This window comes from Xiphias gladius, unplaced genomic scaffold, assembly GCF_016859285.1.
Source record: "Xiphias gladius isolate SHS-SW01 ecotype Sanya breed wild unplaced genomic scaffold, ASM1685928v1 HiC_scaffold_1474, whole genome shotgun sequence".
Classification (NCBI taxonomy): domain Eukaryota; kingdom Metazoa; phylum Chordata; class Actinopteri; order Istiophoriformes; family Xiphiidae; genus Xiphias; species Xiphias gladius.
In genome coordinates this window covers 381,836-451,631 of record NW_024401804.1, presented here as the reverse complement: position 1 = coordinate 451,631, position 69,796 = coordinate 381,836, and the positions used below count along the sequence as shown (strand labels likewise).

At 44.3% G+C, this 69,796-nt stretch overlaps 5 protein-coding genes across 7 annotated transcripts in view; 3 read left to right on the top strand and 2 right to left on the bottom strand.

Annotated features, from left to right (window-relative positions):
* The first annotated feature begins 9,299 nt into the window (after nt 1-9,299).
* On the top strand, nt 9,300-20,416 carry ift57 (intraflagellar transport 57 homolog (Chlamydomonas)). The gene is made up of 11 exons (XM_040123050.1): nt 9,300-9,827; nt 11,869-12,043; nt 13,278-13,396; nt 13,816-13,906; nt 14,512-14,577; nt 14,731-14,853; nt 15,472-15,543; nt 16,552-16,683; nt 18,788-18,850; nt 19,675-19,741; nt 19,893-20,416. Exons 1-11 carry the CDS (start codon nt 9,673-9,675, stop codon nt 20,072-20,074), a joined length of 1,245 nt encoding a protein of 414 aa, XP_039978984.1. The 5' UTR covers nt 9,300-9,672; the 3' UTR covers nt 20,075-20,416.
* A 968-nt stretch (nt 20,417-21,384) lies between these two features.
* On the top strand, nt 21,385-35,551 carry tmem71 (transmembrane protein 71). Its single transcript, XM_040123065.1, has 11 exons — nt 21,385-21,604; nt 25,332-25,424; nt 27,817-27,878; nt 28,894-28,939; nt 30,132-30,341; nt 32,022-32,317; nt 33,019-33,213; nt 33,604-33,670; nt 34,040-34,101; nt 34,502-34,551; nt 34,643-35,551. The coding sequence occupies exons 3-11, from the start codon at nt 27,848-27,850 to the stop codon at nt 34,664-34,666; spliced, it is 981 nt and encodes a 326-aa protein (XP_039978999.1). The 5' UTR covers nt 21,385-21,604; nt 25,332-25,424; nt 27,817-27,847; the 3' UTR covers nt 34,667-35,551.
* A 4,463-nt stretch (nt 35,552-40,014) lies between these two features.
* On the bottom strand, nt 40,015-53,013 carry LOC120787416. Its single transcript, XM_040123052.1, has 8 exons — nt 52,447-53,013; nt 50,015-50,075; nt 47,158-48,094; nt 45,169-45,533; nt 44,863-45,096; nt 44,310-44,410; nt 44,117-44,204; nt 40,015-42,788 (listed from the first exon to the last, which is right to left on the bottom strand). Exons 1-8 carry the CDS (start codon nt 52,789-52,791, stop codon nt 41,878-41,880), a joined length of 3,042 nt encoding a protein of 1,013 aa, XP_039978986.1. The 5' UTR covers nt 52,792-53,013; the 3' UTR covers nt 40,015-41,877.
* A 4,516-nt stretch (nt 53,014-57,529) lies between these two features.
* Nucleotides 57,530-63,193, bottom strand: si:dkey-7l6.3 (zinc finger protein 260). Of its 3 annotated transcripts, none has more exons than XM_040123047.1 (5): nt 62,771-63,193; nt 62,016-62,600; nt 60,658-60,773; nt 60,160-60,283; nt 57,530-58,838 (listed from the first exon to the last, which is right to left on the bottom strand). In XM_040123047.1, the coding sequence occupies exons 2-5, from the start codon at nt 62,287-62,289 to the stop codon at nt 58,015-58,017; spliced, it is 1,338 nt and encodes a 445-aa protein (XP_039978981.1). In that variant the 5' UTR covers nt 62,290-62,600; nt 62,771-63,193; the 3' UTR covers nt 57,530-58,014. The 3 variants fall into 3 exon arrangements, with proteins under 3 accessions (XP_039978981.1, XP_039978982.1, XP_039978983.1); XM_040123048.1 differs by having other exon boundaries at nt 62,835-63,193; XM_040123049.1 differs by having other exon boundaries at nt 62,016-62,538; nt 62,835-63,193.
* Nucleotides 62,875-69,796, top strand: part of dnaaf11 (dynein axonemal assembly factor 11) — a 40,512-nt gene continuing 33,590 nt past the window's right edge. The window contains exons 1-7 of the mRNA XM_040123046.1: nt 62,875-62,916; nt 63,737-63,834; nt 65,528-65,695; nt 65,940-66,017; nt 66,478-66,650; nt 67,834-68,054; nt 68,564-68,749. Of these exons, the coding sequence (XP_039978980.1) occupies nt 63,825-63,834; nt 65,528-65,695; nt 65,940-66,017; nt 66,478-66,650; nt 67,834-68,054; nt 68,564-68,749 (836 nt within the window). The 5' untranslated portion in view covers nt 62,875-62,916; nt 63,737-63,824. The remainder of the gene's footprint in view (nt 62,917-63,736; nt 63,835-65,527; nt 65,696-65,939; nt 66,018-66,477; nt 66,651-67,833; nt 68,055-68,563; nt 68,750-69,796) is intronic.

Sequence of the window (69,796 nt, the reverse complement as noted above, 5' to 3'; positions counted from 1 at the left end):
TGAATGGGGTAAAACGTCCCCTTCGGGGAGCCAGACCGTGGTGCATTTTGAAGATCGGGCTTCAGCGAATTAGTAAATCAATTGCCCCAACAGTTTATCCTCATGAGAATTGATTTGTTTTCTTGAGTGTGGAGGATTCTATTTATGGTGAGGCTCATCTGTCTTCTTATTAAAAAATGAAGACAAAGTAAAAAGAATTGATGGTTTATTAAAAAAAAAAAAGGATTGGGGAAATCTTGGCAAACATGCAATTGTGCTGAATATCTTCCTTTTTTTTAACATTATATCCAATTTTCCATTCGTGTCAGTATAAAACTCAGAATTGAGTCAGAGTCCATTTCTTTTCCTGCGACTTTATCCAGTTAAATTTGAATTTTACCAGCTTAACTTGATAGTTTGATATAGGACAGTAGAACACTTAATATCCCAGACACTCAGTCCATGTAGGAATATTATAATTTCTATGACTGTAATAAGAAGGATCACTCTCCCCAGGTCTGCCCAATTGATTCTTGGTAATCGTTTCACAGATGTGTGGTTTTATCAGCAACATTTGAAAACTGTTTGACAGCATCGCTCCTCTCTCTCTGTATCTTCCGCTGATCTCGTCTGTCTGCGGCTCAGATTAAATCACTGACTTGATTTCTTGTCTTCTCGAGCAAAACGCGATCACTCAACTGAGCCGGCAGAGACCCGCAGATTCACCTCTCCGCCGGTGTCGGCCTCTGAATAAAAAATGCCAATCATTCCGCCTCGCTCCGGAGGGAATTTACAGTTCGACTCGTCTCTGTGTGGCCGGAGGTCACAGCAGCACTTTGTCAAGTCGGAATTTATTGGCCCTAAAACAAACCAATCCAATCAAACCAGCCAGCTGCAACATAAACCCTGTAAAGATGAAGGATGATAAAAGAAGCTCTGGAGTAAGAATTATCAGATGTACAATCAAATTGACCGCAGAGTGTGAAGGAGCTTTATTTTGAAAGGAAACCATAAGCATCATTTCCCTGATAACATGGCCAGTTCTGATTTAGATGCGTGTGATTAGGTGTCCACTAAAATGTGGTTACTTTAAACAGAGCTCTGGTCTAATATATGGCAGGGTTTGAGGTATATACTATACTGCAAGTAAATGCAGGAATACTACGTATACTTCAGGTTCCTCTCGCTGGGCAGACAATCTTGTGCGTTGTTATAACTTGCACTGCGCGTTTGAATCACCTCTTTCTGCGATTCTACTTTAAACAGGATGTAAGAGGGAAAAAAAAAAAACGTGGCTCCGCAGACGTCTGAGGGATGCAGACAATATGTCTCCTTTCATGCTCCTTATACCCACAAACTGTACTGAACAGGACAAATCAACTATGGCTCTTGGCCCTGGAATAAGAGACATGATTACCCAGTGTGCTGGGCCCAAATCGATATCTGACATGACCTGTACCAACAAGTCCTGCAACCTAAACGGCCGTGCAGGTAATTTGTCCCCATCCTCGGATAAAACCAATGGGAGCGGCTCATGGACCTTCGTCGTCGATGATAAACACACGGTTAAGGTTGTGGATCGGTCATGGTTAAAATAAACAATGTTGACTATCGGTTCCAAATGGGCAACGGACGTTGGTCTGCCGTGTCAAAGTCGACCCATCCACCCATCCGTCCACATCCTCCTTAACGTGGACTCCGTCACTCTCTAGACCACGTCACAGTTGCCACGGCCGCTAGAGATCGCCAGTAAACGGAGCTGTGGGTCGTCAGGAGCTGCTTGCACAGACGACCTATCGGGGTCATCTCTTACAGTACGCTGCGCTGCACACAGGGAGCAGCAGGGTTTCTCCTCTGCTGAAGTGCGAGGACACAGGTTTGATCCCTAAAAGAAAAAGAAAACCCGAATCATGGGGTCCATTCAGTAAGGGACGCCTGGCTGAATGCCTGAACCGTCTTTGAGTCGGTGTGTTGGAGGTGATTATGAATCTCTGCCGCTGCAGGTTGTCAGCTGCTCCGTCTCATTTCAACGCTGCTGCTTTTTATAACCTTGACAAAACTTAGAAAAATGACAGCACCGCCGTCTGCGCTTCCCTCCATAAATATCGGTCGTTGCCGGCGGGCACCTGCGCTTTGCTGTTACCGGGTCGTCACGGCAACCGTATCCATCAAAACTTGGGAGGAATTGAGCAAAATGATATTAATTAGTTTCCCCTCACTCGGGCAGATCTGAGACCCTGAGCCACACGATAACCGTGTTGTTCTGCATAGCAGCACTGCTGCCAAAAACCATCATTTTGATTTATTCCAGTGCTTCTGAGAGAGAGAGGCAGAGAGAAAGCGATAGAGACGCCACTCTGGAGTGATTGCATTCAGCGCCGTCTGTTTGTTATGCATTAGCTGAGCACAATTGAGCTCTTCCAGCAATCTGTCGAAGAGAATCGGCCTCCAGTGACTCAAGCGCAGAGAGGGGAAGGAGGAGCGCCATCTGCCGATCCGCGGCCCCGTTACCACGCTTTCGTCTTCTCCTTCGGGGCGCGGACGCTCGAGCGACTCGCAGATATTTTCGCTCTGAGGCCGACTTGTCAAATGTGTTCTCTCAGCCGCGTGGGACGCACTAGCTCTTTCACAGGTAGGATTTACATTTACATTTTGTTACACGGAGCAGGGAGAGCGGCCCTCATGAGGAGCTGCACCAGCGTTCAGGGACCGCCTCTGTTTGATTCCGAAAGATGCATCACCTTAAAAGCCAAACTCTTCAGCTACAATCCAGGAAACGTCTTCTTTCAAACTTTCTTTGACTGTTGCTTGCAAGAGGTCCAAGTACGGAAGACAAGTGACTGAGAGAGTTTGAAAAACACGCTGCGTTTCTGCAACCCCGTCCCCTAGAAATTACATTTGCATACAACTCGTCTCTTACAGCACCAGAGACATAATGTCAGCCAAATCGCATCTCCATTAACAGAGTGCTCCGCTGATTTAGCGCTGCATCCCTACAGCACCGTCACACTCACAGCGGAGGCAGAAAATACAGAATCAGCTGAACTGACCTGTACTCACATTACCTACATTCTGTACAAGTTGTGCAGTCATCACATCATTGTCCCACGGTGACGGAACATCGCACCTTCAAGTTATTCATGTCCTCAACACGCAGCGCTCCTCCACGGCCTTTCTCTGACCGAAGGATTTCAACGGCTTTGTTTCAGGAGGAAGGAGGAAGAACAGATGAACCACTTACGCCAGAGAGGGACAATAAACGCAACATTTGCTGCTCTGTTTGTTTACTGAGGTTCTTTTTCCACCGCAGCGATCTGGCCTCAGCAGAGAAGCGGCAGGTGGAAATGTTTGATTTGTCTGAATCATCCATATTTGAGATATTATGAATCATTTGTCATTGTCTCTGAAGACTTTGGTCTTTTCAGTATCACAGAGGTTGTTCTTTTCCATTTTGTTGTCTGATAATCTGACGGCTTGCGTTCCTTCTCTGTAGTTACGTCAGCTTCTTCTCAAATCACATATCAACTTGATGAGAGCTATGCTGTTATTACAACAGTGACAGACAAATCTACAGAAAACAAAAGGTCCCAGCTGCCGTAAACCGTAACTACCCCGTTAGTCAACTACGCTTAGTGTCCTCTCCTTTACTCGGGTGATCAAACGTCCTCCTACACAAGAATCCCTTCCTGGCAACTGGAACTTCTAAAGTCTAAAGCACAGTGTTCGGGGATATTTTTGATATTAACCCACAAGGTACTTTTGGGCTTGGAGCGTTATAAAAAAATGCGTCGTTTCTAATAGAGATGTCACGTCAGGGCCTAGCCTCTGCTCCACTATTACTTTGTGAGCACAGAAAAAAAAAAAACTGCCATGAAAATGTATAAGCGCTGCTCCTCATCGTAACTCGGTTTTGTCTCCAACCATAACATTCACCAGTGCTTTCCTCTGAAGTGATTTTTCAACATTTCTAGTCGTAATCTCGGCTGTCTAAAAACTCCAACAGCGTTCAGTCCTCTCTGTCCAGCTGCTATTACAGACCTCAACTAACCGACACTGGACTCTCTCATGGACCTGCCTCTTTTGTCGACCTGTGCCACTGAGCCTGCGGACGTCCGGGGATGATTTACCCTGTGGTCAGGACATCCACCATTATTTCAATAGCGGCCAAGAAATAATTACATATGTATATGATTTGTATTCTTCCTTTTTGTACAAAAGCATAAAAGCGGAAACCAAATCAGGCTGCAACTAACAATTATTTGTATGATCAGTTTATGGATTGGCCTATAAAACATCACAATCATCCGTAATTTGACACCATTAAAGCTCTTGTTTTCTCCGACCAACAGTCCAAAACCAAATAAAAAAATTCCATTTACCACCATGTGATACAAGGAAAAGCAGCAAATTTTCAAATTTCAGCATATGGAACCATCAAACCTTTAGTATTTTTGCTTGAAAAGTGGTTAATCAACTAATCATTGCAGATCTAAAATCAACCATTGTTGAGATTATTTTCAGCACCGTTTTCCTGAGATCACAAGTTACTTACCTTGTTATTCCGAGATATCAAAGTTGTTTAAGTGATAATATTAAGTATTATAATATATAATATATAATATATATATATATATATATATATTATATTATATTATATTATATTATATTATATTATATTATTATATTATCAGCTCCCTGCAGATGACATCTTCTCTAGACCTAAAAACTGTATGAATGTGGAAATCTTGCCAATGTAGAGTGTGTGAATGGAGCTTTTCAGTGGGTGGGATCTAATCACTTTGCCTGTCAGTCATGTTTCGTGGAACATAATGACTCACCAGGCCGGGAAGAAGAGAGTGTTTTTCCCAAAATGACAAATCCAGCGATTGAAGAAAATGACACCCTCTCTTAGGGAAATGAGCGCTGACACGTCGGCAGAGGAAGTGGAATACTAATGAAGCTGTGAGCTGATCTGACATCTGGGTTAACACAACACTAGCTATTAACAGCATGAAATTCTGCCTCTTTACACCTGCAGTACCTGATTTTCTTTTTTGTTTTGAAATTGGCATTTAATCACCTTATGTTAGCAACTTGTTAGCAAACAGTTGCTCATTTCCAGATCCACAGATACAGAGCAATGTGACAATTCATCTGGTGTCCAGTACTCCCTCTTCTTTTAGCTCTGGTTTTGGTCTCCACCAGCTCCTGAGGGAAACATCTGGGTCTTTAGCTGCTAAATGCTCCACTTCACATGGGAAAGACTACTTTGTTCCTAGTCAGCAAGGTCCAAACCCAAACCAAAATGTTGTTCTTAATAATGGATTATAAGTGATATATAAAGCATTGGTAATTGACTTAACAACGCCAGGCAAGTCTTTAATGAAGCCATTAATTACATTAATTATAAACCCTTTATAAACGGTGTCTTATAAGAAAGTGATACCAGGTTAATTTATGCTCACTGATTTCAGGTAGATTTTTCGAAGGTCTGTTTTGGACTGGGCCCAAATTTAAGATGATTTTCTTCACTAGCTGGTCTCTAACTGTGTCTGTCTGCTGTGTGGTGCTGGGAAGGCAGTGGGCAGTGGAGCTCGTTTGATGTTTGAAACGCTGAGACTGAACCAGACGGGAAATGTAATGAAAAAGGCTAAAAAGCTCTGCTGAGCTGCAGAGACAGTGACGATTCTCTATGGGTTCAGAAAAAACAAGAGACACCTTTCACCTGATTTATTGTTAGTGTAAAAAAAACACATTAGAGTTTGAATTTTAGGTAGGTAGCTTAAGGTAAACAAATGCGTATGATATAATAGGTAGAAATACCTGCCAAGACCTTGACCAACCGTATCCACCCCCACATGGTCATCTAATGCTGAAAACTGTCACCTATCACCCCTTTTAGAAAACATCCAGTGAAGTAATGACCCTCACATAGCAGTTATTTTCGTGCAAAACGGCATAAATAGCCTTTGAATGACGCCCAGTGGGCAGACAAGCTTCCTGCTGGCCCTCAGGTGAGGCCTCCCCGCAGCCGCTGTTCATTACCGCCCTGTTAAGGTTAAGCCGTGGATCCACCTCTGCCTCCCAATTACCTCTCCATTGAATGCTGGCCAGCCAAGAAAAAGGAGGCCAGGCCACAGGCTGACACGCTGTCTGGCCGCACCGAGCCTGTAATCGCACCAGAGCGGAAAAGAAGCCAGGTTTCCTTTCTCCACAGGTCTGAGTTTCATTTGTAGGCGTATGGAGGTGATTCGTTAACACCTGCTGCAGCACGGGTTGAGATACAGCAGCATGTCTATGTGATGGCTGACAATTAGGTGATGCTTTTCACATTAACAATGACTCGAATGACTCACTGTATTTGGAAAGTGGACATGAGCCTAACTATCGGCCAAGACGACCTCTGCTTACGGACATAGCTCAATAATGACTGAAATGGAATAAAAATGTTCAAACATTTGTTGTTTTGTTTGCTTTTGAAAAACATTACTATTCAAGGATCTTTATTCTGCCCATCAATTCTTCTCGTTTATTCTGTTTTTATTTAATGTTTATCCTCTTTTTATTCTTTATTTTGATAAATAAGTTAAATTGCTGCGCGTCCAGAACAGAGATGGGTCGTGGATGTGGTCATATTACAGTAGCTTAGCACAAAGACTACGAGTGGAGAAAAGAAAGAAAAAAACAGAAAAAAATCCATCCTCTTACAACTAACATGAGGCCCCTCTCAATGAAAAGTACGTGCTTTTCAAAGTCGCAGCCTTGGGATTTTGAAATAAGCAAGTGGCCTACTGGGGAGTCCAAACTCTTCATTGCAATGTATATACTTACGATAAGACATAATCTACTATCACACGATACATCTGTTTGTTTTAATTATAAAGTTTAGTCTTTGTCGTTGATGTGCAGGCAGGACATGTACATATAAGGAGCCAAAGGTCCAGAGGTACAAACTCAACATGAACCCTAACCTTACCTTCACACAACCGATATGGCAGCAACAATAACGAGATCTCAACTCTGAGACCAAGATGTATCTTCCAAAGGGAGTTTTCTCTTAGGTTTAAGACCCTGCACAGACCTCAGAGCACCTGCTAAATGATCCCAGGCGCGTTAAATAACGTTCAGGGGAGGTCCTGGTACAGTAATTCCTCCTGTGGTTTTCCTGCTGTGGCAAGTTAAGATGCCTGCAGTGAACAAAGCTCTATCCCCACGGGAGTTGGAGGGGCTCGTTAGCAAGGGCTAGCTCGCCCGGCTCGAGGGTCTCCGCATCTCTGAAAACGTCGGAACAAGTTCTCATGTGGGGCGGTAATTTGATTAATTGACCAGACAAAATCTTCAGAGTTAGGACAGAGCTCAACCCTGACAGCCCCACTGTGAGTTCAGGACTTTTGAGATGTTGCACCCAGCAGTTGTTGGTCAACAAAAGCTCCAATGCTAACTGCTGCTAACACCACAGTGCCTCCTTTTATGTCTGTATTTCTGCACTTGATCGCTGAATAAAAGACAACGTGTCAATGGCACACCTCTGTGGCTGCTGGAAGCTGTAATTTTTCTCTTTTATTGGAGCGAGGCTAACAGTTTCCCCCTGCTCCCAGTCTTTGCACTAAGCTAGGCTAAAAACGTCCCGGATCTATCTCTGAGCTGTGTACACACAGATGAGACTGAGATCCATTTTCTTATCTGCCTGACACGGCCTATTTTTCCAAATGTCTGACTGTATCCTTTAGTGTGTCGTCACGCGTAAACCTCCACGATGCGCGTGTATGAATACATGTCCCGGTTCAGATGAGTTGGTGGCGAGTCGAGGGGCCGTCGCTGAAGCAGGGATGCAAATCGCTGAGCGACAGTCAGCAGGCCTGTCAATCAAACACGGTCTCCAGGGAGCGCCACCTGTGTGCAGGGAGCAGCATGCTTATGAAACTAACACACCCCTCTCTCCCAGCACTGCCACAGGGGAAGGGGGAGATATGAATTATTCACTAACACACACACACACACATAGACACACATACACAGAGTGTGTATTTGTAGGTAGAAAGCGTGTGTATCACGCTTCACTCGATAAGGTTGTGCTGAGGTTTAACATATATAAGGTATGGAAGAGATGCGAGAGTGACAGAGATATATGAGCATACATCATAACTAACATTCAAAGGGGGAACTCAGCTCTGCGTAGTCAGTCTCAGTTATCTGTAACACAACGCAAAATAAACCCCCACAAGAGAAACCAGATTCCCACCCCCCGAAATCTCTATCTGAACAAGTAGGCTTGTGTATTCCAAGGTGTGGAAGAAGTATTCAGAGCCTTTACTTAAGTCAGTATCAAACTAAAAGTACACACTATGCAGCAGAGCAGAACCCGTCATTTTCATATCATTGTATATTGCATTATTAGGTGATTATTACTGAAGCATTGACAGGTAAGCAGGATTTTAATGTTGTCAACTGAGATGAAGGCAATTTGCACTTAATGCTCGGTCGGGTGGTTTAATCTGTGCCGATACAGTTTTATTATGTAGTCATACATATTAGAATCTTATTTTGCAGAGTAACTTGTAAATATACCAGATAAATGTAGGGCAGTAAAAGGTACAATATCTCCCTCTGAAATGCAGTGGAGTAGAAGCATTAAGCAGAGTAAATGTAATCAGTTAAACTCCACCACTGTTTAATATTGAGTCAAGATATTATTTTCTTAAAACAAGTGAAAGAAACGTTTTTTAAAAATGTTCCCAATGCAATTCGGCTTGTTTTGATATTTTTTTTAGAATTGGGTGTCATCATCTTGAAACCTAGTTTCAAGATGCAATCAAGAAGACTGTGAGATGCATTTGAAAGCTCCAGAAAAAGCTAGAAGCTAAGCAGTAAGTAACTGAACCTAGAGCCAGGATCTTTTCGTTAATCTCCGTACGCAGTTTGGATTCATAGTAATGGTAATATAGATTTTTAAAATGACTTCAAGTAGGCTATTTTTCCACTTTAATATATATTTTTTATTCTAGCCTTTGACACTTCCATTCAGGATTAGGTTGGATTAATTTAAATGTATTAATTTATTTTAATTCATTAAGGTTGAATCATATTTTAGATTAATGAATAAGATGAATGAATTTGTTGAAAAGGGGATCTTCAATTATTGATTTAGTACACTGCAATAATTAAACTTCCTACAGCTTCTTCATTGAAAATACGATTCAGTTTTCAAAGAAATATATTTAGTCCTTTATGTTCTGGGGAAATTTTTCACACTGTTAATAACCTTTTAATCTGAAAACTTTAAACCGGAAAGCACCGACTATTGAACAGGAAAGCTTTTATTCCGAAGGTCCCAAATGATGATGTTGTTGACAGGCCAGCTAACAGTGATATCCAGCTAGTCACTTTAGAGGATTTCAGGACTGTAATGTCCATGATCGTGCGCCTTCTGACTTGTGGACGCGTGTATATCCCGCAGACTGATAAACGCTTTTGTGTTACGAGCGTGAATCAAAGTTTGAAACATGATTTCGCTAGCGGCTAACGCTAGCTACCTAGCCAGCTAGCGTTAGCTCCCGGTTGCCTGACAACGGAGAGGAAGCCAAACAAACCGAGCTAACACGGGGTGGCGGGCTAAGAGAGTCCGAGAACTGATTTGGTCTCGTCTTTTTTTCATTTTAAAATTGTTTGACGAGCAGCTGCTAAAGTGCGCACATGGCGGATGACGGCAGACGGGGGGACGAGGATGACCGCGGTCCCGGGGCAGCTCACCAGGTGTTCGTGGTGATGGAGTGTTTACTGGAGAAGCTGAAGGTGTTAAATTATGAGGAGGAAGTTCTGGCCAAACACAACATGAAGAACCTGTCCAGGTGAGAAACGCCTTCACAGAAGCGAATGGTTAGATAGTTCGTCAAAGCTTCTGCATCCCGCACGTTTCTAATTGATGTTTTAGTGAAGTTCACTGGGCTCCAAAGTCATTCAGATGTCCCCAGCTGAACCAGTTACTTTTTATTTTACTGCTATTTCAACAGAAGTGAGTGAAGTGCAGGGGTGAAAATAATTGCCGCAGTGTCCTACTGCTGCCATTTAACGTGACATTAATAACATTACAACATCTGTGAAAATAATTTAAAGGTGGAATGTGATATCGCCACATTATGACATGGTAAATCCCCATGTCATCTGAAAAGGGCTAGACTGGTTTCACTCTTTCAGCACAATAGAAAATCGGAGTTTTGACATTACAGGTCATTATCAATTTTAACAAGGTTTGTCTAAGATTTTGAGGAGGTCAAGGAGTATTTAATCAGACCCAATGAGTTGTGAGCTTCAGTCTGACGCCCATCTTATTCATGTTTTATTTTGATAGACAGAACTTTGATGGAAGGAATTATGTTGGCATTATTTGCAGAAAGCCTTTTGCACAATGAATTATTCCACACTGTTGTCAAAGTTACAGTGAATGTGATTTAAAGATACTACTATACTGTAAAGTGGTTTACTTCTTACGTTGAAGGGAAGAACACAAGTCTGTGATGTTGCTGGGGCTTTATCAACATGTGGGGTTCCACAAGGCTCTATATTGGGACCTCTTTTATCTCTATATAAATAATATACCAGGTGCTATGAAACGCAAGCTCTTGTTGTATTCTGATGATTCTGCAGAACTGGTATCAGGGAATAATGTCAGTGAGATTCAGAACACTCGTAATAATGAATGAGAATGTGTAAGAGAGCGGCTCATGGATAACAAGCTTTAAATATATCTGGGTTAAACCGAGCCGATCCTGTTTGGAAGAAGTTGTCAGGAGCAAACAGGTTGAAACAGACCTGAAACTGTATCATAGATAACATGTCTCATATTTAGGAATAATACTGGACCACTCAGTCTGCTGAGAATATGTTGTCGCTAAAATATTATATATTATCTAAATGCGCTAGCAAACAAAAAACTTTCCTGGTCCAGTGTGTGATCATGAAAAGTGCATCGAGTAAATAATGTTGTCAGAAGCTCCTTTTTTTTTTTTTTTTTTACACAGGTGCAGTCTTCTGCTACGCATCCAGTTATTTTATAGAATACAGTCGCAGATTTTCACTTAAGCCATCAACTTTTTCTTGTTTTTGTTCTAGGAGGATATTTTCCTACTTAAGTTGCGGTGATGTGTTTTTTTGATTTCAGGATTTTATTGTTTAGCTTTGTGTTGTATGTCTTGTGTTTTGTCTTTTAACATCTTGGGACCATGTTGGAAGTGTTTTCACTTTAACATGTTTATTGCTTGAATTTTGTTATGTATGCAGTCCATAAATAAATAAATCGTGTCATATATGTAACTGTGAGACTTTAACACTTTTAGTCTCAGGTGTTAGTTTGAAAGAGTCTGGGGAAAATCCTCATCAGAGCTCAAACATAGTCAGGTTTTGACAAATCAGAAATTTTTGAACCTATACAACTGGTATGGGCACATTTGGAGACAAATAAAGTAAAGGTCTTGCAATAGTTTGTTAAATAAACTATAATATTACTATTAACTATTAAATATTACTTTAATGTAATCAATACATAAAATAGTTAAATACTATTATTTTAAGATCATTTTACAGCCCAAAAAAATCAATAAATCCAAATGGGTGTTCAAACTTTTGCAGTGCACTATAGGAATTATTATTATTATTATTATTATTTTATTATTATTATTCTGTATTTACATGTATTTATACAGCAATTCTCAAAACAAAGTCACAAAGTGCCTCGCAGGAGAAGAACCAAAAACATAGACATAGATTAATCAGAAGAGTCTAAAAGAGTCAAGGCACAGAAAGACCACTCAGTGCAGAAGTTCCCTTTAAGAGGAAAGAGAATCTTCCTGGCTGTTGCCTTCTTGAGATCTCCCCTCTGCTTTCCTCCCTCAGACATTATTTTGTCTCCAGTCCATATCTGGCATCCAACCCGGGCGAGCAGTACTACATGTTCACCATCATCGCATCATGGCTCATCAACATGGCAGGGAGGCCGTTCGCCGAGCCTCAGGAGTACGACGAACCCAACGCCACCGTGTCCAACATCCTGGCAGAGCTCAGGGCTTTCGTAAGTGATGTTCAGCTCGGTGTCAGCAATAAAACACAGAAAACGTCCTTTCATTACCCTGCAGGTGTCTGCGGGTCCTGAAATGAAACCAAAACTATTTTAAAATCGAGGCTGTAAAAGGTTTTGAATAAAGTCAAATCAATCTTTGGTTGTATGTTGGATTTAGTTTTACACACGGCACAAATGTTGCAAATGTCTTTTTTTTTTTTTTTTACACTGACAAATCAACCAGCTCATACAGACTTTAATAATGAAAAGCAAACAGTTGCTATTATTTTGCACCTGGGAAGTTGTCACCTATATTATTCTCATTGGCATCACAAAGGTTATAAAAGTATTATTTGTTGACACTTGCAGATAACCTGTAACTTAAAGGACAGTCAAAATAAACAGACAAAAAACATTTAAAAAATCAACTTGGTATAACTTGAAAGTTTTTAATACTAGTGCCTAGTGATACTTGAGTTTCAGTACCGATTAGCTTACTTTAAAAAAAGCACAGAAAAAGTATCGGACGTTGGCATCAAATGTCTGGTGAGATTCATCATCTCATTGACTTTTTAGATAAAACGATTCCCAATTTATGTCAAAATTTTGCCAGATGTTTCACTGGATTTTATTTTGACAAAGCTCTGAATCTGTTCGCACATTTAGAGCTTTGTATTCACACAGCAATTAATATTTGGCTGCTAATTTCAAATGAAAGAAAACTGTAGAAAAACTTTTTAAATTTCATCGTCTGTACCAGGAAAAAAATGTTGTTTTGGTCTCTGTATCAAATAAACAACACTTAGTCCCACTGAAAGAGTTTTTGATTACCAAGCCTCAGGTCTTGACAGTTTTATATGCTTTGACACATTTTGGTCCATGCTAAGAATTGATGCTACTACCCATCCCTCGTTCCAGTCCTTTCTTCTAACAGCTTTGTGATTTGTTTTCATTTTTCTCTTTCAAAACTGAGTGTCTGCTTCACGTAACTCAGAATGAAAAGGTCTTGAAAAGTTAAAAAATTGCACATTTATCCTTGATGAAACTTGCAGAAACCCTGACTCTTGACAGATGAATAGTGAATCAAACAGATCAATGAAATATGTAACAATGAATAAAATATATCAGTGTGCTTTTGATCCTGACCTTGGATTCAGTCTGCTAAGACTCGGCTGCTGTTATTCCATAAGAACTCAGTGATTTGAAAGTATAAGATACTTACCTGCCTCATCACTGTGTCTGTCAGGGTGCTAAGGTGGACTTCCCGCCCTCCAAACTGAAATCAGGTTCAGGCGAGTATGTCTGCTTGGTGCTGGACCGACTGGCTGAGGAGGCTCTGCGGAGGAGGGGGTTCTCCTTCAGAAGGTACTCAGACATGTCTCCTCCAATCACCTCTTTCATACAGATCAAATTATTCCTGCCTTGCTCCTTAGCCTTCAATTTTTTTTCTGTGTTTTTGTGCTTGAGTCACAGGATATAAGTCTGTACACCATCACCTTGACCTTTAACCTCATTTGATCCAGCTGCTTATTACTTCTTACTCGTTAATCTGTCGGGTTCCTTTCCAGGCCTGGAAAGTATTGATTTTTCCGGTCAAATTCTGATATTTAGCTGTGAGGGTGAATCTTAATCCCAAGGGTCGCACAGTGAATGGAGCACGAAGAGTATCTTTGTAAATCAGACTGAACAGAAGATTTGGGGAGATCTCTGTGTTTATCTGGCAGGATGTTGCTGGCAGACCAACTTTTTCTGTTTTCACCTCCTGGCTTCTCTCTTTGTTTCAGGCCAAACTACCCGACAGAAACCACAGAAGAAGAGTCTTTGATAGAGGACGATGCAGAGCTCACACTCAGCAAAGTCGAAGAGGAGATGATAGTAGTTGTCCGAATTTTATTCAACTTCTTTTTACTTCTTCTCCTCCCTCTCCCCATCCTAACAGTTGCTCTTATGCCTCTACCTTTTTAGTTCCAGCCAGATTTGAGTATTTTATCATCTGTTTTTATAATTTTTTTGATCAGAGTTTGATCACTGATTTGATACTAGTGCTAAACCATCAGATTCTATGAAAAGATTTTTCTGTAAATACAGTTTAAAATGAACTAAATGTAAAGTTTGATGTAACTCATGTGAAATGATGTGTTCAAGGAAATCTGTTTCACACTGAGGCCAAATAGAAAATCACAATGTGAAAATGCAAACAGCTTGTAAGCCTTACTACAGGAAGTAAGCAAGCCAAGTCCCAGACAAAATTGTACACTTCTGTTCTATTTCACTTGCTTTCCGCACAAGTGGTCAGCAATGGAGTCTCCAAGCTCCAGCAGCGATGATGATATTTTGCTTTACATGTCCCTTGACAGAAAGAAAAGAAAGTTTGGTTTCACCCAAACATTTAAGATTGTGTCTAGAACCCTTTGTGTCTCTGTTTTAATAACTGCTGAGTAAAGTTAATTAACACTTCTTGTGTTTGTGTGTAAAATCAGGAGGAGCCCGATGAGGAGGAGAACGTGATGGATCTGGAGGCTCTGAAGTTACGCACCGCTCACACTGTGAGTTCACTGGATGAATCTAAAAGACGTAATACTGGAAGTTTTTGACAGCTTCATTTTCAGCTGTCCTAAAACACGATTTTGATCCAGTTCCCTCTCACTTTTGTTAATTTGAATTCTGCCAGATGTATCCTGTTGTCTGTTCTCTGACAGGAAGCAGAACCTTCCTCCAAACCAGACGACATTCTGGAGTCGACGGTTGATGCAGCAGAGTGGAACCTGGAGGTGGAGAGAGTCCTGCCTCAGCTTAAAGTCACCATCAGGACAGACAACAAGGTACAGACTCAGCTGAGCACTTCCTCTCTTCTGGAGGTTATAGGTGATACTGACTCTCTGTTCCAGAAACAATTTCAGCTGGTTCTCCTGTTCATAGTTTTTTTTTTTTTTTTTTTTTATTGCGGAGGGGGGGTGATTCACATCCAAACATATATATATATATATATATATATATATATATATATATATATATATATATATAAATGTAGATTATTTAAATGTGTAAAATGTTCTGTGACACATTTACAGAGACATTATAAATTGAAAATTAAACTCAAGCGAGTCAAATTTGCGCTTGAAGATGTGGTGTTTTCCTTTCAAAATAAAAATGGCACCCAATAACAGCGACAAAAGGTGAGTAAAAAAAAAAGAAGAAAAAATAGCAAAAACTATAAAACAAAAAGTACAAAACTCAAAAGTGAACTGAAGTGAAAGATAAATTAATATAAAAACAAGATGTGTGAATTTTTTAAGTACGGTAGAAATAAACATTATGAATCTGAGTGTAAACATTTACATTGTGACAAAGTAAGATGTCGCTGTAGTTTCCCAGCATATTCCCAGCGTTCTCGTTTCAGCTGTTTTTGACTGGTCTCTGGTCTGTGTGTTGGTCTGCAGGACTGGAGGATCCATGTGGACCAGATGCATCAACACAGAGACGGGATCAAGTCTTCGCTCAAAGAGGCAAAGGTGCATTGTTAGACCTGGTTCAGTAATACGGCGGCGATGACCGTGCAACTGCAATGTCTGTATGTCTTTCTGTCTTTATCGCCACCTGCTGGACTGTATCAATAATTTCCTCTGTTTCTCATTTGAGTTACTGGGGATAATCCACATTAAATAACTTCTGGACACTTAGATCTTTAATGTTTGTCTTTCCTACAATGAGCCTCTGCTCTGTGATGCCTTCATTACAGAATGCAAAATTCACGTCAAGATCCTGCGGTGCTACTTCTTGGGAAACACCATCAATAGACTGGACCGAGTATTAATGTTTTCATCGCACAGGTGCTCTAAATGCCAAATGCTCTGTCTGTTACCATTTTTGCATACGTCCTCTGAGGAACCATATTTTATTGAGCTGCATTCTTTTGTTCAAAATAACAAATAATGCTTGAGTTCAAGGAAAATTCAAATGATAGAGACAAGTCAGAAGTATGTTTTTAAATTTACAACGGATAATGCCAGCCGTGAGAACTCAGCAGAACAAACTACACAGGCGAGACAGCGAATGTGAACAGTCGGCTCATTTGTTTTCACACTGATCTTTGAGGAAAACAGCTGATGTTACAACACCACACCTGTCAGCCTACACTGGACACCATGACGCTGTGATAATTAGATTTTTCTGTTTAACTTAATTTACTCAGTGCGACAAGATTTGAGTTCCTCTAAGGCTGAAGTGTTTGCTTATTCGTTGCTGAGTTGAGTCTTTTCCTACAAGCTTTGCATTATATTACACTGGGCCTCCTGTCAATCACCCACATAAAAACAATCTCTGCAGTCTCTTCTAGGAGATAATGCCTCAGAAACAACTTTGCTTTAAGTTTAGAGCATCTTTGTCTTCTGGGATACAGTGGAAATGTAGACATAGAAAGACGTTTATGGACTGAAAGTTAAAAGGAGGATTCCCCTGGGAAGATACTGGAACCATCTTTTATGATACCCAGTTGTGTGTGTCCCCTCTTGTCTCTGCAGAGCTACCTGGACAAACTGCAGGAGGACATCGGTAAGACTCTGGAGAAGGTGAGCAGCAGAGAGAAATACATCAACAACCAGCTTGAACATCTGATCCAGGAGTATCGCAGCGCTCAGGCCAAACTCAGTGAGGTAAACACCAGACGCTCACATCTGTATATGAAACCTACAACACACACGTGCAGATCCAGGATCAGACGACATGATATCAGCCCAGTTACAGCCCTACGATGCCTCACACCTCAGGAAGACAAGCATGATAAAAAGGTTTTGCCGTCTCTTGTTTAGTTTGACGGTGTCTACACTTTACTATGTGATACTTAAGACACTGCTGTTGTTGACAGTCCTGATCCAGAATTCTCTCTTTGGACCCTCCTGTCCAGTTACTTTTAAAAGTCACGCAGGTTTTGAAACATCTGGGTGTTTTATTTGATAGTAATTTAAGTTTTAGCAGCACAACACAGCTGGTCCAATGGTGGGTTTTTTAAAATCATTTAAGAAACATTTCAAAAATATGACCTTTCTCACTTTTAGAGACACACAGAGACCATTTTACATGCTTTTACTTCTTCACGCCTCGATTATTGCAACGGCCCTTTTACTTGTCTTAGCCAAAAATCTATTGCTCGACTCCAGACTGTACAGAACTCAGCTGCCAGGCTTTTAAAGGTGGAGTCAGTGATTCAATTTTTGTCAAATTCAGCAAATGTCTTCTCACAATCCGCTAGCTGTCCGTTCTGTGTGTGCTCTGAAAAAAAAATCTGGTGATCCTACACAAACCCTGGCAAACAAACAAACAAAGTGGCTCGGACTGAGCCTCACAACACTATTCCAGCCAAGAAGAGGAGGGGAGATGAGGGGGGAAAGGAGGCGGTGGAGGCAAGAGACAGTAAATCTTCTTACACGTGCTAACGTGCTGAATCCAAGAACATAATCACATTGTCAAGAAAGAGAGATGGCCGAGGAACAGCCAAAGAGGAGAAGGTCAGAAGAACAAAAACTGAAAAAGCAATGCTAAGATCAGGCAAGGGAGAAGAGCCACGTTGACGTCGGCGAGGCTTTCATACGGTGGAGAGACCTCTGAGAGTGGATGAAGACGGATGTGGAGGTTGCTCTGTTTCTGATTGACAGGTGTTTAAAAGATTACGGCGTTGGTGGGATGGAGCAGAAGAGTTGTGATTGGGAAACCGTCTAGTCCTCTCTGCGTGTTGGCTTCGCAGCAGCGACTGTGGTGACAGTTTGCTAACAAACAACCTAGCTAACGTTAGTTACGTGGTCACATCGCTGTCTCGTTGCCTGCTCTATATCAGGGTATGTGTCCGTACAAAGTGCGAAGGGTTTAATAGCCACAAAGACCAGTGGGATTATTTGGATTGAAGCATAATTCGAAACATTACCTTCCTTGTTAGTTTAGCGTCAAACCTACGGTCCTCTCCTCTGTCCCTGTAGTTTTGTAAAAACAATCTAAACATCTAACTCTTGCTAGTTTTTACTCCGTTGTGTAATGGATGCTGTGTTTGTGTGCATGTCGTTTGTTTGATGACGTTTTATATTTTAAGGTTTGTTTTGCTTCAGCTATGAGAGAGAATCCACTTCCACACAGTGTAATATGCTCTGGAGTCCACCGTTGTGTTGTTACCTTGGCAATGCCTGATTTTGGGGCTGTGGTTTCTGAAGGAGCATTGAAGGGAGGGGTGTATTTGTTTTGCTGCTGAGTTCAAATATCAACAGTCTTTCTCCAGAATCGTTTTACTCCTTCAACCAGAACCAGGAGGTGCGACCACATCACTCCTGTTTTCGCCTCTTTCCCTGGTTCCCAGTATGTTTCAGAATTGATTCTAAGGTCCAGATATTCCAGAGACCCGTCTGGAAACTAAAGGGGAAAGAGCATTTGCTGTCAGAGGCCCTTTGCTGCCCTGTGCGTAGCACGTTATAACTTGGGTTTTTAAAGTGCTCTACAAATAAAGATAATTATCGTTATTAGTACGTTGGTAGTACTGTAGTCCCAAGTGTCTCTGACGTAGTGACAGTTTCGAAAGTCATAACTGTTGCGTTGTTTGATCCCAAACGTTGGTCGGTCATGATTTCGATTTGATTTTGATTTCACATTGTAGCTCTCACCCATTTCACATGTGGTGCATACAACAAATGTGACATAAATGAAAATTGGAAAATACTTTAAAGCACCAAAGAAAGTTCATCAGAAACCCGATCACAAACTTCTTTTCTCAACCAGGTCAAGGAACGATACCGACAGGCCAGTGGAGGAGTGACGGAAAAGACCAGAGTCCTGGCTGAGGTCAGTGAACGCATCGCCGGCAGCATTTTAATCACTCGAGAGTCATGCCTGTGTGAACAAAGATCTCCTAGGAGCAGAAACAGCAGCACAAACATCTGCATAGTTTGAGACTGTGTGTGAATTTACATGAATAGTAAAGTAGCTTCACTTTTAATTTGATACAAGTCTCTCCACTGGAGTCTTTGGGCTTCCAGTCGTTTTTCAAGCGCTGATCTTTCATCAGTTTGTCGGTAATATTGTGTCTGTCGTCCTCGGCGCTCTTTTACTGTGGCCTTCTAATGTTTCATCAGAAATGTGAAGAATAGAGTCAGTTTCTGTTGATTCCTGAACAAATCAATAGGCGCCACCATGTGCCAAAACATTTAGTTATACTGTATGAAACATGCAAGTTATGTGTAATCAGTAACAAATAGGTATTAACTGGGCATTTAAAACCATATTCATTGTCAATTCAAAGGTCCTCACATGAGAAGGAAATTACTTTGCTATTTGCGTCACATACTGACCATGATAAAGAAAAATCAGTGTCAGTAAATAAAAGCAATTATTAAAACATGTAAATAGAGAAAAACAAATGAAGGCAGGAAAAACAAGGGTTTAAAGAAGAAAGAGCTAAATAACGATCAGCGATTAAATGCTGTTTAGAATCAGTGTCATAGCAGGAAAGAGTCTGCGTTCAGGCTGTTGGGGATTCTTTTAAAACCACGACAACTCGCTGGATTTCTTCCTTCTCTCAGGTATTTTATCGGAAATGATGCGCCGAATTATCTCGTGCAGACAGAGACCGTTTGTGACCTTATCTGTGTTTTGTGCCCGTGTTTCAGATCAGTGAGGAGCTGGAGAAGGTGAAGCAGGAGATGGAGGAGAAAGGCAGCAGCATGTCTGATGGAGGTGAGACTCAGGGCTGAACCTCTGTCTAAGTTTAGCTTGTTTGCAGAAATGAACTGTCTAGAGTTGGTTGTCATCGAAGTCAAGTTTTCCCCTCACATTATTGATCGGTTTTCACCTTCCTAAACAAACTGACCACCTGTCGGTCCCTCAGCTCCGGTGGTGAAGATCAAGCAGAGTTTGACGAAGCTGAAGCAGGAGATCGTTCGGATCGACGTGAGGATCGGCGTCGTCCAGCACACGCTGCTGCAGGCCAAACTCAAAGAGAAGTCCAACATGACGCGCGACATGCACGCCACCAGCATCCCCGAGCCCGCCGCCGGGCCCTTCACGTAGTCTTCTCCCCACACCGGGCACCTGAGCCAAAACAAAAACTCACTACTCCTCTCCTGTATCTCTTACTTCAACTGAGAGCTGTGGTTTTGAGTCTCATTGTGTTGGATCCTTAAAACTTCCCCAGCATTTCATTTAAAAAAACAGAAAACAAGTTTTTTTATTCTTCAGAAAGACTCTTTATGTACGTTCACGGCTTCGGTCCACAAGCTGTTAGGTCATTAAACACAATAACATTTCGGGTTGAGCAGTTCATCGATTTCGCTCTTTTGTCACGGGTTCGTTTTGTATCAGTAATATTCACTACCGTTTTTTTGTATATGAACATAAAATAAATTTTTAATAACAATTAAGACTTAACAACTTCTGTCTTTGAAATCTTTAGAATGACATTTGTGAGGTTAAATAATGATTTCATTTTCGTTTAATGAGGGTAAAATGGCCACCATGTCTCACCAGCAGGCAAATCCTGACCTTAGTCAGGACTCCTTTTAATTATAAAACTGAAAGTTTAAACGGGGGCATGTCTGTCACATGTGTCAAATTTTCAGAGCAGACGGCGCTTATCAATAGAAACCAAAACAATCAGACACCAGGGGAATATTTTAGTTTTTAGATTTCGGGGGAAATCTCATTTCATTCAAACCTTGTCAAGCTGATGAAGCCTACGCCGGAAGTCGTGGTATTTACCCTTCATAAATAATTGATGGGTACACCGGACAGGAACAGGTGAGTTGTGATTAATTAAAATATCGCAAGGATCGGATTGAATCTGAATGTTTTATAATGAGACCAATGAGACCACTGATGGATAAAGGTTAGTTTATGACAGTCGGACAGGTGTTTTACTTCACTTTGTCTTGTAGCTCAATATGCCTGTTCAATTTTTAGTGTTTTAATCAGTCGCTTGTTTGATCCGACCATAAGGGAAAATTGGTTCCGCCACGGTGAAGCAGAAGGACTGGATAAAAACACAAGTGCATAAACCAGATGTAAGTGATATAAAATCAGTTGAAAATAGTGAATCATGGAGATCTACAACGCGGTGACCTCTCCTGTCACACCTTCACTTACATCATCTGTATTTAGACCAAACTACATAAACACATCCATGCCCTTATACACATGGATCTATTGTTCATAGTAACAAAAGATAAATCTGACTCTGAATGATATTTCTAAACACATTGTTTGCTAAAGATCGGTCCTTACATTTGGGCTTTTTAAACCGAATGTCGGCAGCGTCAGCGTGCTTTTACTGTGGAAGACCCTGACCGGAAGCTGCATTTTGTGTTTTAACTTGACAGCCGCTGGCCCTTCCTGCGTGCGGGCGAGGCTCAGTGACAGCTGCGGGGCTCCGAGCGTCGCCCTTCTGCGTGGTTTTACCCGCACGGAGAAAAACGCACGGATCCCAAAACCCAAGCCCGGAAGGAAAAAAGAAGAGGACGAAAAGCCGAATCGCGCAGGTGGAGGAAGACTTTAAAAACCAGCAACACAAGTTTCGGGAGGGAAACCGAAAACCACAACAAACCGGTGAGTTCGCTTCAGTCCCGTTTTTTCTTTGTCTGGATTTGTGCGGTCAATTCTGCTGAGTTCTACTTAAAAATACAAAGAAAATAAGGCACAAGTGTTTGGACGTTTTCAAACGACTGTAGTTGTTTTAATCTCAGTTTTATTTCATGCAGAGAAACGTGATTTGGTTATAAATTGTAATAATTTACTTCTTAATCTGCATTTTGGTAAATTCAGGCTTAGTTATTTTCTTTCACTAAAGAAATTTAATTTTTTTTTTTTTACAACCATGTAACTGTACCAGCAGAAATACCGCACATACTTCAAGTTATCCCGGAAATATTACAGGAATGTTGCAGCTACGAAATACCCTGGAGCCACTGCAGCCGCAATATAAGACGCTATAGAAGAACTACAGAGATGCCGATTAAAGTTTGACCAGAACAGTCAGGACAATACACACATTATGAGGCATTAGAGCAAGATTACAGTCACAAATAACCAAGAGACTCCTGACAATACGAGTTCACCTCTGAGCAGCTTCATCACTGTAAGTAGGAACCATATAAAGATGTAACATTGAGACACCGAGCAGTGACACAACACAGTAAAACAAAACTCTATAAATCAAATCACTGTGAGTAGCAATAGGATTTTCTTAAGTATTTAAAAGTACAATAACAGTGTTAGTATAACACTGTAGAGTCAAAATAGAGACATCACTAATAAGAGGCGCTAAAGTAATGTTAAAGTGGAGAACAAGCAAAGAAAGGCCTCAAACTACAATAAGGGCTTTAAAAATTCACTGCTAAGCTTCCGAATAAAGGTTAGAGAAACATAACAGACTCCTCAGGAAAGGCTCAGCGCAGCGTGGCTGTGTGCTGGTGATGCCGGAGCTGCTGAGGCAGGAATGGTTTGGTCCATCTTTTGTGTTTCCTCTTACGCGTTTTCCTCCAACATCAGCAGCTCCAGCACAGAACAGGCTGCTGCTGCTGCTGCAAGGCATGCTGGGAGGATGGGAAGAGTCCAATGTGACACACATGGGGGGAAACGAGAGAAAGAAATCAAAGAAATCTCGTTATCAATCGCTGAAGATACTGAGTATCAATAACATTAATCTGTACTCTTCTGTTGTCAAACCATATAAGATTTGATGGAAATTCCCAGAAACAGACAACCAGTCACATTTCTGAGCGACGGAGACGTTTTAAGACAGTTTAGGAATCTGAAAGAAATATTTGAGCTATAATGGAAAAGAGTTACCCTATAATGTTAATCAGCAATTAAATGACCAGAAGTGAGATGTTTCTGAATGTCCTGCACATAGAAGATACAAAAATGTAAAATGATAATGTATATGATGAATGATGAGAACTCAAATTCAGTACACAGGAATGCAGATTTTAGTATTGAACCTGGGCTGTAACTAATGATGCCTTTCATTATCAATTCATCTGCCATTGTTTTCTCGACTAGTCGATTATTGATTTTGTGCCTGAAATGTTTGAAACGTCTTCTTTTGTTCGATCAGCAGCCCAAAACCCAAAAGCTTTCAGTTTACTGTAACGTAAGACCAAACAGCAAATGCTCACAGCAAAGAACCCGGAAGCATCAAATGTTTGGGAGTCTCGCTTAAAAAAAACTTCAAGAAGTAATAAGTTATTACAGTTGTTGATTAATTTTCTTTCAATCAACTAATCGATTAAACAACTAATTGTTGCAGCTCTGCTGCTTATATTCTTCAAATTAAAACTTTTTCCCATCATTTTCCATGACAGTTTTCTGAATCTCATGCACATAGAGGATAGAAAAAGTTGACTAATGTCACCCTGCATCATGCATACGATGAATGATGAGGACTGAAATCCAGCACACAGGAATACGGACCGTGGCATCGAACGCACGGTCGTTCAGAAACAAGGAGTCTTGGTTTGCACACCCTGCACTAAAGCGAGGAGTCGGTTCACTCTGTTATTGTTTTGTCTGGGAACGCAGAGCCCTGGTTTCTTTGCTTGTTCCATACTGATCTGTTCAGGAGGTATTTTTATGCAGCTCCGTTGGGAGCAGTGTGTTGACGGGTTTTCTGTCAGGAGACGTGGAGGCTTGATTTTACCCTCCACGAACAATTCTGCGTTAAGAGAGACTGAAAACGTGGCCTCAATACGGGACAACAATGGGGTTTCTCTTGCAAAAAGGATGGAGCACTGAGTATTATAATATCTTTAGAGTATTTGTCATAATGTTTTACAGAGACACAGGAATTACGGAGAACATTTTTTGGTCATATGGCACAATCTGAAAACATTTATTGGTCCAGTTTACAGATAGAAGGAGTCGACTGGAAGGAGTTGGCTGCTCACATTACAAAGCACACAAGAACACAAACGCTGATCAGAGGTCAGCTGTTCACCCGGTTTCTCTGACGTCATGTTGTTCACCGTTATCAGGTCTGGACCGTGTCTAGTCAGATAAGAGAGTTGTCTGCTGGGAAGTCGATCACTGCGGGGTTTTTTTTATCCAGCCTGGAAAAGAAGCTTGGAAAGGATTTTAATGTGTATGCAGATCATTCAGATCACTTTCACGCAGGAATTACAAACCCAAGATGATCAGATTGGCATAAAGCGTCTAGATCACGTTCCTGCTTCCCAGATTTCATTCACCCCCGTTACCTCACGCAAACGTACATTTGTAACTTCACTAGCAGCTAAATCGTCGGCGTGTTGCTGGCTCTCACCAACGCTTTCATGTTGTTGGAGCGTCCCGGGGGGGCGGTGGCAGGGCTTTGGATCGCTAGTGTTTAAAAGAAGCATTTTACAGTTGGAACACAGCAAGATGAGGGAGGGACAGGGAGCCCCCCCCCCCCCCCCCCATCCCCAACCCACAGCCCCCACCCCCCTCCGGCATTCACTGTAACACAGAGAGTCTCTGTTTTGTTGCCCACCAACAGTCACTGACCCAGTTCATCTTTTCAAAAAAAACCCTGATGAACTGGGTTCAAATTCTTGCCGTTGCTCTTCAGAGTGATGGTACAGATTGGTCCACATCACTAAGCATGGCAGTAGAATAGGGCCCCAGTTCCAGATGTTGACCAACGCACGGACTTCACAGAGCACATTTAGAAACAACAGTGTCTGCCAGAGTGCTTAATAGAGAGACGGCAGTCAGGTTAAAAATCCGTAAGTGAATCAATGAACGCATGAGAATCAATCAGCTTCGATAAAATGACAACAAAATAGATGTAACGCACGGATAACTGATGACTCATAGAAACAGAGCGTTTCTACCCATGTCTTCTTAATGACAATCAGAAAGACAGAAAAGAGCTTCAAGTCCAGGTCTTCACTTAGGTTTGTGGATTTAGTTCAAGGTTTTGTGGTCAAACTAAGAATTAGATGTTGAAACCAGCCCCTGCGGAGCAGCCTGCTTTCTTCAAGGTGTTTACTGTACTTTTGGTCTTCATGGTGCTTGGACTCTTACTAGATTAGAGTGTAGGAGCCAGTGTAAATGCAGTGAATCTGTTGCAGGTTGTTGGACAGATTTTACAGATCAGACTGTGGAGAATGTAAACATGTTTCCTGGTTTCTGGCCCCAGCCCGACATCTCACAGTCATCTGAACATGAAGTCACGGGAAACAGCATGTGTGACTGTCGGAGTTGAAGCTCCCTCCAGCGGACGCAGGGTTAACAGGAAACGTGAGCTCAGGAGTCACAGCCCTTCTGTTTTTCCTCCTTCTGCATTTTTTCTCAGGCTGCTGCCGCTGCTTCGTCCCGGCAGGATGTGAGAGAAGCATAACAGAAAACTCAAGGCCACCACAAGATCTGAGCGGGAACAAGTTCAAAGGTAAGGCTTAAACACTTCTGCCCCGCCTGTGTGTCTTTATAAATAACCTGCACTTATTCTGTGGTCTCATCGGTGTGGATTAGATTCATATTAGCCTGTAGGATGTTCATTCACTTAATCCCTCAAGTGCTCAGACTGGAGCGGAGAACTCCTCTGATCAGCTCTGCAGGGATTAACGGAGCCGACTGAGCTTTAATAACCTACTGAAGAGCAGATCCGGGGGGATGGCGGATTTTCATGGGGCTGAAGTCACTGAGAAAATGTTTGATGTAGATTTTTGTGCCTTCAAACAATCAGACTGCTCCACTTTCTCTCCGCTTCCTGGCTCCTCTTGACCCAAACCAACAGTGAATGCATCTGCTGACAGGTACTGTTTGTGTATCGCGGCCGGATGTATCTTATTGCTCTGGGCCGTGGAGCTCCACTGCTGTCCGGAAAATATCAAAAACTCATCAGTGAGCAGCACCGTTGCGCTGGGTGACACGTTCCTTCATCACCATCAACACACACACGCGCTGTAGTTTATTTACACTCAGTCCCACACGCACACCGTCCTGCTGCCACAAACACTCACTACAGCACCAAATGTGGATTAATCCGCGGCTGAAAATAGTCCCCAACAAATGCTCTGTATCCTCCCGTTTGTTTGATTAAAAGCTACAGTGAGCAGCTGTTTTAGGAAATGACTGAACCTTTCTTTTAATGAAACTATATATTTGTGAGGTGTTTTTAAAGATTTCCGTCTTCAGTAGGAACCAAAGGGCCTTAAGCTGGGAACCACAGACAGAGGAGGGAGGTCAGGAGGTGTCGAGAGACGGACGGACACGCTGTTTGTTTGAGTCAGCACATGGGAGTAATTGACAATAAGAAAAATGTAGAATGACAACAGACTTTACCTTTGAAAGTAAATGTTTGGTGCGTGACTTTTCACTTAATCCTTTTCATTTACATTTGACAACAGTGTCAGTTCAAAAAACCAAAAGAATCAAATTGGGAGAAGCAGCTTGACCAACCTAAGGCCAGCGATAGTTAACGCTTAAAACGGCGTTTAAACTGTTCAATTTAAATTTGACACAATTGGTTTTACATCTGCTAGTAGACATGTGTGACTGAAAAAGAAACACATCTACAAGCAGGTTAATCCGTCCATGAATAAATACATAAAGATAAAATAATAAAAAAAATAAATGGAATGTTGATGAATAAATGAAAATATTTGATGAATGAATGGACAAATAAACTGAATGTTTGAAAGTTATGGTAACCAAGTAAAGAAGTTTATTGGTAAATTCAAGTTTGACATATTGTTTTTATAAACTTCTAGTTACCATTTATAATAACGATTATGACTTTCCAGTGACTATTGAGGATCAACTGTCCGCTCTCTATGTTTACCTCTGCCAAGGGGCTTCGGTTTTTACCCGCGCCGGCTGGTTTGTTTGCTTGTTTGTCAGCAGGGTCAAGCAAAACCTGCTGAGCAGATTTGCACCGAACTTGGTGGCCCAGGGAAGAACCCATTACATTTCGGTGTGGATCCGGTTTACGGAGCAGGTCCAGGAATCGTTTGCCACTTTTCTAAACATTGCGAGTCGGGGCCTTTTTCCACATTTTTGTCGTAAAAAATCAGCCACATTTGTGTTGAGATCGATGAGTTTGGTCAGTGCAGGTCCAGATAATGATCCAGATCTGGTGGAAGAAAATGCCCTGTCCGCATTACACACAGAGTTGTACTTATTATGTTTTATGACAACTTAGTCATTTATGTCTCCAGACTACTTCCTTTTTCTTTTCCTATCATAAGAGCCGGACAGACGTGTAGGATTGTTTGTCCTTGGTGGAGGTACGATCTCTCAGTGCCATTCTAGCTCTATATGTTATTGTTTAGCTGTTACTATCTTGTCTTTGTCACAGTCTTTAAATAACCTGATTTTAGGGACCCCTACAAAAAAAAATTGCTTTAAGTGTTAATGTACAAACAAAAAAAAATCTGCCTTTTTTTGTTCCCTGAGTTTTGTTTTAACCCTTAAAAACCTACATTTTGTTATGAGCCTTAAAAAATTCAGCGTGAGTTGGATCAACTCGTCTGGTTTTATTGGTTTGAAATACAAAGAAGACATTCAACACTGCATAAACTAATCCACAAAGAGTCTCTATAAACACATTTTATTAGGTTAACAACTCTCCACAGAATCTCTTTTGACAGTGGTCATTTTTCTCACTGCCGTTTCTAAATACCGTGACGTGGATAGTTTCAGGGCTTTAACTCTATTGTTTCTAATGAAGAGCTGTGAACGGTGAACCTGAAGCGTGTGAGCTGTTTCCTTTTTTTTGTCCTCTTGGCTTGGAGACGCCTCTCACCGCTCGACCGCTGGGCTTCTAATGTCTTTCGCAGATCCGCGGAAGAGACCCGGCCGCGGACGACCATGGCCCGGTTCTTCTCCGGAGCCGTCACAAGTACGTCTGCAGCAACAGCGTCTGACACACACAACACATCTGCACCGGCAGCTTTTTGGTAACGGGAGCCTTTCAACGCTGTTCAGAGCAGCTGTTTTTGGTTAATAGCAATCAAGTCAGGGATTGAATTTAATTTTACACACTTCATTCCTCTAATTACATCATGTCTGGTGTCTGTGCAGTGGTATTCTATGAGGTCCAGATGTCTGAAGAAACATTTGATGGGAAAGTTTTTATTGAAGCGTCCTGTATCGAATGTTGGAATAAAAGATCAGATCAGATTTTTAGGCTTTCTTTTTTTTTTTTTTTTTTTTTTACTCATTATGTGCTAAGATATTAATCAGATATCTCATAATCAAAACCAGGAAACCTTCTAACCTTTGATATTTTTAATCGAGTTGCACACTGATGTAGTGAGCAGTTTGTAATATTTTGATAAATGGAAAAAGGGGTTCAAACAAGTTTATATCGCCCAGATTATGGCACTGAAAAGGTAATGTCTTTGAAAGTCAGGTGTAGTATCAGCACAGATATCGGACGTTTTTGGGCAATACTCAGCTCTAAATTCTAGCCATCGATGCAGGAGTCTGCTGTAACACTAAACGTCCCGACAGTCTGTTGTGTAGATTGTCGACCCGCTGATGCAACAACTCAGCAAACGGCAAAACAAACCTTGCGTAAATTCCTCGGACTATAAAACCGCCCTCTGTCATTCTTGACTTTGCTGCTGCGAATGTATTCGAGTGATCTGGAGAACAGCACGACAATAAGCTCCCTGTCCGTCACATTCCTGCACAGTATCTACTATCGTCGCGTCGGCTCTGTTCAGAGGAGTAAATTTACCCAAGTGGTTCCCCAGGCCGACCTCAGGAATGTTCTCTGGCTCTTGACTGATAGAAGTCAAGTTGTCTGTTAGAAAGCTCACAGAACAACCTGCTTCAGAAGTGTGTGTTTAAAGTCTTTTGCCTGTTTGCTAATGGAACTCATCCAGTATTTTCTGATATCTGTTGTTCAGGTTCACCGATAAAACGAAGGCTGCGGGCGAATCACTCCTGTCAGAGGTAAGAACGTTTTGCTTCTTTTACCTTTTCACAGACGTGTTGTTGCTGCAGAAGGACTGATTTGTTTTTATACCAACAAACACTGAATGGCGTCTACTTTTGTCCAGTTTTACGTGGCTCTCACACAAGCAACTACCATTCATACATTTTAACGCCGAGTGACGAGATGCGCTTGATTCCTGTCGGGCACAGATCTCGCCTCGTCCGCCTGTCGATCGGTCTGACCGAACTTTTCCCTCTGCGGTAGTGAAACTCTAGCATGGACTGTGTGTGTCCTTGTCTGTATTGATACATTCTGTCTGTGGAGAAACAGGGAGACATCTGTGAGGCAGTAATGTCGGTCACACACCAGACGACTCGGCTGTTGAACAGATGAAAAAAAGGGAGGGATGACTTTTAGTTTTTCTCGGATCCTACAAAAAAGTAAAATGGGTCCTGAGGCCAGCACCAGAGGAAAGGTCACGTTGTTACTGAAGCCGAGGTTTCACTCGGTACATTGGCCCTTTGGAACAAGTCAGACTCAGCTCTCCAGCCGCTCATCATAAGCCGGACTCTTTCGGACTCAGCTGTGCTCGTGCCCCACTCATACGTCACAGGGGATGGAGGACGGAGGTGGGAAACATTCACAATCACACTCACAGGGCGGGACGTGATTGCTGTTAATAAGTTGGAAGCTGGTAACAGATAAAAGGTTACTCTGATACGAATGCATTAGACTCAGCTGTGCTTGGAGACGAATGCTAATGTTGAGCCTGAGCACGTTAACATGGCAGTTTTCGTTTACCACGTCAGGATTTTAACACAAAGAACAAAAAAAACAACAACCATCGAACAAATCTGCGTTTGTGCGCTCGTGTGTTGGAGTTACATACACTGCGGCCTGGTGAGCTAACAGTCAGTAACAACTGAAATAAAGCAAGGAGATAGCGTTCAGTATGTAGTCGGGTTCGGGTCTCAAACTGGGCCGTACCGATCGGGCCTTAAAGAAATGGGTTGCAGATGGCTTGTTCTCATGTTAGCATTAAGTAAAGTGACCTGCCATGTTGGGAATAACTTTGATCATAGGTTTTAGAACTTTCCTGACATGACATGACAGGAGTCTCTCCCAGATCATTTACTGGTTTTATACTGGTTTTATACCGGTATCCCACAGGCTAAGCTCTTCCTGTCTTCCTGTCTGTCTCCCCCTTAGCCTCGACCTGTCCCTCCTCTCTCCCGACTCCTCGTACGTCTGTTACTCCTCGCTGGACGGCGGTGACCCCTGCTGCTGCCGCCGCTCACCGCGCCTCCTCACCAACGGGTACTACGCCGTCACCGAGGACAGCTTCTCCTGGGACGACGACGGGAACGTGTCGCTGACGCCCTGCAAAACCAACGTGTCCTACAAGGAGAACCTGGTCAGGTGAGAGCCTCGCAGCAGGAGCTCAGTAGTCTTCTTTAAATTCATTCACAATACAGTCGTGACAATAAGCTTGATTTATACAGTAGCACAGAGTTTTCCGTATTCTTTGATATCCAGGATTTTATAACATTTAGTACCATTTTATTAATGTTATAACACGGAGCGTAAGTCTTATATGAATAAAAACATATTGAATCATATTTTGCTGAGAATATTTTCCTTTTAGGTTTATTAGGATATCTTGATCCCCTGAGAAGTCATGTAGAACATCTGACCTTTCTACTACATATAATTCCGTTTCTTTGTCATGATGATTGTCTTCGGGTAGTTTTATAATTTCAAGCATCTAAAAATTGTTAAAGTCAAACAATCTGCGCAGGGAAAGCCACTCGTTGCTTGAAGTGCCTATGGTCAAAAGAAATGAGTAAAGCTTCAAGGGTTGTTGGGCTTTGTTTTAAAGGTTCACAAGCCAGAAAGGTTGGGAACCACCGGCCTTGGCAAAACTCTTTTAAATGACACTTTAACAACAGGAACCCTTTCAGTCCAGTTCGGCCTGAGGGATTAGGTCACATCAGCAACAGGCAATAAAGCCACATGTTGTCATGACTGTAAATGCAGAACTGTGTTGAAACCTTGACAACTGTTAGACACACACACACACGCACACACACACCCTCCTCAAGCACCTCTCTTTATAGCGCTGAGGTCATTCCCAGCGGCCAATCGGAGCGCGCCGTTAAGCACGCGTCGCGCGGGTCTGAAAGCTGTAAATTCTTCACGTCTGACATCTGCTGCCTCCGGGAGCCAGAGCGTGATGTCATCTGTCACGGTTGCTAGGACACTCGTGTGTTATTGAAACCTCCATCATCAACATGAGAAGAGTTTCTTTGTTCTGCTACATGACTGCTTAACTTTTCACATGTGAGCCGGACCCGATTCTGGTCCAGACATTTTCTGGAGACTTTGTCCGCGTTTGTCCTTTCACGCATGCGGCACACGACGGGAGATTGTCCGCGTCGGACGCCTTCTCACCCGCTGGAAATGCTCCGTTCGGTTTAGGTGAGGGGGCGCACCTGGGTAGAGCTGGTTCAACTGATTGGGACTTGTGCGTTCACACACACACACACACAGCTCCTCCGGGTAATGACAAGAAAAGTCGGGGCGTTTACCTGCAGACTTACTGTCTGTATTAAACACTGAATCTTCATCTTATACGTAGATTATATTGAAAAACAGCTGGTTGGGATTCATCATGCTCGTGAGCCAAACGGACCGGGGCGGTTCGACTCGTGTGTCTTAACTCTGCAGCTCGATCGGAAGTAAAATACATTGCACAAAAGAGCGCAGGTGTGAAGCACCCGAGCCACGGCCTTCAGACCCTTTAAAACACTTACAGTCCGGTGCATAAGTATTTGGACAGGGACAAGACTTTTGTAATTTTGCCTCCGTACGCCACCACAATGGATTCGGAAGGAAGCCATCAAGATGGGATGGAAGTGTAGACTTACTCTAATGACAAAGATGTTGTGGAAAGTGAAGGGGAGAGTGAAAAGAGGAAAAAAATGGAATATAAACTGTTAAAGAAAAATACAGACATTCAGCAACAATGACGACACAGGAATCTGTTAAAACGTGTCAGAAACGTGACTGTGATGAACACGGATTTTCTTCTTCCCTCAGGGTTTTCCGGCGCAGACGGAGGCCTCGCAGCTCTCTGGCTCGCCTCCTGAGCGACGTCACCGAGAGCTGCCAGTCGTGGCTGGACGAGAAAGTCTTCAGGGGTGTGTTCGGGACGGGGCAAAACCAGAACCAGGACCAAGACCGGGACGAGCACGAGGACAAGGACCTGGGCAGAGGATATGAGCGCGATCACCCCTGGACCATGAGCAGCCGGGAGGGCCCAGCCCTGTTGGATGAGTCCTCCTGGTCTGGATTCTGCAGCACTGTGCTGGATGACAGCCGCAGCTTTACATACGGTGGGTAACAGCTGCAGGTTAAAGTTCAGCCCGATCATGGATCCGATGCGGTTCTGAAGTCGTTGATGTGTCCAGATGAGAAGCCATGTCGTGTTCATTTCTCCAACTGTAACACCGTCTTTGCAGCCAGGCAGTGAACACGTGGGTCGGAGGAATGCACCAATGAACAACAAGAATCCATAATCCAAAACATACAAGCGATGCAAAATATAAAAGATCCTACTATTGAGAATGTGAAAAATAAATAGATTCATATGAATGTGTCTGCCTGTCACGATGAATAAGGAATGACGTGTGTGTGCGCATGGACTATGTGGGCAGATTGATCAGCTGACGCCGCACGCTGAACATCACGTTTACATGTCTGACCTACGAATCCTGCTCGGGACGCGCCCGTTCTTCGGTTGCTTGTCATGTGATGTAAGCGTCAAAAGGTGGGGCTTGTGGTTTGGTTGCAGCGTCGGCTTGTCCTGCTTCTTCTCTTCCATTCACTGCCGCAATAATTGAGACCGATCCCAAAACAAAGCGGCACCGAAGATCTCCAGATTTAGAAACGGCTCCACTTACAGGTCTTTATTGTTCTGAGATCCTTGTCATGCAGTGTACGAGGAGAGCGGACAGATGAACAAAAAAAGTTTCATCATTTGCCAGAAAATTGATCCAAAAATATTTTCTGCCTTTTTCTTTTTTCTCTCTTTCAGACCCGACAGAGATCCCGCCCCCTCCTGACAAAATGCCCCCGCCCCCGAAGCTGCTCGTCCAGGAGGAGATTTGCTCTGAGATCTGTCAATCAAAGGAGCGGTTCACCCAGTCACTGGGCGGACTCTCAGAGGTCCCGCCTCCCTCTGCCTTCTACACCAGCACCTGCTGCTGTCCGGCCTCACCTGAGCACACGGGTCAGCAGCGTTATGGTTGTCGCTGTCGTTGGTATCTGTTTGAGTTAGTATCTCGTGAGGGTACGAGGCAAGCTGTGTCAGCGGCGTGGACGCGCTGGGACGTCATTCAAAATGTTTTTCTGTTTTTAAACACAAAGAACGAATCACAACGAAGCGGTATCTGCCGTGGGTGGGGTTAGGGCTGAGAGCAGCGGTAGCTCTCGTTTCATCATCAAACTCAGATTCTGGTTTACAAGAACGACACAAAAGACAAACGCTGGGGATGTTCAGCCGCTGAAGCCGCAAAAAGATATGCGAGATGTCAGCTTGCTTATTGCCCGGAGTCTTCACATCAGTAACGACAGTAGTCATTTTATGTCTGATTTGTGTTTGTTTGTGTTGTCGTTTCAGGGTTAACGGTGAAGGCCTTTCTCCTCTTCATCTTCACCATCTTCATCTTCACGGCTCTTTACTCGGGGTAAAACTCCATTTGTGTTTCGGAGCATTTCTCTTAAACACCGGAACGGCCGATCGATCGGTGTGATTGGCTGTGACACCTGTCCGTCAAGTCAGACATGAGTCGGTCTAGTAATCCTTAAAGGATCAGCAGTTTCTAAAACCACTACCAAGACCAACAACAGAAAAAATGTAATCCACTGTCAAGAGACGCTCCTCCTCTTGAGGACGCGATTTCAGCGAAAGGAAAATTGCGTTTCTATAAAGAAGTAGATTTTTACAGTTCCAGTTTTTAAGTCAAGCCCATGTATTCAGACGTCACGAATCCTTAAACTTGGATCTTTTTGAGTTTTATGTTTTCTGGAAGAATTGACCTTTTTCTTCCCCGCAGGTGTGTGTGGTGGAGCACGACCGTAACATCAGCTGTGGTCGTGACGATTACGGCCTTCATGTGTAAGTGTCACATAAAATCAGACTCATACATTAGGTCACTATCATGGATCTGCTGATGAATCATCATCTGATATGACGGAGGCTTGGGCCTGATATGCAGTAACGGGAAAAAGCTATGATAAAGTATTTGTTTTTTTTATGGAATATTAATTCAGTCGATCTAAATCAGTCTAAATTTTAAAGCAACAGTGTTCAGATGACTTCTAATGTGCCGAGATGAAATTTAGAGGGAAATAAAATACTCGATGAAAACGGGCGAATCGGAGGGATTCTGAATGTAGGGACCCCGTGGCAGCTGTCGGCAGCTTTACACGCTCAAGTGTTTGAAAGGAAAGATTTGAGAATTAAAAAGCATAGTGGTTTTGTGCAACAACATTTCTGCCGCTCTGGTCTCTTTCAGTCCTGACAAAGTCGGGGCCGATGGGCGAGTGGAGGAAGGCGAAGACGGAGGTGAGTCGAAAAATCCCACAGATTCCACACAATTTTGTCGACTGCCAGCGAAAGACTGACGTTAACAGTTTCTAATGATTCTGTTTGTCAGGATATCACATCCAGAAACGAGTAAAAGAAGACATCAAAGTGGAAGAGAGAAAGAAGAAGAGAAGGTCTGATGGGAACTCAACAGAAATATTTTACATTTCACTAAGTGTTTGCATGTGAGTCGCACTTAAAGGACCAAGTTATACAGAGCTCCGGAAAACATTTTTACAGCAACACCTGTTTGACTGCGAAACGTAAAATAACCCGTTTTTGAATGTAAAATCCTGTTTAATGCACTGAGACGCGTCGACCACAAGGGCTGCAGTTCTTATTCTGATTGAAGTGAAACTAAACCAACACGTTTTTTATATTTAACATTTCAATCTAAAAAAAACGCTGGGAAAATCAGCACGGTGTTGCATTCAGGTCGTTGTGACGAAGTCCTCAAGCCAACTTTTGTATTTTATGTCAACACAGCACTCGAGCCTTTTAAATATTAAGGTCACGGTTCGTCCTGGTATCTGCTCGCTGTGCAGGCAAATGTTTTTTACATAAAAGAGTCCGATTTAACATGAAACTGTAAATAACAATCTGACTTTGCGTCTCATTGTGACTGGATTTTGATTCATGTTTCCTGTGTTGAACGTTGGAACCGTGAAACCTTTCACCAGCAGCACCTTTGGATTTTCCCAGCGAAGAAAACCTGAATCAGACAGTTTGTCTCTGGTGAAATGCTGAAGGAACTCTTTGACATTGGTGACACGATTTGCTGTAGTTTAGCAGCCATGAAAGATAAAGAATATCCATATCAAATACAAAACATCCAGATGTACCTGGTGTATTTTTAAAAGACTCTAAATGTATCTTCTGTTGTTAGCAGTTGAACTTGGCTTTTTTGGGGCTGTCCAAAGTGACCAAACGTCAGACGTTCGGTGTCTGAGAACAAATTCAGGTCCAGCAGCAAAAAAAACCCAAAAAAACCAGGCAGCGAGCGTCGCTGCGAAGCCTCACTTCAGTTTAAAGTAAGAGCTGTGACTTTTCCTGAAAAACCAAATGCACAAAACACCTGAGGTTCTCGTCGATCTACCTGGGATTTGTAAGTTCAGGAGTTAAGCGCCATTTTTTTCCTGAGGAAACTGGATGAAGAGTTTTATTCCAAAATGACCGCCACAATGAAAAACAAATAAAAACCATAATGGGAAAGTGGTCTCAGACTTTTGACACCCACTGTACAGAGCAACAAAATATTAAAAAAAAAACCCGTTGCTGCTGCTACGTTAAAGCTGCACCAGGTCAGACTTGAGTGTGAAAGTCTGACAAGAAAATCGATAAATTCAGCTTTCACAGTATCGTGTAATACACCATGTTAACTTTATTAGAATGATGATTTAAATGATCTGGGTTGTTCTCTGCAGCATTTTGTGGTAAAACTCTTCAGCTGTTAAGTGCCTTAAGTGCAGAAACACAGACTAGTACAGGGAAGCGTTAGATTTAAACCTGAAATGCTGCTGAAACATGAAACAGACCTGCTCCGGTGTTTAATGGTGGGTGGTGTTTGATTTAACCTGTGTGCTGTAGCGGACGGGTGGAGTTACTGTGTTAAGAAAGTTCTCCAATCAGAGAAAAATACATTTTCAGATACAGTATCTTTGGCCGGGTTCACACACACTGACATTTTCTGTGGAAAAACCAACGGCTGAAGAAGTGTTGGGCCGTGGGCCACGTACAGGGCAGTTTTGATGATAGTTTCTGTCATTTAAAGAAACGAAAGCTCTGATTGGATGTTTCTTACAGCAAGGCTCTCTGGGACTTTGTGTTGTTGCGGTTTGAGGTGAAATGAAGTTTCGTGTCCACAACAGACTTTGGCCGCACGCTGTCTACGGGAGAAGTGAACCCGAGCCGTCTGATATCGTCCCATCCACTTTTCTTAGACAGTCCTCTCTCAGACAGCTGGCTCTTGTCTGAGAAGTGGAACCTTTCGCAGCTTTTGAAAGCCGCTCCACTCTGCCAAAAAGCCCGTCAGGTTTTACGAGGACCGCCCTCTCACTTTGCGCCTGTGGCAGTTGTAAAAATCCACTTGCGAAAACGACTTCTGCAGATTTTACGATGTTCCTCTTTTCTGTGGGACCGAGTCGAACCAGCTGGCATCGCAGGCAGGAAAAAAGACCCACCCTCATTTATTTACAGCTCCTGTGTAACTCAGGTCTGCGTTTGTGTGAAGGTTGATACCTCTTCACTCTTCCTAACTTGGAGACAGGGTTTCCTGAGGGAGCAATAATTTCAGAAAATAAAGGAAACTAGACGGCGAAATGCGTTTTTAAACCTAAACATTGAGCTGGGAGAGCATTTGGGATTTGAAAGCGCTGTTTAAAAAAAAAAAAAAAAAAATCAGGGAGTTCATCTTCGCTTGAATGATCTCCTCCCCTGAAGCTCTCTTAAATGGCCTATCAATAAAATCAGTTTGTATTGATCGGTTATCGCTCTGTGATTCCTGTAGGAGGAAAAATGAAACAAATGTTTTTTCATCAGGAAAAGAAGCTGGCACTGAACAAATGTCAAGAAAAACAAGTACTGTATGGCTTTATAAGGTTTTGACTTTATAAAGTTTTGAAAATCATATTTGGGCCCCAAACTACGCCAAGACGTTTAGCAGACCTGAAAAAGGAAGAGATGAGCTGTGCTTCGTTGTCAGCGACAGCACAAACCAGCTCTTCCTGTCTGACACTGAAATGTTTTCACGTGTTTTTGTGTAACAATCTTTGACCAGAGGATCTTATGATCTTATGTTCTTCGTGTTCCAGGTCGTCTCAATAGATTAGGATAAATGCATTTCTATTTTCTCTGTTCAAAATGTTTTGATCGTCATGTCGAGTTTTTGTCATATGGGAAATACCCTAAATACCAGTTTCTGACTTGTACAACAACTCCATTGAAATTAATTGATTTTGCGGCAGAATGTCATCGTATTGAATGCTGGTGTGATGGGGCCTTTAAAACTCCAATTTCTCTTTCTGTGTAGATCAGGAGTTTCCGAATCGTCTGATGTGTATTCATTCATTCAAGTGCCAAATTTGTCGAAATCTGACGATTCAGGAAACGTTACATTGCCAATACTTCATCAGTGAACAAAAATCAATCTATATTACTAATATTTTTAATACTGCTATATATATACTATAATACTTGCGTTCACAGCTCCATCCATTCATCCGTCCACTTTCTGACGCTTATCCGAGGTCGGGCTGCAGTGGCATCAGGTTAAGCGAGGCGTTAAAAGTGCAACATTTAAATATTTTTATATTAAAGATGAATCAAATTACTCGTAGTTTTGCTCATAGTTTTGAACCCACTGAGAATCAACGCCAACTCTGCAGCTCCACAAAGCCTTTTAGCCTCTTTTAGCTCCTAGTTTTGGTTTTACAGCCGAAAATATGAGCTAGATATTTCCCTCGGGAGCTGATGGAGACCAAAACCAGAGCCAAAAGAGAGGGAGTACTGGACTTAGATTCATCAGGTGGACTCAGACACCAGATCCGGATGAAGGATCATGTTGATCTGTGCCTGCTCGATGTGGAAATAAACTACGGTTTGCTAACAAAATATTTTTAGCTCATTCTGCTGCCCCAATGTGGCCAAAAATCAATTAATTGCAGCTTTTAATAATCAATTATTAAAAACTTTTTTTGAGATGTTGTAAAATATTGAATTTTCTGCAGAAGACAGAAAATTCCTGTGACATTAAGACATTTAGTATGAATTTCCTTGGATGAATCAAACCTTTAGATATGCTCTTGATGCTCTTCTTCTGTGTGTTAAGCAGCTACTGTACATGGTGTCGATGATGATGTACATAGTCTTTTATTTTTTATTTTTATCCTCACTGACTGCACTTGTTTCCAGAGGTGGAAATGTGATACTCTGCTTGTGACAGCACTTATTTTAACTGTTCATTCGTTAATCCCCTGTACTGTATTCATGTTATTAAAGTCTCTGATGGTTAAACAGCTGCTCTGGAAACTGTAAAATTAAACCTTCAATGAGGCGCAAACTAGATTTTAATTTGAAATTGAGACATAAAGAGGAACAATGGCAATAATTTACCAAATGATGTATTTATTAATCCGATGTGTCAACTTCCAAAATGACACTTAGAAGGACGAGGTCCTTTTTCCTGCAATGGTGATTGCTGTGTTTCAATCAGTCAATTTTGTACATAAACAAACAGTAGTTGATGGCGCTGTGTTTCAAGATTTAATTTTCACAGTATTCGGCTGATTGTCAGAGTGAAAGTGTTTTGTTTTATCTGAATTAAAGTGAATGTTTATCGTCCATTAAACCCTGTTAAAAAGACAAACGCTGTATTTCTGTTCAGTGAAGCTGCGAGCTGCATGTTTTCTGTTCGTCTGTTTCGCTGCGAAGTTTTTCTCCAGAGCAAATGAAAATCCGTTTCCAGGTGCGGCTGGCTGAGGAAGAGCCTGAAGGTGATGAGCAGTTTGGGAGAAACAACCTCGGCTCCTGTTTCAGCCGACGGAAGTGACGACAAGCTGGAAGGTAAATTCACCGTTTATCAGGAGGTTCCAGCAAATAAGCAAGAGGGAATATTTTAACTCACTTGAAGAAACACTGATTTTTACCCTTCACCATCCAAAATTTAACAGTCTGTCCCGCCCTTGTACCTGTGGCACTGCCCCGCAGGTTTGACCGTGATCCTTGAGATGATGTTCCTGCAGAGCAGCAGCTTTATCGTTGCAGGTGAGACAGGAAGAGGGAGAACAGTCAATCGTGCTAATCTCTAGCCTTAAAACCGCCTGTGCTCCAGGTCAGCATGGCTCAGTAAACGTGAGTTGTTGTTTGAGGCCTAATTTTGCAGCATTGTTATAAAATGAAAGACTGTGGTAAAAAAAAAAAAAACCCAAAACAGAACAGGGAAAATTCAAACTTATTCAACTCAATTCATAACTTCTTCTGAGTAACATTGACACTGTTCCTCCAAAGAAGATGTTGCTGATACTGAACTGTTTTAAATGTCTTTTTTTTTTTTTTTTTTTTTAAATGTTACAAAATCTCAAACCCAAACTGTCTGGATGGCTCCGTACCCGCAGAGGCAAGTAAAACAAGGCTGTTTGTGTCCTTTGGACCAACTGACCCTTTGAGAAGTTGGTGGGGAAAATGTAAATACATCTCTTAAAAACAGAGGTGGAAAGTAACAGTACATTTACTAAGTAATGTTCTTGTCATCCAATAAATCAGATTCTAAAACGGGCCATTCTGCATAATGACCATTTTTACTTCTGGCTCTTTATATTTTTGTTGCGGATACTGAAATAAAGTTGTGGCTGCAGGACTGTTACTTGTGACATAGGATTTCTCCACTCTGGTATTTTACAGTAGATTTCAAACGACAACTGATCATGAATCGTCCCCGTGAGACTCAGCAGACGCCATCAGAGACGGGAGACGGGAGACAGCAGCTGCTTTTATTACGAAATGACGTGATCACAAATAAACAGTGACAGTATCACAAAATGTAAACATGACAGTTGTGCTCTCTCTCTTCAATCAGCCCCAGGATTTAATTTAAACCGACCACACAGGGAACATACAGCTGTCGGTTGTTCATGGAGAAAAGCTGCAGATTTAACCGTTTACCTTGAGACAGACATGCAGATTTGGTTTTCTAACACGGAGTCGTGTAAATAACTGCTAAGACAAAAACAAAAACAGTACAGCTGCAACGATTAGACGATTAATAGTCATTAAGCAAAAATGCCAAATATTCAGAGGATTTGATGCATTTCTTTGTTTTACATGATAGTAAATTGAAGTATAGCAGGCATTATCACTATTTTCTGACATGTCATGGAAGAAACAATTCGATTAATTGAGAAAATAATTTGCCGGTTTATCGATAACGACACTAATCGTCTGCGCTTTGAAAATCTCGTCGACTACGGATTTCAGCTGTAACGTTTTGTGAGGGTTGTTTTTTTTTTTTTTTTTTTTTTTCAATTTTTGAAAAGCTGAATGAGAACATTTAAAGTGTAGCCCGACCGGCGTGAGAACGTCACGCGTGTCCACACGTACCACGGGAGGAACCCGAAATAAGATCTCGGACTGAAACGTGACGCCACGTGGCCGAGAACAACCCACAGGGAAAAACCCAGACTGTGTGAAAAACTGCATTAGCAAAAGAGAAGGTGACTCAGAAAGACTCTACAGGACGTTTCATCAACAAAACAACAAACAACGACCTGAAGAGTGTCATAAACTAAACACCTGGTTTTCCCTAAAACAGATTTAGGGCCCAAAAGCAGCACTCTAGAGGCCAAGGAAAAGTAGGAGTCACTTATGGTCTCTGCGGCTCGGCCGACACGTTAAAAAAAGATATGACGCAACATTTTACTCCAGCCATCAAAGAGTCCTTGTTCAACCTTGGTGTTTTGATGTGGGTGCTCCCCTTTTTTTTTTAAATTTGTGGTCATGTATTTTTGGATTTCAGGATTTTATTGTCTATTTTTACGTTGTGTGTCCGTTTAGTCTTTTTAACATCTCGGGACCATGTTGGAAATAAGGTTTTTATCTGTAACGTGTTTTCCCACAGGACTGTTTTATGTCTGCAGTTCATAAATAAATCACGTCCTATCGAAGGGGCCTCGGGGCACACATTTGTAAGCGGGGCCCTGCCCGCGACTTTCCGTATTAGAGCTAAAACAATTTGTCCGTCAGTCAAACCGTCGACTGACAGGAAATTCATCACGTGAGTCGCTTCATCGAGAAAAATGACAAATATTTGCCGGTTTCACGTTGTCAAATGCAGGAGTTTCTGCTTTTCCTACGTCTAAAGTGACGTCTTCAGATGTAGATATTCAGTTTCAATCATAGAAGACTCAGAAAACCGGCGGTGGAACCGGTTTGGTTTGGCATCTTTATTTAGAGGATGAGTTTCAGATTAATGTTTAGGCAACTAACTGGTGAACTGACTGAATTGTTTCAGCTCTTTCCGGGACGAAAAATGAGCTCACGGTAATGACACGACCAGGATCCATTGTCATTCCGTGACCGCGGGACTTTGCCTGGTTTCGGTGAGTTTATCTCCGACCGCGGCTTCGTGACGACCCATCGGCAGTTTTGGACCAAAATCATCAACCGGAACGAGACGTGAGGCGACTTTTTCAGTGCAGGAGAAACTCAACAGCTGCTCACAGCTCAACTGCTGCTGTGTTATTGTGGAGAGTTCATTTTTTTTCGTCCACTCACTCGTGGGTCTAGTGGGATCTGACCCCGCCCCCCCCCGTGTCACTGTAACGTGTGAGCGAATCGTTTCTCTCCTCCGTGGACGGTGATGTGTCGTCGCAGGTGGCTGCCCGATATGAACGTCTTGCCGCAGTATGAACACCTGAACTGTTTACAGTCCGTGTGGACGGTCATGTGGACCTTCAGGGATCCTGACTGGGCGAAGCGTTTGCCGCAGTGGACGCAGCCGTAGCGCTTCTCGCCGGTGTGGACGCTCTGGTGGCGTTTCAGGTTGCTGGAGTCGGAGAAGCGTTTGCCGCAGAGCGCGCAGACGAACGGCTTCTCGCCCGTGTGGACCCTCATGTGGGTCTTCAGGTTCTTCAGGCAGGCCAGAGTCTTACCGCAGCAGTTACAGACAAAAGACTTCCCCCCGCCGTCCTCTCTGCTGCGGTTGGCAGCTCTGTTGACTCCCTCCTGATGTCTCCACCCGTCCCTCCGGATGAAAGCATTTTGTCTTCCCGTCAGCCCTTTCCTCGCCGGAAGCGGAGGCTCGTCTGCGGCTAACGGCGCCCTCTGCTGGACGTCCGTGAACCCTGCAGGCTGCTGGTGCTCTGCTGCAGAGAGACCCACCTCGCTGACGTTGAAGGGGAAGGTGCTGCCGCCCGAATCGGCTGAAACGCTCAACACACTGGCGTTCAGCACGTACGAGCAGCCGGGGTCCTCGCTCAGAGGATTCTGGGTAGTGCGGGAGCCATGTTGGAGCGGGGGCTCGTACATCAGGCATTCGTAACTGCTGGTTTCTGACTTCTGGCTGGCGTCCGGGGTTTTTTGGACAGACATGGAGGTGGAACTGACTTCCCCGCTCGTCCATGATCGATTTGAGTCGCCGCCTTGGTCTGCCGTTTCCTGTTTGGTCAGCGGGGGCGGGGCTTCTGTCTCCGTCGTCTGTCCTTCAACAACGCGACAAAATCCCTCTGGAGAGGAAGAAAAGCAGAATGTCAAACATTTGACACTTTTCTCCAACCGGACAAATTTGCAGATTTTACTAGTAATTAAGAAAAAAGTAAAAAAGATAACACTGGAATTGAACCAGGACCTTTTTAAATGGTCAGCGAACTGCCTGCACCTGGCTCCTGGCGGCCATTCTGGGCCGCATCATTCACGTAGTTTTAAGTTTATACAACGGCGACCGGACTTGCTTGAGCTTCATTTTGGTCAGAGAAGACCGATGGTTTGGAAAGAGGAGTGAAAGAACCCATCTACGTCGAACTGGAACCACCACCACTAAACAGAGGAGGTGGTCCGAGACACCACTTTCTGAGCCACTTTTGACGCAGTCTCGAGACCCCTCCGCGGGCAGCCGAACACCCATTCACACCATGACCCACGTGACCTCAACGACTCCCGAGGTGTTAACGACCCCACAAGAGGTTAAATAGCTGCGACTCCCCGCCAGTCCCTTGTAACCGAAGAAGCCTTTCGGACGAGAGGGGAAACCTCAAGCAAGTCCAGCTGACCTGGATCACAGAGTCCTCACAGACGTCATGGACATAGCCAAGTTATAGTACATTAGCCACAAGCTAACCCACAAAAACAAATTAATTATTATTAATAATGATCCTGGCTCACATTGACCGGTCCACGTCAGAGGTTTTCACGGGTCCAAAAGTTTGGACTGGATCCAAAACAGACCCAAGAAAAACCTACCCAAAACCTGCAGTGACTAACTAAATTCATAAAAAAATCAAATCAAATTGAAAAGCAAACCAGACTCGATCCAAAAAGAACCTGTGAGCAGCGAGACCTGATCGGACCAGACAAGGATAAGCAGACCTGATCCGAGCGGGCAGGAGTACAAATCCTTCATCCCTTCGCAGTTGACGTTTTCCGTCTGCCTCAATAACACGTTTGCCTCCTGTGCTTTACAGGATAGAGTCACCTTAGATCCTCTCAGGTACTAGACACCCAGACCCGAGATCTGCAGCAGGGCCCCGGACCTGATCACACTGGATATACAGCGACTGGATCACGGGTTGTTTCTCAGTACTCCACATGTTGCGGTTTTGGAGAGTCCGTTATCGGGCCGGGTGCACACCGTAAAATGATAAAACCGTTGCGTGTGCTCCGAGTCTGCCGGTGCACCGGGACAGTACATCTGAAGCTGCCGCACCTCGTCCGCGCCGATTCGCTCGGGTTTCTACCGAGTGAATGTGCAGTGTTGCGCAGACCTGCTGAAGTGAGTCGGTCCGGTCTCGATCGAGTCTAATCAAGCGCCCCGTGCGTTTACTTAAACTGTACTTACTGTCCCGCTCAGATTGGGACCAGGACTCGTCGTCGTCCTCCACCTTGATCACCGCAGTCGTCAGGGTGGCTGGTTCGCCTGCGGCGGGCTGTAATCAGACCGGAGAGGGGAGAAGGACCGACAGGGTGAGGGACAGCATCGGGACTGGAGGGGGTACAGAAGGAGCACCGCATGCACCCATTCTCCTACCTACCACTACCGGTGTGGTTTCTGGTCCTGTGTCAGAGGGCGGACTGCGGTCTCCGCGCTGCGGCAACTCCTGGGGGGGCGCTCGTCTGGACAGCACCGCCGCACCTGGAAGACGTGTCAGGATTCATTTGCAGGTTTTTGGTTTTTTTTTTGGTTCATTTGTTTTTAATGTTATTTTCCCACAATGCAATGCAAACAGGAAACGGAGGAGCTGCAACTGTCTTAAAGAAAAAAATAAAAAAATGTTAAAGGGAAAATTCAATTAACGTATGTTATTAACTGGGTGCTGGGCAGATCAGTACAGACCAGATATTTGTGTAAAAAGGATCCAAACGAATCTGACAAAGAAGAAAATTCGAAGTCTACGAACCGGTTTTCTGTCTAGAGCTTTCAACTGCATCTCACTGTCTTCCTCAGCAGACGAGGTTTGAAAACTGAGCAGCACTGAGGAAGACAAAGAGCAGCCTCCATGTCAACGGAGCCCACGGGGCAAAAACCTGAGGCAGAGAGCTCTGACAAAACCCAGTAAGTGGACCTTGAGTTGGGTTCGTACCTACGCTTGTAATTTTCAGGACTGAACTTTGTCGCGGAGGATCGTGGGAACATTTTTGCCCCTTTTCGTTTTCGAACTTGCTCCACGGTCCCCGGCGGCTTTAAACCTGTTCGGTGACGTGTGGGGACGGAGACTGGGCGCGCGGCTAAAGGTCGGTTCCCTTTCCTTTCGGGCTGTTTTTGCGCTGCCCCGGTCGGGACGCAGGGAGCGCCGTTTCCCAGAGGGCGGGCAAACACGACTCACGTCCTACAGCAACGGCGCTAACTGTCGCGTGGCGCTTCTCTCCGTCGATTTAAATTTTGACGGTTACCTCCAGGTGTGCGGTTCCTCCTCGTGTCGTTGCCCGGGTGATGAGCGGGCAGCTGAGCTCGCGCGCGGCCGCTCGCGTGCAGCGGCGCGGCGGCGGCGGCGGCGGCACCGGCGGCGGCTCGCAGGGCGTTCGCGCGGGCGGCGCGGAGCTCCATGAGCCGCAGTTTCCTCCGCAGCACCTCGTTCTCTTTGCGGCTCCGCGAGATCTCCAGCTGCAGCACCGAGTATCCGCTGTCCACGAGCTCACAGATCTCCGCCACCGCCGTGTTTGCCAGCACCTCCATAATGGAGGCCAGTTGCGCGTGGAAGGCCGGGGACATGTTTCGATCCGCCGCGTGCGTCTTCGTTTGAACTGAATCCGAACTGCTGCGCGAGGTGAGAAGGGAAAAGCAAAAAAAAAAAAAAACCCGGAACCCGGAACCCGTACGCGCCCGCTGCGCGTATCTGAATGTAGGCTTCCACCTGGCGTAAACAGTCCCCGACACAAACCAGGAAGTGATGCGTGGGGCAAAAACGGCCACACACACACACACACACACACACACGATCCAAAGTGCGCATGTGCAATGTGCGAAACTATTCCAGGTATGAAAACCTGAAGAAAAAAAAAACAACCTCAGTTCTGCCCGAAACTTCTAAATCCAAAGTGACTTCAGACACGTTTGTTTATACTAGTTATGAGTCTATGGCTCTTCTGGGGTTCTGTCGTTTGCCCTCTGTGGTCGTTCTATCGACTTTCCAGCAGTCAGTGGGGGTCAGGGGGGGTCAGGGGCCCCCGGGCCAGTCGAGTTATCAAACCGGTTTCCAAATATGACACCTGGCCACAGAATGCGAACGCTTGAACAACCCCCCTTTCTTCTGACATTGTGACCACAGACGACGTGTGACGTAGAGGACTGGTTCACATCTATTCAGGCTCGTCTTGTCCCTTCCTAACACCAAGACCCAGAGACGGAGGACGAAATCCACAGTCCCCGTACTGTGCGACAATGAGGCTTTGTCTTCTCCTTGAAAGACGGCGTTCTGTGTTTACCTCATGGCCATTTCTGCTGGTTTAGCCTGAGTCCGGTTGGTTCATCAAAAAAGGGGTTTTCCAGGACTGACATCGGCTCAAATCGACTACTAGCAGCCAAGACTGCACCAAGATCATTAGATTATCTGCTGATCGTCTTAAACAATCCCAATCATGTTTTTTATGAAGAAGCCAATTATGTCGTCTTATCTCACGTAAACAACCGTATAAAGCAATAAACAAATCAAATTTGACTGCTACAGCCACTATATCCACAGAGAAACTCCGACTTTGGACAGGTCCCCTTCAACTTTGCGTCTAAAGGCCTTAAATTCCTCGTGTGAGATGCGATTCCTCGTTGTACCTTCACCAAACACAAAGCTACATTCACACAGGCAAAAACTGCTACCAAACAATTTCAAAATTTGTTTTATTAACAACAGTGACACATAAACTGTATGTCATTAATACAGTGTTTTGCTTTTTACACAACCATCGGCCTCTTTTATGAAACGCTTTTTAAATCTGTAGACTCAGACTTTAAACAGCGCAGACAGAGCTCATCGGAAAACTGGCAAAGTTGAGGCTGCCTTCCGAAAATCAGGCCTCTCCAATTTGATGAATGAGACGCTCTGATCTGGGAATTATTTCCTAGATTAACTGCGTCTATGAAGCCAAGAGTCCAAGGTGACGCCTTCCGATGTTTTTCTCCCGCCAACACAGCAAAGCCAAACGTATTCACTTTACTGTAATGTCCAGAGACGGGGGGGGGGGATAATCAAACATCTGAGGAGCTACAACCATCTAATGAGTTCTTCTGGTAAAATGACTAAAATGATACTCGATTATCAAAAATCGTAGCTTTAATTAACTGCCGTTTGAAAAGTATATACACTTGTGAACTTCAAGTAACCTTTCTTCTTCTTGAAACCGGATATTTACAGAACACGACACGCTCATATCACGCCCTCGTGCCCTCAGATGTTGGGGTGGCATTTCTTCATGTGTAGCTTGAGGCTGTACTTGACGATGAAGCTCCTGGAGCAGAGCGTGCAGGCATACGGCCGCTCTCCCGAGTGCACGCTCAGGTGCGACTTCAGGTGAGCCGACTGGGTGAACTTCTTGCCGCACTGGCTGCAGCTGAACGGCCTCTCGCCGGTGTGGATCCGCATGTGAACGTCCAGGTTCTGGGACGTGGCGTAGGTCTTGCTGCAGATGGAGCAAATGAAGCGCTTCCCTCGGGCGCCGGCGCTCGGCTGCCCGTTACAGAGCTGAGACCGACCGGACTGGTCCCTGTAGAGGGCGAAGTTCATCATGTCGGCGTCCTCGTACTCGAACGCTGAGTTGCTGCTCTCGGAGAGCTGGCAGTCTGTGGAGGTCGAGCCCGAGACGCTGATCAGCTTGAGCCCGAAGGCATCGCCGTCCGCGTTTTCGTTTTGGTGAAAATGAGCGAAAGACATCTGACTCTTTGACTGTTTGGTCCACGTGAGACTGAGATCCGGTTCCGTTCTGTTTGAAGGCGACGGAGACTCCATCAGAGAACCGTTGGCGAAGTAAGTCTGCCTGTGAGAGCTCGGGGAAACCAGCGAGCAGTCCTGGTGGACCAGATGGACGTCGGGGTCCATCTGCGAGGAGTAGGAGCAGACAGACTCTCCGGCCTCCATCTCGTCGGCGCCGAGCCGACCGGAGCAGCCCGGCTCGCTGGGAGGAGAGTCCAGAGTGTAGACGGACACGCTCTTCTTCTGCGTCCCTGTGGTCAGCTTGGATATTTTCAGTGTGAGCTGCTCAGAGGACGACGACGACTTCTCAGCCTCCTCGTTTCCCGGCCAGTGTCTCTTCGTGCTCCGGCCGATCGGGGCCGGCGCGGCGGCGTCTCGGGCTGCGGCCGCCCCTCCGTCAGCGGACGTTTGGTTATCTGAATGAAAAGACAAAGTACATCATCACCGGTGCTTCACAGTACATCCTGCAAGCTTCAAGTCTAGAGGACGTTCACCAATCATCTCCTGAGTCTGACCAGGTCATGAATCAGAACAATGAACTGAGAGTGTGTAGAGGAAGATGTGACTCAGTGTCTCCAGACTCGCAGCAGGTCACAGCACAAAGACAATGGTTCCTCCTCCTCGTGCACATCTAAACCGGGCTTTTATGAACGTGACCACTGATTCATTCTTAGGTCAGAAGTCAAAATCCAAACCATTCAGATGCAGGAAATCACTAAAAACACAAGAAATACCAATGAATCACGTGCTCAGGTCGCATGAAACGTTACTGCTCGGCCGATGGGAAACATCAGTGGCAGACAAGCAAAGTCAAACAGCTGAATAAAGTAAAAACCCTGCATCGACACCAACCCAACAGATATAAACCGAACCTTTTACTGTATTTACTGCTTAGTCGGCCCTTTAGGTTTTCAGCCTAAAACAACAAACATAAAGCAAAACCGGCCAGAATTCAGTCATACTCGATGTAGGGAACAAAACCAGCAACAGCCGACCTGCAGATTTAACACTTCTCAAGAGCAATTATGTGCAAACACAGTAACATTGGTGTCCTCCGCAGGATTCACTTTATTGGTTTTGGTCAGGGTTTTTAAGACCCTCGACCCTGTTTTTGGGTTCGAAAGTTCCGGTTTTCCCTGAAGCCCTGAAACATATTTACTCAGATCAGCACCTTGATAGAAGTACCGCGGGTTTCTGTGGTGGCGGAGGTTCGTTTCAGCAGCTTGGTAATGGCTTTGGAAGTGACTGCTGCTGATGGGCCACGTTCCGTCGTCTGACAACGGCAACAGACAAACGTGTAACTGAGAACCGCCTCACTGGGAATTCAGCTAATTTAAATGACTGTGTATGTGAGCACAGAGAGGAGGAGAGAAGCAGACAGATAAAGGGGGGGGGGTCAGGCCACGTACTAGGTTTTGACCTAGATTTGGTCGGAGGACATCGAGGGATGAGCCCTGAAACCTGGTTCTAAATTACGAAGAACCCAAACCACGTTTTAGGTCCGATCTTTTGTTGACAGTTGACGAAACCAAGGATGGAGACGAGAGAAAAGTTAGTCAGCCAAGTTCCATCCTCACTCCAGCTGAACGCGTCCAAGCTTGTTACTGTTGGAGCGATGAAACCTTCCCGGGGGAAAAGCTACTCGGAGCCACCTCCGGCGTGTTTCGGCCACTGAGCGTGCGTCAGGCCTACGCCAAATCGTTTTGAGCAAGCTAAAGCTAGAGCTGACTGCATCATACCCGTTGAAGTAGTAGTCACTTAAACTTAACGGTTGAATTTTTGGCAAATTGTTGTGGACTTGCTGGCTCAGAGAGACCCCCCCAAAGACCAGCAGCGAATCCACATGGGCAGCAAGAGAGAGGAAACCACGGGACAGGATTAAAGCCTGACGGCAGGCAGTGACTGTTTGCTTTGTTTTGCTTTCTTCTTAAACTTCGCTCAGGAAGAAGTTGATTTCATTAAGGATTCAAATTTTACTTTTTGTTTCCACGGAGATACGTCCGACTTAATGAGACTTAGCTGTGACAGCTCTCAAAGCAACGTTTTGAATACATTCTAGTCCTGTTTGGAATTTGTTTTCTTTCCTTCTTGCACAGTAATAAAAGAGGACTGACAGGAGTATCAATAAAGTACCGAACCAATAAGGAGTATTGATAAGAGTAGCAGAATCAATAACTTCCTAACGATACCCGTCCCTACCAACACAGTAATCGCATCATTTTCTCATGCTGCGCCGATGTCAGTCACAACCTTCGAAATCCCAAGCACGGACCCCATCTGGGGCCCTGGGCCGGAGGTTGAGACACTCCGGCCGCCGGTGCCTCGTTCACACTCACCGTCCTCGAAGGTGTCGTTGCTGTCCGAGTCTTCGTCTTTGATCAGCACCACCTCCGGAAGCTGCGGAAGACGGACAGCGATGTAATTAGTGTCAGCGCGGACACGCCACTCACAGGCCAGATGCCGGCGTTGCGTCTGTACGGCTGAGATCAATCTGATAAACGGCCAGTTAATCGAGATGAAACGCCGCGTGATTCCCGACCGGCGGGCTCATCTTCCAGGTTCATTTAAATTCTAATGAGAAACTCATTCAAAGGAGGAGATCGGGGCTGGTCGCAGCACCGAACTGGGATCCAACCCCTGTTCAGGCCAAGAGCAAGCTACAGCCTTACAAACGCTAAAAACGCCAACAGCTACTTTGAATATTAATGCGCCGACCGGACCCGCACTTTCGTATGCAAACCCGAGCGAGACCGTGGGCTGAAGTCGCCGATTTAATCCCCTCACCTCAAGTTCAACTATCACGCTATCTCAAAAACGACCTTTTGGCTTTCACGAGATAACGCGACGATTAAACAGGTTATCACGAAAATGAGGCCTTCGGACCCAGATAACGCGCCTGGGATGAAAATAAACGAAGAGCAGTTATCTTGAGATGGGATCGACATCAGCGTGACAGCGCGCGCACGGAGGTTTCGCAGCAGAGATAAGAAGATAATTAACTTCTGATCTGGAGATTATATGGGATTAAAAATATAATTGCAACCCCGCCTGCTCTTGGCAGTAACAGCATTTCACTGCGTCTTTTTAAAGGCGTAGCGGCACCAGAAATGAAAGGACGCTATGACTTGTGTCCAGGCCCACATTATCACCAGTATTACGGAAGCACTACTGAAGGAAAAACTGTGGGGTACCACACGGGGAACCGTAGTTAGCATGACGGAGCAACGTGCCGCTCTATGTGGCGAGGGCAAACTCTTCGGCGCCGCGACGACTAGTCAATGAATGGATTCGACCGTCAACAGGAAACGAATCTGCAACTCTTCTGACCACCTAATAATCGCGTCAGTCGTTTCTTAAGAAAAAAAAATATTTGCTGTTTCCAGTTTCTCAAACATGATGTGAGAGTGAGCGGAATGTTTTCGGACTTTTTCACAGGTTTCTGGCACTTTGCACACAAAACGATTAATCAAAATAAAAAACCCAAAATCGGCAGATTAATCGTTAGCCGCAGCCCCTCGAATGATATTCCTGTGGGAACAATGACTCTATTAACCTTTTCCCAAGAGAATGGCTCTTTTCCTCACGTGATAATATCTTCCCTTCATAAGAGCACCATCTTACAAACGAACACCTTTTGGAGCTCCATAAAAACGGGTGGAGGCCTCAGTCAGGGTCTGTGGGGGGTTTAGAGATCGCTTGTCAAGTCACCATTTTCATAGATGTGTGTGTATCAATCAGTGAATGAACAGAAAATGAAAACGGCCTCATGGTTCCAGCTTCTCCGAAGGGAGGATTTGCTGCTTTTCCTCGTCTTTGGCCTCCTGCTAACTGTGACGCCATTCGTCACCATTTTCGTTTTACAAACCAATCAAACCGATTAATCGAGACATCAGTCACCTGATTAATCCTCAGTCCTTTATGTACAGTAGACGGCCGGATTAGCCACCTAGGGAGCCCCGGGTCCAAAACGCGTTCTAGGGCCCCCGTGGACCCGCACGATGTGGGTCCGTCTCATCATTGCCTCGGGGCACCAAGAAACCGACCGGTGCCCCAATCAATTAGTCTTTTGACAGGAAATTATTTGGCAACAATTTGGAAAAAATCGATGCATCGTTCAAGTTTTTTACATTTTTTTTAAATTTTAATTCCCACAATTCCCTGGGCCCAGCTCGCCTGCTGTTGTCGTTATGGTCGGTCATTTTGATGACGTTCCCTGGGGCCTCGGGGACTAACGATGGGCCCTTTTCACCATCTTCTGAACAATCGATCCTTTGCCGAAGATAATACCTGTCAGACGCATTGATAATGAAAACAGCCTTCCAGCTTTTCCCCGGATGATTCATTTGAGCTTCTCTGTTTCTGCCAAACGCAACTTTACAACTGAGGAGCTCAATGAAAACCGAAATAAAACTAGACTTTGACACAGAGTCCCTGCACAGGACCAGAACCACGAGGTGGAGGCTGTGAGGGTTGATGTTGTCTTTTAAATTTGCGGACGATCAGATCGTGTTACGGGGCGAACCTGGAGCTTCCGGGGCTCCGTTTGCCCGGTCGGTCATCAGGACCGCTGCGGACGCGTGAACGCGTGAATAGTCCCGGGCTCTGCACCGGGCACTTTTTTCTCATTTCTCTCATCACTTTGATACTAAAGTAACGCTGTAAATGCGGGGCTCGAACTTGTAATTGAGTATTTTTGATAGTGCGGCGACATCGCTCAAGTAAAGGATCCGGATCGGATCTGGACGAGCCAGGCCAGCTGTGTGTTTACCTCGTCCCGCACCACCACCGCGGCTCCCCCGTCTCCTCCGTCACCGTCCCGCGGCGGCGGCGGCGGCTGCCGCGGCGCCTCCGCCTGCTGCGCGCCCTCCGCGGCCGCTACGACCTCCGGTTCGGCCGCCTTCCCCCCGCAGTTCCCCGGGACCACGATGGACTCGATGAGGTGCAGCTTCTTCCGCAGGTCCTCGTTCTCCTTGCGGCTCCGGGAGATCTCCATCCGCAGCACCGCGTAGCCTTCGTCCACCACCTCGCAGATCTCCGCCACCGCCGCTTTGGTCAGCGCGCCCATGATGACGGACAGCTGCTCGCGGAGCGCCCTGCTCGTCGTGACGGACATCCCGCCGCTCGCGAGGACACTGGCCGGGGCTCGAACTGCTCCTAGCGGGACCGCGCGGAGCTGCGACGGGCTCTGAAACGGGCGGCGTCGTCGGTGATGCGGCGGCGGACCGAGCCCGTTTGGACGTCAACGCCGCCCGTCTGCGACCACAAAGGACGAGAAATCGGGTTGTTGTTTTTTTTTCTTCTTCTCCTTTTTCTTTTGGTTTCCGCCCGACGCAAACTTCCGGGACAACTGACAGCTGACTTCAAAATAAGAGCCCGCTGCTGCAAAGTAAAGTAGAAAGGTAAAATAGAATAATAAAAAAAAATGTAGTTATAAGTCGAATAAATAAATGCGTGAAAAAAAAGGTAGATGGGCAAAAATGTAGAAAAGTAAATAAAAGTAGAACAAATATTGATTTAAAAAAAAAAAAAGAAACGAGGCAAGAATCTGCAGGTAGGTCCGTTAAAAAATTACTAAACAGATTAAATAAATCCAAGTAGATGAAATAAGTTGGTATTAATGTTGTGGCTGAGTGGTGCATATGGAAAAGAATAAATAAAACAGAAGTGATGTAAAATAAATGCGTAGATTAAAAAGCAAATAAATAGATAAAAGTAGATAAAAGTAGAGCAAATTGGTTACAAAGTAGATAGATAAAATATATTCGAAAAATAGAATACCTAAGTAAATGGATAAATTCAAACAGATATAAAAATAAATATAGATCTTTCAAACCGTTGACTGATAATAAATAAGAGAGATGATTGAGCAGATAAATGAGTAGATAGATGGGCGAACCAAGCACAGTATGATACATGTGTGTGTGTGTGTGTGTGTGTGTGTGTGTGTGTGTGTGTGTGTGTATATATCTATATATATATATATATATATATACACACACACATATATGTATACATATTTAAGTATACATATTTATTTATTCATATCTTTATTTATAAATCTATTTATATATGTGTATATAGTTGTACTGTAATTGTGATTCAATCCCCTTGTTTTTCAACTACCTGAGATCCCCCACCTCCCACTTTCTACCGGGATATCAGGTCCTGTGATGTCTAGACCCCTTGATTTTCCATCTACATACAAAGCCCTGCAGGATGCCTCGGGCGTGGAGTCGGCACCGATGCCCACGGAGGACAAAAGGGTGTGAAAACACACCCCGGGGCAGGGGGCCTTCCCTCAGGTATAAATGCTTAGTTCTCCACATGCTCGGGGTCCTTCTTCATTTCGGCCACTCGTGTGTTGATTGACCTTTTCTTTGCAAAGAAAATAAAAAGCTTGTCGGTCGTCCTTCACCAGCAGCAGAGAATTTCCGTAACAGCATATATACATTTATACACATTCTCATAATTATTAAAAGCTACAGCCTCCTACGGTATTCAGTGTTAAATCAACAGTGTTGACTGAAAAACCAGTTGAAGTGAACAGTGATTTCCTGCTTCTTCCAATCTGACTCCAGCGGGTTGTTCATGCAGTCAGCAGGCCTCTCTCTCTCTTTCTGTGTGTGTGTGTGTGTGTGTGTGTATTGCAAATGGGTTCTATTGTGTACACAGTGAAAAGCCGTTTCTCTCCTGTCTGAATGGTGAGCAGCACTCACGTGTGCTGCTATTGTTCAGGCTGAAAATGGGAAACAAACGGTAAGAAAAAGGTGGAGCCGTGTGCTACTGACTTTACTATCGACGGGCACGATATCAGCCTTTTATCAAATCCGAGTTTCTCCCTGGCAACAGAAAAGCCTCACGTCTGATTGGCTGAGAGAGGTCCGTTAAAATCAATTTACTCTATTGACCTGCAGGTAACCACGGCGACAGTACTGATGCTTCGGGCTCTTTCAGCCGTCGACCGACCGACGAAACTGACACCAAGAGCCGAACTATGAAATCTGTAGCTGCATTTCTCCAGCCCCTGGAGGTGACTCAGTGAGTGTCACTAGGTAAGGAGCTTTTCACTGACTGAACAAGGAACAAAAAACGTGGCGGAAAAGAGCAAATCCGGGCACTTGTAGTCTTCAAAGTTAAAAATACAGAAGACCAAAACGAAGATCCATTTCGTGGACGCTCTGGAGCTTTTGATCATGTCACGTGAACTTCCTAAGAGTTCAGTCTTGGATTTCAAGCCAACATGGAAAGGAAGTCCATGAAAACAACAAAAAAGAGAGAAAATATTGGTTAGGAGGTCCCATTTAAAGTAGAGCTGCAACTGGGGGATATTTTTATCATCATCGAATCCGTCACTTTTGTTTTCTGCTGATCGATGAGTTGTTAAGTCCACAAAATGTCTGAAAATAGTGAAAACTGTCCCGTCCAAGGTGACGTCTTGTTTTGTCTGTCCAACTGTCCAAAACCCCAAATGTACTCAGTTTACTATCAAGTAAGACAAGGACAAGCAGTAAATCTTCACATTTATGAAGCAGGAACCAAGAAATAGTTCGAATTTTTACTTGATAAATGACGTAAATGATTACTTGATTTATAAAATGCCCCCAAAAAAGGAAATTTTAAAATCTGATTCTTCAGGCAAACTTCATCCGCAGAGGAAGGTGGTGTGATGTGATGGAAAGCCCCAGAGCAGCCACTAAATGGACCCTTCTATCAGCTGAAAACCAGGCTGCCAGTTGAACTCGCCGTCATTCAGTGTGTGTCTTTGTGAGAAGACAGTGGAACCAGTGAGAGTCGAGTCAGCCGCTGTTTCTCTGCGTTTCTATTGTGGAAACAGCATTTTGTGATTCTGTTGGACATTGTGTCGGGACAGAGAACAGTCCGTCACAGACAGACGGGACCCACAAAACCTGGAGACTCATCACTCATTTGGATACTGATATTTTATCAGTATAGTAGTTTATGTTTATTTTAGTGTGTATTTTTATTAGTGCTTAGCGTTATGATAAAAAGATTTACATTGTTAAATCTATTAATTCAATTTTTGAATCTACCTATTAATTTTTAACCAGTTTTTTCCTCATTTACCTTTTTAATATATTTTTTTTAAATTCTGTTTAATTTTTATAAGCTAATTATTCATTCAGTTCATAACTGTTCTTTTTATTCTCTTCTATCCATTTACTTGATTTATTAATCTACCCAGTGTCATTTTCTTGTTTTCTATACATTGTATCAGCCTGTTATTTTATAATTCGTATAATAATTCCAATACTTTATTATTAATAATACTATATTTTATATTATTTAGGAATTTTCCTTCTGTGTAAAGTTTCATTGAATATCTTGAAAAGCACTGTATAAATAAAATGTATTATTATCATTACTTCCTTTTTCTCATATCATGCAGGTTGGAAACAGACAAGCTGACAAAATGGTAAAACCATGACCTGAACTGTTGATTGTAAACATCCATCACCAGTCGTTTCTCTGCTGCTGTTCACCAACTTAAATTTGAGACATTTTTAACATCGCGCAGAATCAAATTTAATACTCTCCACCATTATTACCAACCAGCAGACGATAGGGACTAGAATTATTTCTGGTTATATCACATTTTTTCTGCTTCCCAGCTGTTTCCAATGGTAACCCCTGATGATGTGATCAAGTCAATCGACGCGAGCTGCATAAGCTGCAGAGCAAACAGACGGATTAAACAGTTACTAATGATTAATCATTTTCGAGCTGCCATGATTAATCAATGATTTGATTAGTGGAAAGAAAAGAAAATCCACTATTTGATAACTTGATTGATCCTTTCAGTCATTTTTCTGTTGCTGGTTTTAGCTGCAACTGTAAGATTTCTTTTGTCATATGCTGCATAAAAGCAAAGGAACTTTTAGTTTGGACTGATGGACGTACGAAAAAAAAGCAGAAAAAAAACGGAAGAAAGAGAAAATATTTGAAAAAAGACTTTTGTAAATTAAATTCAACACTTTTTTTATCCCCCCTTTTTTTTGGAGGAAATAAATTCAGTGCTTTTTAAGACTTTTTCAATTAAGGATTATTACCGACATTTCAAGTGTCTCACTTTCAGCTTGACCCCCAAGTAAAAGTGGTTTTCATCACCTGGAGAAGCCGACGGTTCGTTTCCAACCTGCTCGTTAGAACCCGAGTTGTAAACCTGAAATCATCCTTTCAAAGGGAGTTCTGCTCCCTTAGGGTGTGTGTTACGCCAACTTAACTAAAGGCTGCAATTAATACAGTTTATAATCTCTTTTTCTTTTCTTTTGTGATAGTTTCCTCCATAAAGTCCCGGAAGATGGTGAAAAATGCTGATGTTATAGGATTTCAGAGTTGGCTGTGGCGTCTTCAGCTGACAGCGATATTTACCTTCGCTTGAGAAGCTGGAAACAGAGACATCTGATCTTTTTTACTGGTTTTGATTCTCAAAATTGTTAACCGATCAAAACGAATCAGCTAATTCTTTCAAAGCTGTGCAAACCCAGCTTTGTGTTAGCATTGGAATGTCTGAACAAGGCATGTACACGTTTAGGAAACGGACCCGTGTGTGAATGACAAAAGCCTCATCAAAAAACTTCGAGAACATATGAGGTAGAGCTAAAGGTGACAGTTATTTTCATGACTGGTCATTTTATCCATAAACTGTCAGAAAATAGTGAAAAGAAGCCGGATTCTAGTTTCCCAGAGGTAACATCTTCAAATGTTTGGTGTTCCACGTCTGCAAGCGGCTTTTTACACACACTTGGGACGTGAGCTCCTACCACAGCAAACCCTCCGAGTCCGAATCTATCTCATCAGCAAAACATACACCGAATGAAGCCAAGTCCTCATCCAAGATTGCACGCGTTTAATTCCAGATGTACACCAAGCGGTCAACATTCACATGCTTCTTCCAGGTGTGGGCTCGCTACAGGAACCTAAGTACTGAAGCGGACTCAAAGCGGCCCACCGTCTTTGTGAGGTAAGAATGGATCTGGATCAAGTTTTAGTCCCATTTTGCTTCAGTACCAAGGCAGCGCAGATAGTTAAAAACAAGTAAGGCCTGAAAAGAAAACGGTCAAAACTATTAAACAGTCATTTTCAATGTAAAAGCACCCATTCTTTTAAAACCTCATTAAAAAGCCTTCAGCTTAAGAAAGATCTATTTAAATTAGAAGTTCGGTACCGGTAACAGCAGTAAGGTTCTGGTCTATCACAGTCTAGAGCTCATTGCGGTTTCCTCAGGACCTTACGGTACCGCGAGTGCATATATGTCAGCGGACCAGACCAGGAGGTCCGGCGCCGTCAGGGTTCGTGTCTGGACCTTCCAGCTGGGTTAAACGGGGGCGGCCGGCTGCTCGGCCGGATGGTGTTTCTGCTGATGGATCCTCAGGTTCTGCTTCCCGGCGAACCTTTTCCCGCAGTGCTCGCACGCGAACGGCCGCTCTCCGGTGTGGACGCTCTGGTGCGTCTTCAGGTGGCCTGACTGCGTGAAGCGCTTCCCGCACTGGGCGCAGCTGTACGGCCGCTCCCCCGTGTGCACGCGCACGTGCGTCTCCAGGCTCCGCGATGACGTGAAGCATTTCCCGCAGTAGCTGCAGACGAAGCGCCTGTCCCTGCAGTACCTGTTCAGGTCCAGAGCGTCCAGTCTGGAGCCGCCGAGGCCCAGCGCCAAGGGGAAACCTGCAGCGTTCAAGTCGGACACTTTGTCCAGGAGAATCGGCCGATGGTCCGGTTTCAGGTAGGGCCGACGAGGCGCGGGCACCATGCTCGGCAGGCCCTGATTGGTCCACGAGGAGCAGAGATCCAGCTCTGTGTCGTAGGGGCTGGAGCTGATCAGAGACACGCCCCGCTTCAGCTCGGAGGTCCCAGACAGGGAGGCTGGACTGCCCCCAGACCCGAGGAGGAAGGGCTTTCTCGTAGGGGCTTCGCAGTCGGACTCTGAGGCCAACTCAAACACGACCTCCATTGGGTTCCTCTCAGCAGCCCCTGCGGGACCCGGGGACCCCGGTGCGCTGCGGGACTCTTGATGCTCGACCTGCTCTGACAGTCCGTCACCGTTCTGGTCCCACAGCCTCATGTCGGCCGCTGAGATGGAGATCATCATCCCAGAGGGTCCCTCCTCGCCGTCATCTGCTTCTGACGGCTGCACCTCCGTCCCTTCAGACAAACAAATCAATTAACACTGAGTTGAGACACATGCATTTCATGAGACAAAAGACCGGGGTGAGAGACACCCCTGTCAAAATGTCCTCAGGAGCCGGTACGCACTAAAAAGAAAAAACCAAAGGAGGAGAGAGAGACTGGCTGCAGTCTGTCTCGGTGATGTGATCTTTTAGGCAAGTTCACGCTTCGTCACTTCTGTACAAAGACAGACAAGTTTGCTTGACAGGTTTTTCTCACGCTCGTTTGCATTAGAAAGTAAATTAAAACGTCTACGCTTCCGTGTCCGTCAAGCTTTGACAAAGGGAGGACGGTTTGACGTCAGACACCGCACGAGTTGCCTCGTCGAGAAGAGCCTTTGCTCGTCTCGGCTCGTCGACGTGCGGGTTGACGCTCCCGGGTTCATGCTTTAGACTGTGCAGCTTTGTGATCGTCAGACTGCCCCTAAATCCCCAGACACTGTCAGCAGTTCTCCGGCGGATCGCTAAACGACCCCGTCCCTCCGAGACCTTTTGCTTACAGACGACTTCAGATGCAGACATCGTTCGCAATGCAATAACGCCGACAAGTACGCGAGCTCCGACACGCCCTAGCTGGTGACACGTTTTCTATTGGCCAGCTGACCGAACTGAATCCCCAACACTTCCTGCTCTGATCAAGGCCTACGGCTGGAATCCGTCAGCCGCGATACTCTGAGAAACCATCCAGTTCTGCAGGTGTTTTCCTCTACAGACTGACAGACGACGGCGTCCGAGCGCAGATAATGTCTCAGGACTGGTCACACATCACGACAGCACCGTCCAGGTTACACCGGCGCGAGGCGGGATCGCACGCCGCCGTCGGGCTGGCCGCAGAGCAACATCTTCCTCCCGTCGAAGACGCCGCGTGTCGCCGAAACCGACGTAGAAACCGTGGATGTCGCAGGAGCTGTTTTTTTTAAACCGGGACTTGTTGACCTTCCTACTTTGTGTTTGAACTATAACGGCCTCCTCCACCGTGGAATCTGTAAACAAGAGCGTGAGCGTGTGCGTAGCCTCACACCTTCGTCACCTTTTAGTCACAGAAGAAGCAAAAGACAAGACACGAAAGCCTACGAGCAAATGACCAACGGTCCCTTTCCTGAGTGTGTGAACAGACCTGGCATGGTAACTGTCTCGCCGCCGAGTCTTAAAAAACCAAGCGTCCCACTGAATGAGGACACGGCTGATGCGTCGTCGACCTTCGACCTTCTCTCATCTTCTCCCCTTCCATGTTCCTGCTTTGTGACCGTGCTTTTACTTTCTAGCCCGACTTGCGACGGCCTTTTCAGTCCTCTTACCTTCCTCGTGGAGAAGCAGCTCCTCCGTGGCATCGTTGTCATTCGCATCCTCTTTCGCCGTTTCCTCCTTTATCAAAACCACGTCCCGATCGTTTGCCTCCTCGGCAGCTGCGGACCCAGTATCCTGAGCGGAGAACACAACGGTGGAATCAACATTCGTCTACTCTTGGAAACTTGTTTAGAATTTTGTTTACGATAAGAGACGTGCTGAACCAGGATCTCTCAGTTCAATGAGCTATTCATCTTCAGACTAAATCCAAGACGACAGTCCGGCAAATGCGAGTTACTGTCGCCGTTTCTTCTAAGGCACTGATGCCTAAGCCTTTTCTAAGAAGAAACAAAAAGCACCAGGCGTGATAGCTAAAGAACCTCGACACGTTCGGCTCGGCGAGCAGTGACGTGCGCCGCGACGCAGAGGCTGGTGTCCGTGTGGACAGAGGGGTTCGAGCAGACCGGGAGAACTCCCGATGCACCCGTGCTGCTCTGACTTCCTCTCACCTCTTTGGTGGCGGGGTTCACTTCTGTCGCCGCCTCCAGAGCAGGGACCCGTCCGCTTCTTTTGAGGCCGGGGGCTTTCGGCTGCTTGGCGCCCGCTCCAGTTGGCAAGACACGTTCTGGGTGAAGAGCAGACAGACACTTACATTACGGGTTCCTCAAATGAAATGCTGGGGGTCTTGTGAAGGGGTTCTAGATGGGTGTAACTGATCCCAGTAGGATGAATACGACCGCTGTCGTTCCACGTTTCAGCGGACTGTACTGCCGTGTATAAGTACAAAGAATTTCTTGTGCTAGTTTTCATTTTCCTAAAAAACAGCAATACCACCGTGCAGAAATACCGCTTCAAGTAAAAGTCCTGCATTCAAAATTTTACCAGTGCAAAAGTATTAGCGTCCAAATGGACTTAAGAGTATCAAAAGCAAAAGTGCTCATGTTGCAGAACAGGACGTTTATTATTTCAGTGAATTATCAAAGTGTAGATCACGTGGCCGAGCGGCTTGTGAGTTAATCCCCGGGGATCAATAGTGGTCTTGTCTTAACCCGTACCAACACATCACCATTGACTTGGCTGATCATGTTTTCTATCAATGATCTTACTCTGAAAAGTAATTTACTGCCAATCGCAGTAAAAAGTACTTTGCTCTACTTCAACGTCTGCGACCTACTGTGGAGTATAAGTGTGAAGCAGCAGAAAAAACGGCAACACTCAAAGTACAAGTACCTCAAAATTGTACTTGAATAAATGTACTTAGTTACTTTCAACCCCTGGTCACTTTTCAACAGGTGGTTCCGGTTGGAATGTGTATCCGAGTCATTTGAGCTTGTTTTTTTAAAGGAAGTAGAAAACGGCAGGATGCTTTTCTTCAGCATCACATATCCTGAATGAAAAGTGTCGGTGCCTGCTGTGGACGACTCGGGTTCGGGTCCACCTGGACTCGGATAACCGCGCTCTCCGTCTCCACGCGTCCCGTCCTCAACCGAGCCTCGGTGTCCTGAGCGAAGAGACCTCCAGACCCGAAGCAGTGAACAACTGAAACGGGGGGAAAAGTTGACCATTTCTGCAGTTCGGAGGTTGATATTCACGCCGGATTTGTAAATGAGCCTAAGGACGAGCCGTTGAACGACGCTGACACGAACCGATCGGAATACGTGACACTGCTGCCAAGTAAAACGTTTTATGAGCAGTTTTCCAACGGAGTTTGGTGCGTGGCGCCGTAAACGCGCGGAACAACGGCAGTTACCGGAGGTCGCAGCGACGAGGACTCCGTGCATCGCGGTGCACATCCTGCCACCGGCATCGGCGGGTGAATCTGCGCGAACCTGCTCCGGTGCTGTGTGTCAAAGGCCCGGGAACTCACCCACTGCGAAGTCCACCAGCCCCCCGCCGGCCTCCGCCTCCGGTCCGCCGTAATCCAACATCGCGGCGCTCCCCCGGTGTCCCCGGGCGATGATGGTCTCGATCATCTCCAGCTTCCTCCTCAGCGCCTCGTTCTCCTTGTGGCTCCGGCTGATCTCCAGCTGCAACACGGCGTAGCTGTCGTCCACCAGCTCGCAGATCTCCGCCACGGCCGCTTTGGCCAGAGCCTCCATGATGGACGTCAGCTGAGTATGAAACGCCGTGTAACTCGTCATCCTGAGCGGACGCGCGACGACAACGATCGCCGAGACGTGAAATCAGATGGACATCGGCGAGCGCGGCGCGTCCGCGGGAGGAGAACGACGTCCGCGGTGAGCTGCTCGCGGTGAACTGGTCCCTGTCTAGACCGGGCAGCGGGCGTCCGGCTGGGAGACGCGGACGGATGCTGCGGTCGACCGTCGTTGTTTGTTGTTAGTCGGTTGTCTCCTCCTTCAGCGTGTCGATGGGCGACTTCCGTAATGCCGCTTTCAAAATAAAACATCAGCGTGGATCACGGGGTGAGGCCTTCGTGTGCGCCCCGTAAAACCTAGGTTCAATTTCATAGGTTTTTTTTTAACAATAAAACGCAACACCACGAAACAAGGGATTCTATCGACATACTTATTTATTATTTATATGTTTATCATTATTATTGTTGATAGTATAAGCTATGTTTGTATATCCATGTTAACACAGAAACCTGAGACTCTACCAGACCTGCCTGGACTGAACGTATCTTGAATTGGGGTCTGAGCCTGGTCCCGGGTCGGGTGTCTCTTACCAGGAACCAAGTGGACTGCGAGGACCTTCACTTCCCAGACCTCGGCTCTTAAGTTGACGAGCGACAGAAAAGATGGACGAAAGTAGGACACTGGGACTCAAGTCTTAGTACACCAGAGTCATCCCTTAAGGTTTGACAAATAAGACTAAGTAGGAGGAGGGACAATGCATCTGTTTTCCGTCCCAGTCTGATCCCGCACCAGCAGCACCAACAGCTGACACCACCTTTGACCGGGGGGTGGGCCTGAGCAACGTGGAGAACCACAACCCGTCAGACCAGGACTCCCAGTCTGAGGCTGACGCCAGGGAACGAAGGCCTGCGAGTCGAAGAGTCCTCAACGTGTCCCAGGGGGTCAGCGACACCGGCGTCGGCTGGCAGCCGGGCATGCTGGGACGTGGAGTTCATCTCCAACCTTTCCTGGGAAGTTGATGGTCAAGACTAGAACATGTAAACAAACGTGTGTCAGGAAAGCAGAGAAAAGCAAAGACACATCAGTACAGTTAGAATGAGAATAAATGGATTTTCATTTGGGCTGAAATGAGCAGTCAGTTTGAGGATTTGATGTTTATCTCTGTTTTATTCCAGTAAACTGAATATCTTTGGGTAGAGGACAGTCAAAGACATCACCTCTGGCTCTGCGAAACAATTGTTTGTTGTATATGTATATATATATTTATGGATATGTATATTTCGAATCAGCCTTTTTAAACTGCAGAATACAAACTCCCTCCATGTTGCTAAAAAAACAAAAACAAATACCGGGATCACGACCTCTGTGGAGGGAAGATTTTTTTTTTTTGTGATGAGCCGAACCTTGTTGCTGTACGTTTCCCGGTCACACGCTGAAAGACATCACACTGACGAAACGTACACAAATCATCGCTGTATTTTGCTGTTCTCAGTCAGCTCTCAGGCGTGGCGTAGTTTCCCCACGGCACCCGAACGCAGCACCGGTCGGGTTTCCACAGCAACGCCTGACAACAGAAGAAGATGGTTTACAGTAAGTCTTAAAAAACACATCATGACTCCCCCGGAAACCATTAATGATGATTTCTCTGTGTGTTTGCTGTTAACCAGCGTGAACTGCATGATTTTCTTTACGTTTTCAGCCTGACAGTGTAGCTTGTAGTGTAGTTAGGACAGTTCGTGGCCGTTAACCACAGCTAACGTGCCAGCTAAGCTAATGCTAGTGATGCTTGTTCATTATCTAATGTAGGTCTTATTAGCTAGCGGTGCTATTAGTAGTGCTATCACTGTTACTACTGGTCTAAGTCCAGCTAACTTAGCCTAGAACTACTCACTGCTGCCGGTCACCATTACACTTAGCAGGCTAGTTACTGCCACCGTTAACGCTGCTAACTTCCTCTGCTACCGATATTAAACTTAATTTGAAAGTTGACTGTCGTTATTATGAGCCCACAGAGGGGAAGGCAAGTTTATTCGCATGGCACCTCTCAGCAGCAGGGTAATTCAAAGTGATTAAACGCTGGATGCGACTCTAAATAATCATAATAATCATAATAATCATAATAATCTCTGTTCGTACAGTCCGTTTCACAAGAAAATGCAGCTCAAAGTGCTTTTAGATTTAAAACAACAGAAATAGAGGCATTTGAAAAAAGCAAATGTACAACACACCTACCCACAACACAGTTCATGGTGTGCAAAGACACTGTAAAAATAGAATAAGTAGAATAAAATACAGTACATTACAATATTAAGCTTAAGAAACTTAGGAAACTAAAATGCTAACTTAAAGCCAAATGAAATATATTTTGAACTGTTTCTGTTTAGAGGAGCCGCTGAGCTCGCCTCTCTGATATCTTCGGGTTTGCTTTTCTACAGTTTAGGAGCGTGGTTGTGAAAAAAGCTGCATCTCCAGTTTTCTTTTTGCTTTGTTTTACAAAGTTGAATAAACTGGATGGTCTCAGTGAGCGTGAAAGCACATGAGGCGAAGGAGAGACTGCAGTGTGAGCTGGACCCGGACTGTTTACAGCCCGACATGCTTAAATCAGGACTTCATCATCAGACATCATCATCAAAGACACTTTCAGACCCTAAGACAAGATATGAAAAAAAGACACATGTAAATAGGATTGTAAGATTTTTAAAAAATGACAGTGCAAGATGTAAATAAACAGCCCAAAACGGAATTGAGTAACAGACAGAAAGATTTTAAGCTTCACTTTATAAAACTGAGTTGGGACAAACTGAATGATGCCTCTCGATGGGGAGTTTCCGCAAACCGTGTTTAAACAGTCCACACCCATGTCTCCGGCTTGGTTTCGGGTTTTGTCTTTAACATTAGTGTTTTTTTTCTTGGGCTCTAAACGTAATTGTTATTAACACTGATTATTGTAAACGCCTCATCACTCGCCTAAATAAGAATCAATATGGATTTCAACCAAAACTAGTTTTTAATATCTGTAGCAAAGGAATCCCGGAGCATCAGTGGTAATAATGTTAGTGACAGTGACGATAGCAGCCACGATGTGAGTTTGGAAACAGTGACACACCTGTCCCTCCGGAGGTTTTGTTGTGTATTGCGGTTTACTGCACCAGGCTGCTTTTCTTCTAGTTATTTTTGGACAAGGTGTGTAAGAGCTTTCAAGGACGAAATGACAGCAGAGATCACACACATGAAGTTGAAGAATCGCTCCTATTCAGATCCACGTGTGCGTTTTGTCGTCCAGTCACAGAGGACATGGTCCGCCGGCGAGCCGAGCACAACGAGTGCGAGATCTCCTCCTTGGAGGAAGTTTCTCTTCATCAGCAGGACATCGAGAGGATCGAACACATCGACAGGTGGTGCAGGGACCTGAGGATCCTCTACCTGCAAAACAACCTGATCCCCAGGATAGGTGAGACATCAGTCCGTGGCTACCTGCGGTCCAAAGATTTCTGGGCAAAGTTTAGTTACATATAAGCGTTGTGTTAATAATATTTAAATGACTGTAATTTTAATTCACCCAGTTTTAATTTAGACGTTTTAGGGCAAATCCCCAGATCAGTGTTTAAAGAGGAACTTTACAGACAGTGTCCTCTGACGTGTGTGTGTTTCTTAATTTCTTTATGTCTCTCTCACAATCCCATTGGTTCATCTAGAGAATCTCAGCCGCCTGAAGAAACTGGAGTATTTGAATCTGGCCTTAAACAACATTGAAGTCATTGGAAACCTTGAAGGTCAGTACGTAAAACCGAGGTGTTTTCAGTTGTGTTTTGGTGTATTTGATGCTGAATTGCTAAAGATGAATGATTCCTTTTTTATTGAAAAACAGCTGAATCAGTCTTCCTTCACTTCTAAGCTTTGTTTATTTAAAGCATCATGCAATTTACTATTTGCTCTCTGTTTATTTCCGTTGATTATTCAGTTAATACTTTAGCTATAAAATGTCAAACATACCAACTAAATGTCCATCACAGTTTACCAGAGCCTGAAGAAATATTTTTCTTGTCCTTGTTGTTTTTGTGAAACAGACAAATATTTTCGTAACACTTATTGTGAAACAACCCTTCTGTCTTACAGTGAACGTCACACGACCGTTGAACCAACAAACACACTAGTTTCCATGACTTGCTTACATTCTAGTTTTGCCCGTAAACTCATAAACATGACGCTAGTGTGTTTGCCTCCTGCCTTCAGGCTGCGAGAGCCTCCAGAAGCTGGACCTGACGGTGAACTTTGTTGGGCGTCTGAGCAGCGTGGAGTCTCTGAAACACAACATCCACCTCAGAGAGCTGTTTCTGGTGGGCAACCCCTGCACCGAGTTTGAGGGCTACAGGCAGTACGTGGTGGCCTCTCTGCCCCAACTCAGGGTAACCTTACTCTTCCCGCCCTGATCTTACTTGTATTTACACAGATTGAATTGACTGACTGTTAGTATTTCTCAGCAACATCCTTCTTAACCTTTACATCATCTTTAATAATGATACCAAACAGATTTAGGGATCTGGGGCCACATTAAATGTTGTGTCTGAAGTCTGGGAATCAGAGACCGGGAGGGTATAATGACAATTTAAAGCTAAAACCATTATCAGCTTTGACAATGGTTGAATTGTTTAAACCATTTTTCAAGCAAAACTGACACAAATTTACAGACGTGAGGATTTGCTGAATTTCTTGATTTTATATCTTTGTAAATTAAATATCTGAGTTTTGGACTAAACAAACAATCTGAAGACGTCACCTGTGGCTCTGAAAAAATTGTGAAGGACAGTTTTAACTATTACCTGACAGTGTTAAGACCAAATAACTGACAGATGAAAATAATTTTTAGTTGTAATTCTAATGACATTAATCTACAGATACAAGCGTTTTTCTGTTGAACCAAAATAAGAAAGACTATTGAGAAAATGTGGCATATAAATTTTCAATATAGTTAACAACTACACTTTCACCTTATATGTTATGAGTTTTTTATTTTATAAAATGACAAGAAGTCTTATGGCAGCTATCAAAGGTGAATGAAAGATGAAAGAAATGGAAATGGTTTGCAGGGAAATGGTTAGTCTGGTAATGAAATGCTGTTTTTCCATCTAATAAGACTTTGAATTCTGCCTTAAAGTCGTCATGTGTTGTACTTGTGCAGGTAAGTGAAAAGAAGCAACATACAACTTGACTTTTACACTTTCTTCTCGTAGGTCATTTGTGTTTTTGGCCCGGCAGGATTTCAAACATTGTCTTTTTAAAGGACAAGTCAGTTAATTACAATTATTTTCTTAGTTGTGACCATCATTTCTGTCTGTAGTAATAACATTAAACTCACCAATTCAATTACTTCAAACGTTCGACAGGACAAGAATCACAAGCAGTGAGTTCAGTGTTAAATAATTTCTAATGAGAGTGACCAGAACTACAAAATAAGACTTGATTGGTCATAAACTAGATCAGCAACAACAGTTTGGTCCTGGATATAAAAGCTCAGAAAGGCAGTAGGAAAAAGGTTAATTCTGATGCAGATTCAGAGTTTCCTTCCCTGCCGTTCGTCTCCGTCCTCAGTGGCTGGACGGGACGGAGATCAGACGGTCAGAGAGGATTCGAGCCTCTCAGGGACTGGAGGAGGTGAAGAGGCGAGTCCTGGAGCAGGAGGAGGAATACCTGAGGAGGAGAGCCAAGGAGAAAGAGGAGGTGCAGAGGAAGGCTGCAGGAGAGGATGGAGGAAACAAGGAGAGGAAAGCAGGCTTCGACGGCCGCCGGTACACTGACGTCAGCCACACAGTGTGAGTACGAACACGACGACTTCCTGCTGCTGTGAAACGTTTGCCCATATTTTGTGATCAACAAATTTGAGATCATTATACCACAGCAGCGTGAATAAGGCCGGGGAGTTGGAAAGACAAGGACATTCACACTCAGGGAGGGACTAAAGAAAGGTAGGATTCAGTGCTTTTGGGAGCTTGACCCACACGAGACACTTGAAGTCTGGATACGAGGCAGAGATCTGAAATCTGTGTCTGACCGCTAAGCAACTCTATGGAGGTCCAGCACTCACCGGAGTAATTTCTAAAGTATCAGTACCACAGTGGAAAATACTCCATTACACATGAGGTTACTGTAAAAAAATTTTACTTTAGCATACTGAACAAGTTTTAGCAAAAATAACAATTGAAAAAAAAAAAAAAACAGGTAAAGAAACAGAACCTCTAAACTGGATCAAGCTACATCGAACTGGGAAAGATTACAGTGTTAGAGTCAACCTGAAGTCGGCGAATCCTCTCTGTCTGTGCAGTCCAAGGTTGGAGGAGAATAAGGAGAACCAGGAGGTGGAGGAGAACACACAGCTGAGGACGACGAGACCCGACTTAGATGAGGAGCAACGGGAGAGGGAGTTCTGGCACACGCCGTGTTCATTCACCCCTGAATCTCGACTGGAGGCTCACCGCCACCTGGAGGAGAAAAGAAGGGCAAAGGAGAAGTAAGTGTCTTTGACTTTCATCCATTTATAATAAGGACGATCTCCTTTTTTTGTCCCTTAAGTTTAATTTTATTCATCTCTTTAACGGCCCACACACCCATGGTTACTGCACGTGGGAGATTTAGCCTGGGGTAGAGACTGACTTTCCTTTTAGTCGGGGACATATTTATCATTCTTAAAAGAATGTGGAGTTTGGTGACCACAGCAAACTTTCACCATAGCTACACCCATCCTTGGCCTGAGTAATAAAGGACATACCCTAGAAAGTATCATAAATAATAATGAATTCTTATTCATTACCTATGGACGGGATATTTAAAAAATCCAACTTCACTGAAATCTTTCATCTGCATCAGCAGTGATGAGTTGGACAAAACACACAAGTCAACTTGGTTGTTTAAAACTCAAACTCTACGACAAACGTTGGGGCAGATGACGTGTTTTTGTTGAGGTATGAAGGGAAAACAAGTAAATCCAACCCCTGCGGCAAACAGACATTTAAAAAATGAGCCTTTCTTCAAATGTTAATGCTCTGTTACTTCTTATCTCATGAATTTATAAAATAAAAATGGAGCATGTGAAAAGGTTTGGATTCACATTGTCAAAGATCAAAGATTAGAGTTTTGTTGGGTCTTAGACTCTTTGGCTACAGTTTACTGCTTCAGCCACTAGATGTCACTATAACATCAACGAAACCAACAGCTGAAGCCGCGTTTTCAGCACCTGGTTTCAGTGTTTCCACCAGATGTTGAACCTGCTGCTGGGATTCGCTCCCATTCAGACACCAGAGCATCAGTGAGGTCCAGCACTGATGCTGGTGAACAGGTCGGTGTTACAGTTGGTCCACAGGTGTTGCATGAGCTTGAGATCACAGATCTGTGCAGGCCTGACAAGTTCTCACATATATATTTAATGGGCTTTAGAATCTGTACAGCATACGACACCTTATATCCTTAGATCCTCAATTCAGTTAAGCAAAAACTCCTCCAAAAACTCTTTAACAGGGAAAACTCAAGTTCTTCTACACTAGAGCCACAGTCACTATTC

What these genes read in the sequence shown, in the direction of transcription:
- si:dkey-7l6.3 (XM_040123047.1), bottom strand. Translation starts at nt 62,289, where the DNA reads ATGACGAGTTACACGGCGTTTCATACTCAGCTGACGTCCATCATGGAG. An exon ending in TGAACCCCGCCACCAAAGAG is followed by an intron (nt 60,284 to 60,657) that starts GTGAGAGGAAGT and finishes TTCTCCGCTCAG; the next exon opens with GATACTGGGTCCGCAGCTGC. An exon ending in GCTGCTTCTCCACGAGGAAG is followed by an intron (nt 58,839 to 60,159) that starts GTAAGAGGACTG and finishes GTTTGTCTGAAG; the next exon opens with GGACGGAGGTGCAGCCGTCA.
- LOC120787416 (XM_040123052.1), bottom strand. Translation starts at nt 52,791, where the DNA reads ATGTCCGTCACGACGAGCAGGGCGCTCCGCGAGCAGCTGTCCGTCATC. An exon ending in CAACGACACCTTCGAGGACG is followed by an intron (nt 48,095 to 50,014) that starts GTGAGTGTGAAC and finishes CTTTTCATTCAG; the next exon opens with ATAACCAAACGTCCGCTGAC. An exon ending in AAATGCCACCCCAACATCTG is followed by an intron (nt 45,534 to 47,157) that starts AGGGCACGAGGG and finishes CACCTCGCGCAG; the next exon opens with CAGTTCGGATTCAGTTCAAA.
- ift57 (XM_040123050.1), top strand. Translation starts at nt 9,673, where the DNA reads ATGGCGGATGACGGCAGACGGGGGGACGAGGATGACCGCGGTCCCGGG. An exon ending in TGGCAGAGCTCAGGGCTTTC is followed by an intron (nt 12,044 to 13,277) that starts GTAAGTGATGTT and finishes TGTGTCTGTCAG; the next exon opens with GGTGCTAAGGTGGACTTCCC. An exon ending in AAGTCGAAGAGGAGATGATA is followed by an intron (nt 13,907 to 14,511) that starts GTAGTTGTCCGA and finishes GTGTAAAATCAG; the next exon opens with GAGGAGCCCGATGAGGAGGA.
- tmem71 (XM_040123065.1), top strand. Translation starts at nt 27,848, where the DNA reads ATGGCCCGGTTCTTCTCCGGAGCCGTCACAA. An exon ending in CTTCTCCGGAGCCGTCACAA is followed by an intron (nt 27,879 to 28,893) that starts GTACGTCTGCAG and finishes TCTGTTGTTCAG; the next exon opens with GTTCACCGATAAAACGAAGG. An exon ending in GCGAATCACTCCTGTCAGAG is followed by an intron (nt 28,940 to 30,131) that starts GTAAGAACGTTT and finishes TCTCCCCCTTAG; the next exon opens with CCTCGACCTGTCCCTCCTCT.